Below are 72,089 nucleotides of genomic sequence, written 5' to 3'. Positions count from 1 at the left end.
CAGATATTAGGAGGACCCCCAAACACTTCAGGCCCAATTACTGGAGACAGTCTTTGGAGTTTTTCAACAACAGAGACTTAGTAGCAGCATAGGAAAGAGAAATAAGGGAAAGGGCTAAAGACAGAGAACTTGCTCAATTCTTGGCAGCTGCCATGACCAGGAAAAGACCCAAGGGTGCTTCTGGAAACTCTGGCAGTGGGGAAACTTGCTTTTGATGCCACCAGGAAAGTCACTGGTCCAAGGAATGCCCCTTCAGGGCACCCCCCAGAGGGAGCCTCCAGAACTGACACCTCTGGGACCATGCCTAAGATGTGACCAGGAAGGACATTGTAGGAAGGATTGTCCCTGAGGTTGGAAAAGTGGTGGAGTCACCCCCCAGTATTATGTCCTCCAGTCTTCACAAGACTGGGAATGATGGGAGCCTGGGGCTTGACAATGCTCCCACTTTCTCAATCTCTCTTGCTGAGCCCTAGGCAAAAATTGAGGCTGAAGTCAGTCTGTACCAAAGCACACACAAGGACCAGACTCTGAACCTACCTTTCTGATATTTGTACTAAAACAGAAATTAAAAACAACTCTCCAAATGAAGTGTGAAAATTGCACAAAGAAGGAATGTATTCAAAAAACAAACATTGATGACCAACAAAGTGTATCAGTTGATACACCAAACTTTAACAGTAAACATGAAGAGAAAAGTGAGTTCCACAAGTTGGCTGATGCTAAAAATATTTCTCAGTGATTGCCTGGCCTATGACAGTTGTGTTACTATGAAGGAAGGAATAAAAGTTTTGCAGCAGAATCACATACAGAACCTTAATTAGTAATGTGATACTTCAGCCCACAAAGTGTTGACAGTATCCCTATGCCCTCAGTCTTTGCCTTATTTTGCTGCCAAGTTCAATCTCAGTGTAACCAATGCATCAAAAAGACTCCGTGGTTTCTTTCTTACAGCAGTTGGGGTTAAGTGACTTGCCCAAGGTCACACAGCTAGTAAGTGTCAACTGTTTTGGTCAGAGGCCAGATTTGAACTCAGATCCTCCTGACTTCAGGGCCGGTGCTCTATCCACTGAGCCACCAAGCTGCCCCCTACTCTGTGGTTTCTTAAAAAGTCTTCATATACATTATGTATTTGATTCAATAATAGATGTTGATTTCAGTATTCTGGAAAGTCAGAAAGAATGCCTTACCTATGTTTGCCTCTGCCGGCCCAGTTTGGATCTGGTATGCAGAAAAGGTGCTGGGTAACCCAATTACACTACATATATGTACCTCAAAATCCCCCCGGCAGACCATGGGATCACTAGTGAAGGATTACTTTGCCAGACAGCAGAACTTGTCTCCAGATAAAATTTTCCATATCACTGTAGCCCCTTGTTATGGTTTGGTTTTTTTGTTTTTTGGTTGGGCAATGGGGATTAAGTGACTTGCCCAGGGTCACACAGCTAGCAAGTGTTATGTGTCTGAGGCCGGATTTGAACTCAGGTACTCCTGAATCCAGGGCCTGTGCTCTATCCACTGTGCCATCTAGCTGCCCCGTAGCCCCTTGTTATGACAAGAAGCTGGAAGCCCTTAGAGAAGATTTTTACACTGCTTCATATAATTCTTATGATATTGATTTTGTGTTAACATCAGGTGAAATTATCCAGATTATGAAATGAAAAAAAAAAAGAATTCATGGAAGAAGCTGTAGTAGACTCTGTTTGGTAAGATAAAGGAATGGGAGACAGTGAGTGATGGTGCAACCAGATCAGATGGCTACCTAGAGCACATCTATAAATATGCAGCCAGAGAACTGTTTGACATGGACATCAAGGAAAACATGTACAGAGCATTGAAAAATAAAAACTTCCAGGAGATCACTCTGGAAAAAAATGAGGAAATAGTGCTACAGTTTGCTGCTGGTTATGGCTTTCAAAACATCTAGAACATGGTCCTGAAACTTTAAAAGGGCAGGTTTCCATATCATGTTCGTAGAGGTCCTGGCCAGTCCTGGAAGATGCTTAAATAGCAAAGGTCAAACTCAAACTGAAGATGGAAAACCAGACCAGGCACTGCTGAGACAAATGGAACAAGTATATACTGAGATTCCTGTGCAGCTTCCAGAAACTAACACACACATGCAGAGATTATACCAAGAGTGGCTAGATGGTACAGGTCCCCAAAGGTCCTGGAAGCCCTGCACACCACCTACAGTACTGCTGAACCCCCCACAGACCACATAGATACCAAATGGTGACAGCAAAGTTGGTAAAAGGATTTACATGTGTAAATGACACTGGAAACATTCTATGCAATCTGGAATATATTCTTTGGACTTTAATTATGAAGAAGCTGGGGGTTTTTTCTCCTTAAATTCCAAATGCTTTTTCCCCCCCAAAAAGCCTATAGTCTCTTAGGTCCTCTATTTTCTCAGGTAGCTTGGTGCTGTCCTCATAATTTGTATTTGAACAGTACCTTTTGTCAAGGAAGAAAGATTTCTCAGAATTTAAAAGATATTCGTTGTCCTAAGGATTATTTTAAAGATACAAGATATAAAGACAGTGAATGGTGCTCCCTTAGCCAAGACCAAATTTAAAAAAAAAATTAAACTTGAAACTTATAATATGTTGAAGAGAAATCATTGAAAAAGCTTCATATAATCCCTTGCAAAATATATCCAGGAATCCAAAGATGAGCAATCTAATGCAATGCCTAGAGTAAAAGGAGTGGTTTACTATCAAATGGAATGGATTTTCAGATCAAAATATGCCTCTCCGAAGAATCAAGAGCCATAGGAAATGAAGAGATAGAGGACCCACCATGAGGGCTTGTAGGAATAAGGACAGAGACTAGGAGCCCAGGGCTTAGGGAATGCGGTAGTGTGAGTCTTCTGAGGTCATTGTATATATGTATTAAAAAAGGAAGAGGTATAGCTTTGGTAGAAGGCATCATTGGTCAGATGGAAAAGCAAAAAGGGTAGTTGAGCCATGAACCCACGGTAAAATTTCTTTTTCATGGGGAAGGTAGTAGGAGAAGGAATTGTCACAAATAAGTATATAAGGTTTGAGAACATTAAGGATCCTGGGTCCTAGAAGCCAAGCATAGGTGACATAGAGCAGGAACATGAGGACCACACAGAAGAAAGCAAAGCCACCCAGGCTGGGAAAGGGTGCAAAGGATTGGGACCCTCCTTACCACCACACTTCACAACATCTATTGTGGTACATAGGCCTTGTATGGTAGCCTGGAAGAGGTCCAAGGGAAAGCACAATGCCAATGCTGATGAATAATTCACCAAACCAGTTAGCAGAATCAACATTGTATTTGACTTTGATTGTGAAAGAGATGGGAAATGTAAACAACAATCCTATAATTCATGAAGATTAACCTCAATTTCACTATATCCTTGAGACACTAAGCAAATGTCCTTAAGATCTCAATAGAAGACAATGGAGGTAGAATTTAAGGTAGATGTTGACTATCTTTTAGCAGACCTGCTTCTCCAAAGTACTTGGACAAAACTTTGTCATCAGAATTGGACCTATAAAAATAACTAACATTTTCTGCTTAGAAATTTTTCCAATTTTATCTTTTAAATAAAATGCTCTATAAGTTTCCCCCCAAAAAAAAAAAACAGAATTTGAGAGGAAATGAAGTGGAAACATCAATCATAGATGACCATCTCAAGGTGGTTAGCCATGGATTTATCATGGATTGTAGCTATCATCCAGGAAAGTAATTTCTGGAGAGAAATGGCCAGCCCTCCCAGTCACCTGCCACTCTCATGGCAGGCAATCCAGACTAGCTAAAGCAGCAAGGCATCCTGAGGGAGAAACGGGAGCAATATATTCCAGACAAGGCAAACCGCCACCACCATTTTGTCTACCATCTTCCCTCAGACCCTGACAGAAGCAAGCAAAGACTATGAACATGAGAGCCTTGAGAATAGCAGCATCCCCAAACCAATAGCTGAGCTTCCAACCCAGCCTCCAATCCATCATTTAGAGAAGAATTAATTATGGAGGAGTCCACCTTTCTCTTCACCACAGGCAACAAACTTCTTATCAACTTCTAGCAACAAGCAAATAAGCATGAAAAACCAGGGAGTGCCAGTACCTTCTACCCAGACTTCTTCCATCCCATCCCTTGCAGCCATTATCCAAGGAAGAAACTTCTGGAAAGAAGAGGCTAGCCATTTCCACCACCTGCTTCCCACAGGGCAGGTAAAGCAGCCTAGCTGAAGCAGTCAGGCAACCTGAGGGAGAAACAAGCAGCAGCATGTACCAAATCAACCAAAATACCACTACCATCTTAACTGCAATCTTCCCTCAGATCTTTATGAATACATCCCAAGAACTTTGAGAATAGCAATATTTTCCACCCAGTTCCTACATGCATTGTCCTGGGAAGCAAACCAATCAGTAATACAGCTCATTCCTTCTGATTCTACTGAAGATCCAAAAAAGAAAGTTCTGGTCACTAATTCTTGGCATTGTCAAGTGGTTCAGCATCAGAAACTGATGTGATTTTTTTTCAGTGGAAATAACATTTAAAAAGAAGCATTATGTGCTTTGTCACTGCACCCTAAAGACCATATGGAACCTTTCTGTCTGATTTGTCGCTGAAACCTTCCATGTGTATTGCTTTCCCCATTAAAATGTGAGCTCCTTGAAATCAGAGACTGTCTTACTTATTTATTTTCCCAGAGCTTAACACAGTATTTTGCAAATAGTAAGAACTTATTAAATGTTTAATTAATTCATGAAAGAAAGGAGTACTCTGGGATGAGCTAGTGAGTGGATGGATCAAGAGAAGGTTTTTTGAGGTTGAAGAAGTCATGAGCCTATTCATAGGCAGTAAGGAAGCAGCCAGTAGACAGAGGGTAACTCAAGATTAGTAAGAAAGTAGAGATGATAAAGGGGAAATCTGCTGGAGAAGACGGGATGAAATATTATCACATGTGTGTAAAGCGATTTGCCTTGGTAAGGAGAAGGGCCATTTTTTCATGTGAGATTGGAGTGAAGGAGGAAATAATGAAAAAAGTGTATGAATGACATGAGATAAGGAGGAGAAAATGAGGCAGATAATGGTCTCAATCTTTTGGTTTTTTAAGTGAAATAGAAACTAAGTTCTCAACTGAGAGTAGGAGGTAGTATGAACCATGGGAAGTTTGAGGAAACTTGAAAAATTTTAGAAAAGGTACTATAGTGAGTGGGATAGTAAATTGATTAGGCAGGCATAAAAGAATTGTTTTGCCACTGGAAGGGCTCAGTTGAGATCATGTAATATAAATTCATGGTGGACTCTGTCAATATTGTTTTCTTCAGCTTTGTTCAGCAGCCAGTGAATGGAAGAGAAGGCCATAGACAGGATAAGCATTCCAAGACTGTGGCTTAACAAGGCAAAATTGGAAATAAGATAAGGAAGCAAGAGACTTGAAAGAAAAGGATAGTATATGGTTGAATTGGTTCACTGTGAAGTTGAGTTAGGGAAGGCAGAGGGTAGCAAGTGCAAAGGTTATGGACTTGGAAAGAACTGAGGCTGGAGGGTGAGAATGAAGAATGGGGTTAGGGTTGCAAGGCCAAAGGAGATGTGTAATTATGAACAAAGAATTTTAGACTTCATGAGCATATAAATGGAATGCTTTGTGTGATGGCAAGAGAAGGGCATGACCACCTCTGTATACAGGTGAAGTAGGGAAGAAAAGTATGACATTTGAAATTAGTAAGTTGAGGAACAAAAGTGAGGGTGTTTAAGGAAGTATCTATCTATCTTTCTCTATGTCCATCTCTATTTAATTCTCTGTCTATCATCTGTTGAAGTCCTCTAGTATGTGGATAAGAATTAGGAAGGAGAGAAAGATGGCAAACCAGTCACTGAAATCAGTAAGGAAGAAGAATGTCCTGGATGTAGGACAAGTATCAGAATAATAGCTACCAGACTGTTGATTTTGTGACAAATATAGATTGAGGTGGTAGAAGGAGAACCTGGAAGTGACAGTGGAGAGTGATGAATATTCTGAATCCCTAATCATGGTCACTGAATGTGAGTTAAAGTATAACCAGTGCTGGAAAGAATGACTAGGGAAGCTATATCATCAGGAGGTAATTAAGTCTCAGGGAGTGCAAACATAGAGAAGGAGTGATTAAAAAAAAGGTTTAAAATGAAAGCAGATGTAAACTGTGCAGCACTGAGCTCTGGCACACACTGGCAAGTCAATTACCTTCTCTGTATTTTAAACAATGATTCAGAATAAAAGTTGCAGAGAAGGTATGGATTTCTATTAGTAGAAATTATTAAATCTTAAACCTCCATTTATCAATGGAATCATAAATCTAGTTCCTATCCTTTTATTCTTCACATATTTATTCTATACATAATAATAGATGAGGATCCAGTCATAGTATCACAGGAACAGAGATTTATAAGGTGACTTTGGAAGCTTTTGAGTCCAATCCCTCATTTTACAGGTGACACAACTGAGGCACAGAGGCACACAGCTAATAAGTATCTGAAATGGAATTTAAAGCATCTTCCTAACTCTAAGTACAGTGTTCTCCCCATTATATCATGTTGTACACTCTTCAATCTACCTTTCCTGTGGCATCACACAGAGCATGGGGGGCCTCTCCAGTCATCCTGATCTATATCTTGCCACTGGACCCAGATGGCTCTGAAGAAGAAAGTGAGGCTGGTGGCTTTGCACAGCCCTCCTTCACTTAAATCCAATTCACTTGCAAGTCATGGCATCACCTTCCTGATGTCATGGTCCTCTTCAAGAAATAAAGGACAAACAACAACCTATGAGTAGTCTGACCTGCCCCACTGGGGACCCACTGGCCAGTTCCAGTTGGGCAACTCAGCTCCTTCCTCTCCTCTCCTCTCCTCTCCTGTCCTCTCCTTTCCCCTCCCTTTTTCCTCTCCTGTCCACATGGGCTATCAGGCACTTACCTGCAGGTACTCTGCAAAAAGAAATATAAATTTGATGACTGAAATCTAGCAAGATATCTTGGGGTTTACTGACTAGATTTATTTTTTAAAGAACATGCCTTAAGCTTAATTCACTCTGGCTCTCATTAACTGGCCAACAATAGGTCCCCATCCAAGCACCACCTAGTGGCTGCTGTTTGGGCCCTGATGGCTCAGAGTGAGTGTAAATAGTAATTGTTTCTTTTTTGGCCAGAAACCCTGAGGTCTTTCCCTCCAAGTTTGATTTTTTTTTTTATTAAAGGGGCCATCCCTTGGCTCACTTCTTAAACAGCCCTAAGCACTGAATGGGTGCTGCCTAAGTGAGAACTCAGAAAGACTTTAGTTTAAAAAGGCCAAAGTCTCCCACTGCATCCAGGGCTATCTCCAGTCATCCTGATCTATATCTTGCCACTGGACCCAGATGGCTCCAGAAGAGAAAGTGAGGCTGATGATGACCTTGCACAGCCCTCCCTCACTTAAATCCAACTCACTTGCAAGTCATGGCATCATCTTCTTGATGTCATAGTCCTCTTCAAGAATGAGGGACAAACAACAACACAGAACATACACATTAGGTTTACCAATCTCTTTCTGGGCTTACTTAATGGTTGAGCCTTTCACCTCGTTGCAGAGCCTGCACAGATATCATTTGACTGTACCTCTTGCCTACTGAATTACGAAAAAAGTTTTTTAATTGGATGCTACGCTGGAACCCAATATGCATACAAAAGGTCCAAACCAACTATCTTTACCTCTGTTCTTTGGTGGTTTTTAAGTGAGGAGGAGGACTGCTATGAGCTGGGGAGTAGAGGTGTTTGTCACAGATGTGTGGCACCTATGTTCTTTTTGCATTTCTTCTTTCCTAATCTTAAGTAAAAGAGTATTCTAAGATGAGGATGCCTAGATGATCAGTGAGATCGGGAGATCCATCAAAGCCATCCACAGTTATCACTGACAACCGGAGTCCTAGAGTCAGTAACCACAGCACTTAAACTCAATAAAAGACTAGGGCAGCAACTGAGAGTCCTGTTTGACCCAGCCTAGCAATGGATTTGCCTTCCATTCAAGACACCAGAGCCTAGAAGGAACCAGCTCAGCTAAGTATGAAAGAAACTTGCCCATCATTCATGGCATTTCCCAAAGAAAACTCAGTGGGTACTCCTCCAAGGTAGGAAAAAGGTACTTTAAATTAAACTTTCCAGGGACCTTGTGAATGTGTATGAGGAGAATGTAGCCCCACAGTTTGGGGAAATCATTTTGTAATTACTATTCTTTCTAAATATTGTCAGTAAATACTCTTTTGAAAAAGATAATTGATGTCATTAGTTGACTGATATTGGGAAAATGGGTGCCTGGGAGAGGCAGTAAAAGAAATTTCAGGCCCTCAAGGTTAGGTGATGATGGTATCCACAGAAATACCCAGAAAAACCTTGAGAAGAACCTATAGAACCCAGAGATGCCCTCTAAGGATTTTGTCCACTAGGGTAAATGGACATTTGAGTGGTAGCCCAGAGGAGGCACTGTTATATACTCATAGCAATACATGTTGTCTCCCCTGATAAAATATTAATTCCTTGAGAAGTTGTTTCCTTTTTCTTTGTATCCTCAGTATCTAGCAGAGTGCCAAGCATATTGTTTGATGATTTATTGATTAGAGCTAATTACCCCTCAGTGGAAGCCTTAAGGAAGTTGAATTACTACTATGGTTGACCAAAAGTATTAGAATGCAAGCTCATCCTTGGTTTACGTCTTTAAATTTTGAAACTTTATTCCATAAAGTTTGGAGATAATGACTATTTCTATCTGCAAATTCTGAAGTATTACATAAAGAGTAGTAGCCATTATTGTTATATCATTCTCATCTTTTTAAATTGGGTTCAGAGAGAAAACTTCAGGGACAAGTGCCTATACTGATTTTTCCTTATGTTATAGATTTGCAGAAGTAGATAAAATAACTGCTTTTTACAGCTGCAGAAAAAGCCTAGGATGTAAGACCATCCTCTGTCAGCTCACTGAAAATTATTGGCATAACTCTAGTAGCAAACAGGGGAAAAAGGATAATGACAATAATTATCAGTTTCTTGTTTGTGTCATGTTAGAATTCTGCTAGAAACAGCTTTGGGATAAATTCTCATGGTAATATTATCTTTTGGAAAAAAAATAACTCTTTTTAAAAGGGATTTGACTTCCCAAACAAGAGAGAACATTTCCATGTACAAATTGGAATAGAAAAAGTGGATTACATGTAAAACAATAATTCCCTAATTATGTATAGCTTATTTTAAATATATACATGTATATCACATGTATATAAATGTATGTGTATGTATAGATATGTATGTGTACATATACATATGTGGTGTCCCAAAAATCTTACTGCAGTTTTAAGCTGTTAAATCTTAACATTTTAAGATATTAAATTTTAAACTTCACTAAGACTTTTGGGACATAATGTATAATACATACAATGTTATTTTCAAAGCTGCTCATCTTGTGTATATTTCCTTCTGAACTTCTATTATTCTTTCATATTTAATATACTATAGACTATTGATAATAAATAAAATAACTACTTTTGGTAATTATTTTAGCTTTTGTATTAGGACATAGCACACCTTGGTACTCACTGAAAACATTCTTAGTATAATTCCATTAGTAGACAGGATGACGGTGATGATATCTGCCTCATCTTATTCTTACATGATTTTTATTTCTTATCCTAAGTCCCTATAATTTGAAAATACCTCATTCCATACAGCCTGAAAGTTATGAATGTTTGGTATGGTGACATCTATTTAAAATGCTGTCAAGATGTTATGGATTAATGTGAGAGTAATTGTAGGCCACATTTCAGACTGTGATAATGCTCCAATTCTAATGTTTATTAGTTGAGTTCTCAAAGTTATTTTAAGGTCTGTATTTGGGAATTGTCATCTGCCAGTCCACAAAAATGGTGATCTTCTAGCTACCAGGTCATATCTCAATAGGTTTTCAGTAGATGCTAAATTTTTATAGCGTATAGTTGCTTTAGTGTGATAGGTTTGGATATTTGTTAGGGTGCTTTCACAATCTCTTTTGATGCATTTTTTCACTTTCGAATGTGTACATTCAGACTGGTATTTTGTAGGTCTTAATCGCGTTAAATATTTTCTTGCCATTAAGCTTTGATTTTAGGATGCCCATGCAGCCCCTTATGTGGCTGATGAAGAATAAAGTTTTTCTTGGATTGAAGGAAGGAGTGAAAGATTATGGGAGGCAGAAGCTGTGTGGGACTGAAAACCTGGGAACTTTTGACCTCCAAAGAAACAGATAAGGAAGGACACTGCTACACTGAACTGAATGTAATCATGAGCTGTTGGAATCTTTTCTAGTTCCTTGACCACTTATGGAGTGAACTACCTGGACAGAATTCACTGCCTCACTGGGACTGGATGACCTTATCTCCTCTTCACTTCCTTCCCCACCCTTGCCTTAACCTACTTGGGCAAAGATTGCTGTTAAACTCCTTCATTTGTTATCTGTAGTTTTATAATGACTTTTGTCTGCAGATAAAGATATGCTCATTTAGAACAACTGTTTTCTGAGAATGAGTGAACTATACCATAGGGAAGGACAAAGAATGTCTGGACAAGTAGCCCTAGTATTGACCACAGTCTGTAATAAAGCTTTCCCTTCCTCCCTGGAGATACAAAGAGGGTCTTCATTAATCTCTTGACATATTCAGCCACGGTTTTCTCGCTCTCGCTTTTTTTTTTTTTTGGTTAGGCAATTGGGGTTAAGTGACTTGCCCAGAGTCACACAGCTAGTAAGTGTCAAGTGTTTGGTCTGAGGCCTGATTTGAACTCAGGTCCTCCTGACTTCAGGGCCAGTGCTCTATCCACTGCACCACCTAGCTGCCCCCATGGTTTTCTCTTTAATCATTTTATCCTTGAATATACCTTTCCTAAAAGACAAAACATATTTACAAATATGACTCTCACTCAAATAGCTTACAGGAGCTGTTTAATGTGTTTTAGTGGAGTCATTATACTTTGATATCATCCATACACATCAAATAATTAATGAGATATGGTTCTACTCCCTATTTAACTTGTAAGCCATGTTTAGTTGTATTCAGAAAAGATGACAATGGAGTTAAAGTGGACAACAATAACGGGTTTAATCTATCTTTCTGTAAAATACGTGTCAATTTTTCTTGGCATTATCATGTTGTAAACAGGAAGTTGTTTTCCCAAAGGTGTTAATAACTCTATCTTTGTCATTATTCTTGGGCCTAATTTCCATATTGTCAGTACCTGGGTAAGTTATGAGGATAGAACTTGAGTAAATAGATCGGCAGTAATAGAGGCAATGCAAATGATATGGCAATCTCAAGTAGTTTATTCAATAGTCACTAAATTCATAATAATTTGTTCACTCCAACTTTGCCATATTCTCTTTCCCTAATAATAATAATAATAATAATAATAATAATAATAATAATAATAATAATAATAGTTAGCATTTATGTAGTACCTGCTATGCTCCAGGAATTGGAATTCCAAGCATTTTACAAGTATTATATCTTTTGATCCTCACAACACCTAGAAGATAAATGGTATTATTATCCCCATTTTACAGACGAGAAACCTGATACAAACAGAGGTTAAGTAACCAGGGTCACATAGCTTGTAAATATCTGAAGCTACACTTGAATTCAGGTCTTCCTGACTCCAGGCCCAGCGCTCTATTGCTACATCATGTAGCTATCCTTATATTGTTTTTGAAGTGTTTATGGACTTTTTTTAATGATAAAAGCTGGGAACGCTATACATCAAGTATATAACCATGACATTGGCACATATTTGGATGTCATACATGAAGTTTTCTATTAAGAAAGGTGGCATTGGATTTGTGCCTCAGTGGAAGCTAGTAAAATGCTCTGCTAGTAATTCACATACCACTAGAAAGTGTTTGAACCAACAACTAGAGGCCTTACCCAGACCTATTATTTTCCAGTTTTTCAGCATTCTCTCATTATTACATTAAAAGTGTATAAGCTTTCAGCCTTTCGTTTAACATGCCTTGCGTTTTCATTACATCAAACTTTTTGCAACTGAGTTGGTAACAGAAAGTTTTCTTCATCTTCCTTCAGCAAGGGTTCTCCCTCTTCTGACGTCCTTGCTTCTCAAGCTTCTGTCATCAAGTGTTTGATTGAATGCTGAACTGATCATTTTGTTCTTTGAGCTGCTCTGACACCTTGTACCAACACAGCCTTGACACTTGTTTTCAATTTATGATTTAAAGAATCTAGAATTTCTGAAATGCTATGTTTTTCAGATTCTTTTCTTTATATTTCTTTTTTTGTTGCCTTTATTTGACTAATATGACTTTTGTATTTTCTACTCAACATACCATGTAGATATTGACGTAATTTCCAATGCTTTTCGACAGATCTTCAATAGCTTTTTTTTTAAGTTTCTTCTGCCATGACAGGATTTGATGCTTAGCGTTAGAATTTTCCATGATAGCTCCATCTATCGTACAACTGTTGATATAGCAGCAACAACCACTGCTTCATATGCAAGTCCTGAAATGACTTACAAATATTCCGCCAAATATTGGGGAAGAATACATTCATTCTTGTTGGCTATAGCAAGTATGGGGTTTTTTTTTTAAGTACTATATTTTGGTATGGAAGCTCTACTACTTTCATTGATGTCATTAAGCTCAAAAATGGCTTTTTAAAATTCCAGTCTAAATGTCTATCTCCTTTTCAAAATCACTTCAGAAATTAGTGTTGTTTTTATCATACATTATGTTTTTAGATAGTGTTTTTGGAGTTTGTATTAAATGAAGGCTTGATGACCTCAGGTACTTCAATTTTTCCCTCTTCAGATTTCAGTAATTTCTCAATTTGAACTAATCTGGGCTTAGATAATATTAAGTAATTTTCTTAAAATTGCCCTGCACTGGTTGGCAATGGACTCGTGCATAATGAAAGTATTAATAACCTAACTGACACCATCTGCACTGCAACATTTCCAGAACGTAGATAGAATGTGGGGCATTGAAGTTAAAAAGTTGAGTCCAAATCATGTCTCAGACCCTTACTAGCTATATGATCATGGGCAATATTTTCAGCCTCTTTCAGCCTCAGTTTCTTCATGTATAAAATGAAGGTAATAGTAACACCTAAATTACAGGATCAAATGAGATATTTGTAAAATGCTTGGCAAACATGCATAGATATAGATATGTGTGTATGTATAGTCTTATATAAGTATTAACTATTATTGTTGTTATTTCTGATTTATTCCAGTTTATCTTGCCTTCTTGTGGTATCAGAACATGAAGTGCCACTCACTCTACTATAATCCGTGTCAATCATAATAGTTTCACATAGAACCAAACTTCCAAGTAGAACCATATCTGTGTATTTCTTTAAACTAGTTGCATCACACTGGTGAGGCTCCTACCCCAGTCTTGATAGTATTTCCAGAGCCCAATTCTCCAACATTTCAATGTTCTAGTCAAGCCTTGACAGCTACCCTAATGGTTTCAGGGAACATAAAGTCTCTACCCTCAGTTGCAATATTCATACTTTGTCATTCTCCTCCCTCTCCCCACTTCTAATCATGGACAACAGATTACATTTGTCGTACTTAGGCTCCTGTCAGGCCTTCACAGATTCTCTCATGATCTTGGAGTTCATGAATTCCCACCATTTGTTACCCTGGAAGATACTATCCAAATATTCTCCTACTTTCCTTACCCCCAGTCCTCAGTTTATGGAGCTTGAAGCTCTCCCTCCTACTTTTTTTTTCTTCTCCTCTCGTTCTTATCTTTTTTGATTGAGTTATTATAATTAATTATCTAAAGCAGTATTTTGCTCTAATAAATCAAATATATTTTTTTATAGTCAGCAGAAACAGTAGAGTGGATCTTGTGTTCTTTATGCCCTTTAGCCAAATGGGTGTTCTGCTAGAGAACGCTATTCACAAAAGCTTATCTATTCCTTTGTAATATCTTCAGGGTTTCCCTCAATACATAATTAGATTATTTTCATAAATATTTTGTAGAGGTAAGAAAACAGTGCAGCTGGGTTGCTCAGTGGATAGAGCACCGAGTATGGAATCAGTAAGACCAGAGTTCAAATCAGGATTCAGACGTTTGCTTGCTACATGACTTCACACAGCAAGTCACTCAACCTCCATTTGCCTCAGTTTACCCAACTATAAAGGGGAATAATAATAGCATCTACCTCCCAGGGTTGTAAGGATCAAATGAGATAATACATGTAGTGTTTAATGCAGTACCTGGCACATAATAGGAACTATGTAAATTCTAGCTAATGTTGTTGTTGTTATATTTTCTTTATTTTTTGTATTATTAATATCCATGATTTTTCCTCATCATTTAGTATCATCTCCTCTTCTGAATATCTTGAAAATTTATCCTTTGGTGCCCTTAAAACTGTTACCCCCAAAATGTACCTACTCGATTCTTGATCTAGTCCAGCTGCTTTTACTATCTTTGTTTCCTTTTGTAGCATGTCTTTGTCCTTATATTGGGAACTATTTTATGGTAGCTCCTTTGTTACTAATAAAGAAAAGTATATGTTATATATATATATATGTATATATATATATACATATATATATAGATATAGATATATAGATATATATCTATATCTATATATATATATATATAGTGGTGTTTTCCAATTCTCGTCTATTTGTTGTACTGGTAGTTTCACACAAATGTTCTTGGGACCATCTGGTTTAATTGGGTTTCTCATCAAGGTTTCTATAAACTTGGGGTTTTTTTCCTCCACTATTTCTTTCCCTATTATAGGGCGATGCTATTCAGAACCTTCTCACTATCCTCCTCCACAAGATTTTAGAAATAACTTTATGTTCTAAACTAGAATTGACTACAGCTGCCATACCTATTCATTTGCCACTGAATTTGAGTATTCCCTAACTGAGATAATTTCTGAATTATCTTGGCTTCCTCATTAGGATGATTGATTTAAATCAATTTAAATGCTTTTTAGGTAATTCTGATAGTGTCAGTGACTATTCCTTTATCTGTTTCCCATTTTGGAAATATTAATAAGTTATTTAAATTGGTCATATCAGAGTTATTTTAATTGAAAGCCATATGTTCTCATTTCTATTTTTTTCTTAATGCTATAAATTTTTATATTTATTCTCACAAGCCAGAAAGTCTGACTGTACAATAAACAGTTGATTTGGAAATTACTATCAGCAACCAGTTACCTCTTATCTGTTAAGTTAATAATCGTTATTTTGAGGGGCATAGGAATTAGCATTTATGAAGTGACTACTATATGCCAGGTACTGTGCTAAGTGCTTTATAAACATTATCTCATTTGATCCCCACAACCCTGGGAAGTAGGCCTTATTATTATCCACATTTTGCAGTGGAAGAAACTGAGGTACACAGAGGTTATGGGCATTGCCCAAGGTCACACAGTTAATAAGTGTCCAAGGTTTGATTTGAACTCAGGTCCTCCTGACTCCAGGCCTAGCATTCTGTTTTACCACCAAACTGTTATTTGGTGCTCACTGTTACCAGTGCCTGATTCTTTATGAAGAAAATATTCTTGATAGATGTGAGCCTTCTACAAGGGCTGTTTAGATTAAGATATTAGCTTTTTTGGTGTCTTAAACTTAAGATTCCTATTCAATATCTACGAAAAAAAAAGGTCAACTCAGTGACCATATTGTGCTGTCTGGCTGCTTGGAATAGCATAAGCTGCTCTGTTAGATGGCTGAGTGCTAAGATTCTAGGGTTCTTCACTTTCTTCTTGCCTGTGCTGGCATCTTGTACCCACAGCCTCCATATGACTTCAGTGCCCTACCCTAATCACCAATGTTTGAGACTTTACTGATGGAGGAGTAATTGTTATCTCCCTGTTCTGTCTGCTTCATGATGCCTGAGGTCTTGTTGGGACTTAGTTACTGGGAAAGACTAAAAAGACTATTTGGGGAAATGTCATTTTGACCAGAACATGAACTCCTCATCCCTACACTTGGCAATGATCTGATTTGTACCAAAGTTGTAATCGCCTAAGAGGCAAATGACTCAGCATATAGTCTAGGCTCTGTCAATAATTTGTCATGTGACCTTGGGTAAATCCCTTTGATTCTACGGACTTAATTTCCTAGCTTTGTAGAAAGAGAGTAATAAAACATGTCTTTGAGCGCAAACTCTTAAGAAATTTTTTTTATGAAAACTCTCAGATTTCCAAGTTAACTCTAAGAGATTCATTTCAACAGCTTCACTTTCATTTCAGACTCAGTATATATAGCCAGTGTAGTATAATAGAAAGGGTCCTGAATTTGTAGTCATAAGACCCAGGTTCAAATCTTGACTCTGCTATTTACCACCTGTGTGAGCCTGGGTAAATTGCTTGGGACCAGATGACCTCTGAAGTTTCTTCCAGGTCTAAACCTATGGTCTTTTTTCCCCTTTTTTTCTTTTTAGGCAATTGGGGTTATGTAACTTGCCTAGGGTCACACAGCTAGTAAGTGTCAAGTGTTTGGTCTGAGGCTGGATTTGAACTCAGGTCCTCCTGACTTCAGGGCCAGTGCTCTATCTACTGTGCCCCCTAGATGCCCCTAAACCTATGGTCTTAAGGTCCTATAATCCTGGGATCTCTGAGATCTTTTCTAGTTCTAAGATCCTTTGTAGTTCTAACTTCTTTGTCCAAAAAAATAATTTATCAATAATCTCTCAAAAGCCATGTCTACTTCCTTACTCCTCCATTTTTGAATGGCATCACCCTCCTCCCACTCCCCCAATCTGAAAACTTCAGAGTTACTTTGCTTTAAATGTTCAGTCAGTCATGAAGTTGCATTGCTTTTTTGTTTGGTTGGGGTTTTTTTGCTTTGCTTTTTTTTTGGGGGGGGGCGGTGTTGCTTTCGACCATCTCTCCATCTATCCCCTTCCCACTACTCTAGTTCTGGCCTACAGGGAGAGAGGTAATTTGCATCAAGTAATTGGTGATATGGAACTGGGCCTCAAAATGGAAATTAGGACTAAGTACGTGGGTGACTGAGTATCAAGGTGATTATTGGACCCGTGGAAGCAGTAACTCAGGGAGAAATTACAGAGAGAGAAGAAAAACTGGGTCAGGACAAAGCCTGGCGTTTAGAGGGAGACTAAAGGAGTAGTCAGACAGGTAGAAGGAGAACAAAGAGAGAGAGCAGGAATGTGAGAACCCAGAGAGGAGAGAGGATTCCAGACGACAAGGTGATCAATCGCATCAAATGTTGCAGAGAGGTCTAAAAGTATGAGGCATGAGAAAGCCTTTGGTTTGACAATTAAGAAATCTTTCATAACTTTAGGGAAAATAGTTTGGGTTGGGTAATCGATAAGCTGCCTTAGGAGTCAAGGGAGGATGAGACCTAGGTTAGGAGTAGAGGGGTTGGTTTTGGTGAGAAGGGTCATCTCTTCGTGAAAGTAAAGAGAGAATGTGGGATGAAGAGGGAGCCAATTCCAGCCATGGGGTATGGTCTTTGGAAATTCATGAAGCCAGAAGGAAGTAGGACATTATTTATGAATACCTAATAATCTATCTGAATTTAATGTGGAGTGTGTGAAGGAAGGCTTAACTTCTGAACATCTGGTAATTTAAAAGATTAGTGAATTTGGAGACACAGAATCTCAGTTTGAAATCTGCCTCTGCTTCCCTTGCATAAACATTTCATCCTTCTGTGCCTCAGTTTCCTCATCTATAAAATAAGGAGGATGAGCTTGATAACTTCTAAGTTCCTTTCTAATGCTAGATTTCTGATCCTATGCTAGAAATATAAAATAACGCTATTTTATCAATAAAAAGCAGTACTAGGTACTGGGGGTTGGAGAATGGAATCCTCCTCTCCTTCTACATTAAGAGGATCCCTCTTCTCTGGACCCATAAATTCATCATGAACTAGGTTCAATCCTGGGGGAACCTGGCCTTTATAAGAGTTCCTGGTTAGGAACTCTTTTCTCATATTCACTATAACACTGCCCCAATGCCCAAGTTTAGGTTTTGTTCATATATGGGTTCTCCCCAAAAATGAGGGGAGTAAAAAGGTACACTATGAATAATATATTGGACAGTTATTTATTTTTCATCCACACAAAAGAAATGCTAAACATAGAACATTCATAAGTATACAATTAACAGAAGTATACTCAAATAAGTGAAAGTAATAATATCTGTTATACTCTCCTGGAATGTTAATACTTAAACCTCATATAAGCATATGGTATTTTGAGAGACTACTAATTAGACCTTCTATATTTCACCTTGGCTCTGCACTGTTCCCCTCATGGTAGCTGTTTTCTGGCAAGCCTGGCCAGAGCTGCAGCTCATTCTCTTGTTGGTGGCCATTTGCTCCAAGAAGCCTGGCATTATTGTCTGAGATTCTCTTCCTTGCAGCCAGTCAGCTCCAATCAAAGGAACCAGGACACTTCTCCAACTTATAATGTTGCCTCCAAACCTGGACAATCCCTTCTCAGGATAAATAATCACCTAGAACCAGAAAAGAACAGAAACATGAGGCAGCCTAAAACCTAGAACAGGAATGCCTAGGCAGGTCTTGGACTTTTGCTACCATGTTTTCAGGTTTTTTTTCTTTTTCCCCATGTGATACCCTAGATGAACTATCCTCCCCAACCCTCCTGGGAAGTAGCTTGAAATAATCCTGACACCATCCATGGGGAGAAAGAGAAGAATTCTAGGAGTGAAGTCACTTCCTTTTTAAAGCACTGCTGAATAACTGGTTCTTCCTGTTTAATGGCCAATAAGAGAATTGCTTTTATTTTTTTTAAAATTGCTCATTTCAAAGAACAAGCCTTTAGTTTTGAGTCATACATGGCCAGAAGCAGAAAGGAAGCTCTGAGCATGCTCCATGCTACTCCTGCTTACACTGTGATGGTAGATTGGAAAGTTTTAGAATGCTTCCAGGCTGAAGTAGAATCTTTTGCTCAGGGGAGTAATTTTAGGTTCTTCCCATAGTTACATGTCCTAGAGGTTCTAGGCTGTCATAAGAACCCTTCAGTTCACCAGGCTACCTACAATTTGCTCACAACTCTCTGTCATCAGCACTTAATTTATGCTTTCTCACCATATAGTAACTACAAATCTCTAAGTATCCATTAGTCCATGTTGCTGTCAGTACAGCAGAGAGGAAAAGCAGTCTTACTTGAGGATAGCAAAGGGGTTCTAGAGCCAAGAAGATCCCAAGAATTCCTGCTTTTGTAGTGGCTGTAATCAGCACACACATTTAACTACAATAATCTTCCCAACTCCCTTATTGATGTCCCAAATCCCCTACTGGGCAACATTATTTTGTATTTAGTTGTATGTGTACTGCTAGTTCTTCATAATGGAATGTGAGCTCCTTGTGGGCAGGACTTATTTTGGTTTTGGGTTGTGTTTTTTTTTTTATTTTGTAGCTGCAGCATTTTGCCTCGAACAAAGTAGGCACTTAAGTAATAATTGTTTTGTTAGATAACATTTATACAGTGCTTTAAGGTTTGTAATGCACTTTACAAATATTCTATCATTTAATCCTCACAACAACCCTGAAAGGGAAGTGTTATTATCATCACCTTTTTATACACAGGAAAACTGAAGCAAACAGAGGTTAAGTGACTTGCCCAAGATCTGGAATGCCTAGGCAGGTCTTGGACTTTTGCTGCCATGTTTTCAGCTTTGTTTTGTTTTTTCCCCATGTGATACCCTAGATGAACTGTCCTCCCCAACCCTCTTAGGAAGTAGCTTGAAATAATCCTGACACCATCCGTAGGGAGAAAGAGAAGAATTCTAGAAGTGAAGTGTCTGAGACAGAATTTGAACACCTGTCTTCCTGACTCCAGGCTCAGTACTCTAGTCGCTGTGCCACCTAGCTGCCTACTTATTAAATTGAATTGGAATCAGTTCCATGTGACTCTAAAAGACAGAGTGAATGCTAATAGCAGGTAGAGGAAAGCAATTTCAGCTCAATAAAAGAACTTGGAATCAGAAGACAAGGATCCAAGTCTGTCTTTCTCATTCACTTGCTTCATGAACTTGGGCAATTTTCATCTCTCTGTGCCTCAATTTCCTCCTCTGGGAAAAAAAGAGGGTTGAATTAGAAGATCTGTAACATTCTTTGATTCTATGATTCTAAGACCTTTTTTATCTTTCTCCAAAGTCTTAGCTCAAGTACCTCTTCCAGTCCCCTCATCCCTAACCTACACTGATCCCCTCTGTCTCTCCCTTCCTCCTCAAATTCTTTTTTTCACACCAAACCCTACCTTCCAGTATGAATATATGCAATATTCCTGATGTTAGAATGCTAGCTTTTTGAAGACTAAGACTATGTCATTTTTTATCTTTGTATCCCCCATGCAGTACTTACACATAGTAACCAGTCAATCATTTATTAAATGCCTATGGTGTCAGGCACTGAGCTAGGCCCTGGGGATACAAAAAGGGGGGTGGGGGCAAGGATAGTCCATGTCCTCGAGGAGCTTATAATCTAATGAGAAAGACAGCATACAAATATATATGAAGCAAGCTACACACAGGATAAATGGGAAATAATTAATAGAAGATAGACACTAGAATTGTGGCAGCTATGTGTAGTACAGTGGATAGAGCGACTGGCCTGGAGTCAGGAAGATCTGACTTCAAATCTGGCTTCAGATTTTTAGCCATGTGAATCTGGACACTTATCCCCTATTTGCCTCAGTTCCTCATCTGTGAAATGGGAACACACTGGAGAAGGAAATAGCAAACCATTCCAGTATTTTTGCCAAGAGAACCCCATGGACCATGGAGTCCTGTAGAGTCAGACAAAACTGAACAACAAAACAACAATAAAACACTAGAATTAAGAGAGGCTAAGGAAAGATTCCTGTAGACGCTGAGAGTTTAGTTAGAACTTAAAGGAAGCTGGGGAGGTCTGTAGTCAGAGAGGAGAAGAGAGAGTGGTCCAGGCAGGGCAAATGGCCATTTTTTCATGGAACAGACAGGAGGCCAGTGTTATTAAGAGTACATGTCAGGGAGTAAAATCTAAGGAAAGGTAGGAGGGAGCTAGGTTATAAAAAGCTTTGAAGGCCAAAGAGAGAACTTTGTATTTGCTCCTGGATAATAGGAAGACACTGGAGTTTATTGAGTGGGGGGATGTGGGGTGTGACATGATCAGTCCTGCACTTTAGGAAAATAATTTTAATGGCTGATGGAGGTTGGATTAGAGTAGGGATAGACTTGACGCAGGCAGACCCACCAGCAGTCTATAACAATAAACATAATGAGTTCTGTTTTAGAAATATTGAGTTCAAGATTTCTACAACATTCAGTTTGAGATGTCTGAAAGGCAATTGGAAATGTGAGATTGAAGTTCAGCAAAGAGATTGGGGCAGGAAAGGTAGATTTAAGAATCATATGGAGATGGTAATTAAGTCTTTCGGAAATGATGAGATCACAGAATGAAGTAGTATAAAGGAAGAAGAGGGCCCAGGAGGGAATTTTGAACGACAGCTATAGTTAGAAGTTATGACCTGGAGGAGGACCCAGCAAACAAGATAGAGAAAGGGTGGTCAGAGAGGCAGGAGGAGAACCAGGAGAGAGTGGTATCCTAAAAACCTAGAGAGAAGGGAGCATGTAAGAGGAAAGATTGATCAACAATGTGAAATGCTGCCAAAAGGTCAGGGAAAATGAGGATTAAAAAGGCCATTGGATTTGGCAACTAAGAGATGATTAGTTATTTTGCTAATATGGAATGATATTTTATATATATATATATATATATATATGTACATATATATGTACATATATGTATATATGTAATATGGAAATATGCTTTGCATGCCTGCACATGTATAACCTATATCAAATTGTTTGCCTTCTCAATGAGGGGGGAGATGAGGGGAGGGAGGGAGAGAATTTGGAACTTAAAATTCAAATATATATATATATGTGTGTGTGTGTGTGTGTATATATATATATGTGTGTGTGTGTGTGTGTGTGTGTGTGTGTGTGTATCTTTTATGTGTAATTTGAAAAAATAAATTTTTTTTAAAATAAAAAGAAACTTAGAGAGTTGTGTAAAGGATAAATGACTTTCCCAGTGTCATATACCCAGAATGTGTCAGAGGCAAGACTTAAACCCAAGTTTTCTTGGCTTCAAAGCCAATTCTCTATTGACTATGCCAACAATGATAAATATTTGGTGAATTGTATTAAATTCTTGTCTAAACCTGCTCCTTCCAACTTTCCTATCCTGCTGATTTCACTCCCATCCTCTCAAGCTTAATATCTTAGAACCAGTTTGATTTTTCCATCTTCCTTACTTCTATCCCCACATTACCAATCAATCACCAAATTGCATCATTCCTACCTCCTTGACATCTTTCTTATTCATCCTCTGTCTCTATTCACAATAATACCACACTGTTTTGAGCCCTCATCCTTACTCACGTAGAATATCTAAAATAGTTAGTAGACTATCATAAGCCTTCTAACTGTTCTTCTTATCTGTACTATAGCTCCAATCCCACCCTTTACACTACTGAGTTATACAAATAAGTCTCCATTAGCTCCATATAGCCTTTTCTGACTTCTCTTCTTCCCAATCAGGTGAAAGAAGTCTCTTAAGAAGAGATGGATTCTTAAAGGAAGGGTCCAATTGTGAAGAGAGTGAAATGTAAGTGTCCCTCGTACAACCTATCATACTAGACCATTGCTTTGCCACGAATTTTGCTCACTATCAATGGTATTTGCTTCAGACATCAGTTTGGTGTATAGATTAATCTGGGGGCACATAGATCTTTGTATGCCCCTAAATCATCTCTATGGAGTCTCAACCAAATTCAGAGTGCACATCTGACCACTCTCACTAAATTTTCATCCTAATACGTGCCCCTAAAATTTTTGTCAGGCTTATACTGCCTTTCTCTGTCATTCTGCCAGTAGAAAATACCCATTCTTTTGGGCCCAGCTCAAATGCCACCTTCATGTAACCTCTGGATCCCTTCCCTCAACCATCTCTCTCCTTGTAGTGTCAAGTCAATACATATTTATTAAGCACCTACTCTGTGTGTATGTGTATACACACACATATATATAACATATATATGTATACATATATGTATATTATTGATGGATAAGTAGATAGATATCACATATATACACATATATCTTAACAAGGTGGCGACAAACTGATCTATGTGTCTCCTTCTGTATTTCTCTTTTTCTTCTTGAATATATTAAATGTTTCATTAAAACTCTTATTTTGCATCTCTATCACTACCCAATAACTTTTATCCCTCCTCCAAAGATCTGCTTTGTAACAAAAAAGTGAGGTTTGGTTCGACTGGAGATTCTATTAGGTCTTCTGTAGAAAAGTAGGATTTGCCCAATTCAGTGACATTAGACTGATAGAATATGAAGTTAAGAGTACAATCACACAAAACTGCAACATTTTATTAATTTAAGAAGTCTTACTTGTCAACAAGACCCTAATGAGGATATGGCTTTCCAGAAGGATCAAGAATGAAGACATTCCTCCCTTACCTCCTTACCTCATGTTGGTTTCTTAATAACCTTCAAGGCCTCATAGCTAAGGACCAATAGCCCAAGAAATCTTTGGCCTGGAGACCTGACTGCTACAATGACCTCTCCACCTCTAGAAACAGGAACATTGGCTCCAAGGTAGTTGCACAAGACTATGAAGGCAGATTCTCCCCTTTTTAGAAATTTTAAGAAATATTTTAAAACTAGGCTAGTAACTGAAACCTACTAGGGCCTAACATAGGATCAAAAGGATGGGATTTTCTCAGCAGTTGTTAACATTCCTTGGATTCTTTCTATTATAATATGTAAATAACTCATCAGTATTTCCTTAACTACCAATTTTTAAAATTTAATTTAATTTTGTGTTACATTTTAGGTCCCAAACTGTCTCCCTCCCTTCCTCCCCACCCCACACTACAGAAGACCACCATTTGACACAGATTTGTAAATACATGTAAAACCATAATATATGTACTTCTATTTACCAGTTCTTTCTCAGGATGTGGATAGCATCTTCTTCATGAATCTTTTATAGTTGTTTTGAATATTTATAGTACTCAGAATAATTTGGTTGTTCACAATTATTCTTTTTTTTTTTAGGCAATTGGGGTTAAGTGACTTGCCCAGGGTCGCACAGCTAGTAAGTATCAAGTGTTTGGTCTGAGGCCTCATTTGAACTCAGGTCCTCCTGACTTCAGGGCCGGTGCTCTATCCACTGTGCCACCCAGCTGCCCCCACAATTATTCTTAGAATAATATTGCTTATTGCATACAACATCTCCTTAACTATCAATTTTGAAACAATGTCTGTCCCCTTCTCTCTGAACTGCCCAGGAAGGAACTCTCAATTTTTTCTTGAATTAGAGCAGTGATCAAATGAGGGCTAGGGACCCTTAATTAATCCACCTTGATTGGATTAAAATAAAGATCAGGCTAGAGACTTCTTGAATTCACCTTTGACCAGTTTAGAGAAAAATCCTTTGATGAGAAGTGTGGTCATAAAGTGATAGAGTGGTTTTAGGAAAATAATTTTCCAAGACTAAGTGGCAATTGCTCTGATTGTTGACCCAAAATGGTAACTTTTACCGTATCCTTAATTGTGTAACCATTTGAACGTTTAATATTCCTATAAACATTTCTTCAAAAATATCTAATATTGGAGAGATGTCAGAGGGCATTAGGGAACTTGGCCAACTTGGACGTTTCTCTCTCTAAGCAGAATAATGTTTGGAGTTAGAATAACGACAAAATTAATAAAAATGGTTTCTTCTTAGCCCACAACAGAGTTAACTAGGTAGGTTTTAGGCCACTAAAGCTTTTTCTCAAAGACCACACCTTAAACCCAATTCATTCTGGATCTCATTGATTGAACAATAATAGGTCCCTGTTCAAGCACCACTTGGGCCTTCCTGGCTTAGAGTGAATGTAAATAGTAATTGTTTCTCTTTTGGCCAGCAACCCTGAAGGTCTTCCCCTCCCAGTCTGATATGGGTTTTTTTAGTTATTATTAAAGGGGCCATCCTTTGACTCACAGGCCTTTTCACTGAATGGATGTTGCCTCACTCAAAGTGAGAACTCATAAAGATCTTAGCTTAAAAAGCCCATTGTCTCTCACTGCATCCTGGGCCATCTCCAGTCCTCCTGATGGGTTTCTGACCACTGGACCCAGATGGCTCTGGAGGAGAAAGTGAGGCTGGTGACTTTGCATAGCCCTCTCTCACTCAAATGAAAGTCAATTGCAAGTCATGTCATCATCTACCTGATGTCATGGTCCTCTTCAAGAATGAAGGACAAACCACAGAAAACAACAGAGTGCTGTATTCAGTTTGTCTTCCATAACATCAACCAATTGTAAGGGCACTAAGCACATACATGAGTAGTATTGTTGAATTGTTATAGCCTTTCAAAATCCCAATAAATATTTATGAAGTTTGAATCCACCCATAACTTTAGACATCAAAAATCTAAATAAGAATTAATGACATCAATGTCATCAGGAACATGTTTTCCTGTAGCTGTTTTCCTCAAGTCCCACACAGACCAAAAACCTCAGAAAAAAGAATTATGTATTAGATATAAAGTAACCAGAGGGGCAGCCTGGCACAGGTGTGATTCAAAAGAAAGAAAGAGGGAGGGAGGGAGGGAGGGAGGAGGAGGGAAGGAAGGACAGCAAGTAAAGCTGGATCCAAAAGATAAGATAAAAACACCCCAGAGGGTAAAAACAAAACAAAACATAAAACTGTGAAACAAAATCAGAAAACTGAAGTATTTATAGAACCCACTTAATATTTCCACTTTCCTGACAGTGAGCACAAATAATTTCACAGGCTTGTGCTTTAAGGTCTAACTGTGGGAGTCCCTACCCTGTCCCCCTCAACAGTGAGTCACTCTGAACCCCCTTCTCACCCCCACAAGAGTCAGTAGACACTAATTCTACCTATGTGAAGGAACTAGGAGGCAGCTTGGTGGCTCAGTGGCTAGAGTGTTGGGCCAAGGTCAGGAATACCTGAGTCCAAATCAGGCCTCAGACACTTACTAGCTGTGTGACTTGGGCAAGTCACTTCTGTTTGCCTTACTCCATTGGAGAAGAAAATAGCTAACCACTCTAGTACCTTTGCCATAAAAAAAAAAAGGGAAAAAAAAGACTGAACAACAACGTGAAGGAACAGAGAACAAAAGGGGAAAAGATCTCAGGGCCTGAGGTAAAGAACTGAAATCATAATAGGATAAATCCTTTGCCTTGAGAGTTTGTTCTAGTCAGAAATGTAGAAAAGACTGGGTCTCTATACCCTAAAAGAGAAGAGATTTAGGAAAGCCATCCTTCATGTACAATCAATGTAGCAGGGTAAGGAGGAGGAATCACAGAATCAAAGAGTTACAGAATCCCCATTTTGACACACCTGACAAGTAATCCTCCAGCCTCAGCTTGAAAACCTCCTAAGCTGGAGTTCCCATCACCTCTTGGGCAGTCTATCCACTTTATAGATACCTATAATTATTAGGAAATTTTTCATCATATCATATCAATTAATATGAAAACTATGTATTCCTTTCTCAAAGTCTCAATTGACTTCTTTGCACTTAATAGCTAGCACTTACACAGTGTTTTAAAGCTATGAAGTACTTTACAAATTCCATCTCATTTGATCCTCATAACAACCCTGGGAAGTAGGTGCTATGATTACCCCCATTATACAGATAAGAAAACTGAGTCAGATACAGATTAAGTGAGGTGCCCAAGGTCATGCTACTAAATGTCTGAGCCCAGGTTTGAGCTCAGCTCTTCCTGATTCCAAGTACAATGTTGCCTCCTAGCCATCTAATACTTTTACCCATTGTTATTGGTTCTGCTCTCTGGGGCCAAATTGAACTTCTAGTCCCTCCTCCACATAACAGCTCTCCAAATACTTCAGCACTCTCTTGGTCTTCGCTCCTTCACATTACTCATGCCCAGGTCCTTATACTAATCCTCATACCAAATGGACTCCAGGTCCCTAACTCTTCTAGTTGCCATCCTCTGTATAGCTTGTCAATTTTTTTTTCCTTAACCTATGGTGCCCAGATCTGAACGCCATGCTTCAGATGAGGCCTGACAATCACCTAATGGGACAATCACCTCCTTACTTTTAAAAGTTATGCTCCTCTTAATGCAGGCCAAGGTTTGTTTTGTTTTGTTTTGTTTTGGTTTGGTTTTTGGCTGTTACTTCATACTACTAACTTATATTAAGTTTGCATTCCATTAAAATACCCAGATCTTTTTTAAAAGAATATCTGCTATCTAATAATGACTCCTCCATTTTACACTTGTGAAGTTAATTTTTGTATCCAAGTGCAAGGTTTTACATTTATCTTTACTGAATTCTCTTATTTGACTCAGCTTCAATGTTCTGTCAAAATATTTTTAGATCCTGACTCTTTCATTCATTGTATTAGCTCTCCCTACCAGCCTTGTATCAACTGTAAATTTGTTGAGTATGCCATCTGTGTTTTTGGTTTGGTTTTTTTTTTTTTTGGGGGGGGGTTGTTTTGGTGAGGCAATTGGGGTTAAGTGACTTGCCCAGAGTCACATAGCTAGTGAGTATCATGTGTTTGAGGCCAGATTTGAACTCAGGTCCTCCTGACTTTAGGGCCAGTGCTCTATCCACTGCGCTACCTAGCTGACCCTGCCATCTATGTTTTTACCGAAGCCATTGATAAAACTGTTAAACAGCACAAGGTCAAACACATTTCCATAGGGTACTTCACTGAAAGTTTTCCACCATGTTGACATTGAACTACTAACAGCCAATCACTTAGTAAATGCTTGCACCATATATGTATGTGTCTGTCATCTACTTATCTATCTATTCATGCATTTATCTATCATCTATCTATATATCCCTATATATAGATATGCCTATATTTATGCCATTTATGTATCTATGTATGTATGTATGTATCTGTCAACTATATATCTGTCTCTCTCTCTCTGTGTGTCTCTGTCTCTTCTCTCTCTCTCCTCCTCTTCCTCCTCTTCTCCTCCCCCTCCTCCTCCTCTTCCTCTTCTCTCCCCTCTGAGACTGGCTAGTCAATCAATTCTGAATCCATGTTATTATATCTAATTTATAGCTCCCATTCTTCTTTACAAGAACAATGTCAGATATTATATTAAAAGCTGTGCTAAGTAAACTATATCCATAGCCTTTCCTTCCTCTATTAGCTCAGTAATCCTGTCAAAAAAAGAAATGAGGTTAGCCTTGCATGACCTGTTCTTGATGATGCCATATGGCATCTTTATAATCACCAGTTACCTCGATAAATATTCACCAACCATCTCTTCGATGATACATTCTAAAAGTTTCCCATGAGTTGTCATGCTCATTGGTCTGCAGTTTTCAGACTTTATTTTCTCCTCCTCCTTTAAAAAAAATCAGGACATTTGTCATTTTCTAATCCTGAAGTTCCTCTCCTATTTCCCAGGATCTTTCAAATATTACCGACAGTGTCTCAGCTATCACACCTTCTAGTTCTTTCAGTATCCAGGAATGTAGTTCATCTGGGTCAGGTGTCTTGAATTTACCAAGGGCAGCCAGGTGTTTGTGCTTAACAGGAATTGAAAAAACAGGATAAAAATCATGAATGCAGGGTAGTATATATGAAGAGGAAGAGAATCTCAAAAACCGTTTTCTATGGGTTTTTTTCTTCTATTAAGTTGCGTACTTAATCCATTCCCCTAATCAACCTTTCTGTTTTAATTTTGGTGATTACTGCTTTGTGGGATAGTTTGAGATTTGTCCTTGCTATGTTTCATCATTATCATCCTTGAAATCCTTGGCATTTTGTTCCTCCATATGAATTTCATCATTATTTTTTCTAGCTCTGTCAAATATTCTTCTTGGAAAGTGATTGGTGTGCCCTGAATGAGTGAATTAAATTAGGTCATATTATCATTTTTATTCTATTAGTTTTATAATATTGTGTCTCCAATTAATTAGATCTGTCTTTATTTTGGCAAATAGGGTTTTGAAGATTGATTCATATGGTCCCCAGATGAATCTTGGTTGATACAATCCCAAATATTATATAATTTCTGTAGTTATTTTTAATGGAATTTCTCTTTCTAGCTCTTCCTGCTATTTTTAAAAATTATATTTATGTCAATTTATTTTGTGTCTTACAACTTTGTGCAAGTCATTAAATTATTTAAATCAATTCAGTTGATGCTATAGAGTTCTCTAAGCATACCATTAACATCTGCAAAATTAATCATTTCTATTTTTTCTTTGCCTATGCTCTTTCCCTAAATTCCTTTTTCTTGTCTTATTGCTATAGCTAGCATATCTAGCTATAATATTAGTAGTAATAATGGAAATCCTTCCTTTATCCCTCATCTTTTTGGAAAGGCCTCTGATTTTTCTTTATTCCATACAATATTTGCTTTTGACTTTAGATAAATATCATTTACTATATTAAGGACAGGTATATTTATTACTGTGATTTCTAGAATTTTTAATAGAAGGTGTGGATTTTTTTTTTGGTTCTGTTTTTGATTTTTTGGTAAGGCAATTGGGGTTAAGTGACTTGTCCAGGGTTACACAGCTAGTAAGTGTCAAGTGTCTGATCTGAGTCTGGATTTGAACTCAGGTCCCCCTGAATCCAGAGCCAGTGCTTTATCCACTGTGCCACCTAGCCACCCTGTGTGTGGAATTTTTTTGGGGGGGTGGGACATGGGGGTTAAGTGACTTGCCCAGGGTTACACAGTTAGTAAGTGTTATGTGTCTGAAGAAGATGTGGAATTTTTTTAAAGTCTTTTTAGAATCTATTGATATAATTATATGGTTTTATTATTTAAATTATTAACCTAGTTTGGCATATCTGTAGTCTTCTTTATGTAAAACTAATCTGCATCACTGGTATAAACCAAATTAATCATAGTATGTAATCTTTCTAATATGTTGTTGTACCTTACTTGCTAATATTTTTTTCAGAAGTTTTTACATCAATATTCATTAAGGATATTGGTCTGTAGTTTTATTTTTCTTCTTTGTCTCTCCCTGGTTTAATTTTCAAGACTGTATTGGTACCACAAAAAGAAATTGGAAGGTTGCCTTCTTTTTTTATTATTGTAAGCAATTTATATAATATTGGAATTAATTGTAATTTGAATGTTTGATAGAATTCATTTGTAAATAGCTAGTTCTGTAATTTTTCTTTGCAAGCTTGTCTTTACAACTTACATAAATTTTTTTTCTGATTTTTTTGGTTAATTAAATGGTCTATTTCTTTTTTTATTAATCTTTTATTAGCCTTTTACTAATCATATTTTTGTAAGTGTTCGTCTATTAAAGTTTTCTTGGAAAAATTGTTTCTCATTGTTTCCTTTATTTCTTCTTTGATTATTGTGAATTTCCCTTTCTCATTTTTGATACAAACAATTTGGTTTTCTTCTATCTTTTTAAAAAATCAAATTAATGAATTATTCATCTTTAATAGTTTTTTAAACAGCTCCTACTTTACTTTATCAATTCAATGATCATTTTGCTTTAATTTTTATTCATCTCTTCCTTAATTTTCAGATTTTCTATTTCTTATTTAGTGGAAGATTTTTTATTTATTATTGTTGTTCAAGTTGTTAAATTGTTTTCCTAATACATTGTCTTCTTATTTCCCTGTTGTGTTGATGAAACTCTGCCTTAGCTATGCTCTATAAGTTTTCATATGTTGCATTATTATTATCTTTTTTAATGATTTTTTCATATTTCTATAGTTTCCTCTTTTCCCATGAGTTCTTCAAGTCTTTTTTAAATTATTTCTTGAAGGCCATTTATTGACTTTTCCATTGCACTATCACCTGTAAGTCATGTATTCCAATAAGTAATTATGACAAAAATGCAAATAAGAACAAATCTACAGTTTCTCTTCATACTAGACAAATTAGCTAAGATGACAAAAGATGTAAATAGTGGAAAGATACTGTTGGTGGAACTGCAATTGGCCCAACCAATCTGGAAAATCCTTTGGAATTGGAGAGAGAGAGAGAGAAAGAGAGAGAGAGAGAGAGAGAGAGAGAGAGAGAGAGAGAGAGAGAGAGAGAGAGAGAGAGAGAGAGAGAAATGACCATGCTGGCTGCAAGGTGGAATGCTATAAAGAGGCCATAGATAGAAAAAAGGTCCCAGGTACACCAAAATATTCATAGCAGAACTTCTTGTGGTAGCAAAGAACTAGAAACAAAATTTGTATCTATGATGAAAGAACAGTTCAACAAATGATGGTACATGAATATAATGAAATATTATTACACTATAAGAAGCAATGGATATGAAAAATTCAGGAAAGGATGAAAAGAATCATATGAACTATTAAAAAGTGAGGTAAATAGAACAAGGAAAATAATATACATCATGACTAAAACTAAATTAAAGACAATTAAAGTGACTAAAGACATAATTAAAATGGAAAATATAGTACAACCCCTGAAAATACGAACATGAATATTGTATAATTATAATGACCAAGCCTAGCCCCAGAGAAGAGTTGAGAAAATACACCTTCCTCCCTTCAATGAAGAGGTTGGAGGCTCTAAGTGTGGAATGTTGTATATGCTGTCAGGCAAGGTAAATGTGCTGTTTAATTTTGTTGACATTTTTTCCCTTGTTTATTACTCTTTCTTACAAAGAATGGCTCAGTGGGTAGAGGATGGGGGAAGGATATATTCAGAAATTAATGTGATATAAAAACAAAAAATCAATAAAAATAATATAAAATTTGTTTTTTAAAAGTTAACGAACTGAGACAACTTCCTAATAATTAGAGCTTTTCAAAAGTAGAATGAGATCCCCCAGATGAATTAATAAGCTGCCCCTCACTGGATGGCTACTTATAGAGGCTGGATAAATGTTTGTCAGGAATTTGTAGATTATTCCATGTTCAGGTGTGGGTTAGATTCAGTGGTGTGCTGGTAAATAGTTAACAATTGGGCTCTCCAGCCAGGTTGGGGATGTAGGCAGGACGCACTTTTAAGTTTAATTTGCATTATTTACATTTTCTCCATCACTTTTAAGGTCTATATATTTTTTAAAAACAAATCAAGTTCTGACTTGAAACATTTACAAGGTGTATGTGCTCACACTGAAAATTTAGCAATCGGCTCTCAAGAGCTAGTTCAATCTGATTCTAATAAGGCTCCCTGGTTGGACTAGGTGCCCTCTGAGATCCCTTCTAATGATCCTGATTCAACAGATGGTTTACCCTGTGGGTGTGTGGTTATGCCTTAAGAGTCCATTTAACCTCAGCTAGACAATTAACTGAGGGATAAAAAAAAATGACTGTTGAGTCTTTCTCTATATAGCACTAAAACCCTTATAGTCTTCTTGGGCTCCATAAAGTATCTGGGAATTTTGTTAATAGAACCAACAGAAGATACCCCTTCCAAGAAAGCCCTCAGACTGCTTGGTATGAATGACTACCAGTCTGCTTGGGAAATCAATCTTTCAAGAGCCTAAATGAAATTAACTCCTACACAATCTACCCCAACAATTCAGACTGACCTCACACCCTTTGATGGTATTATGTGGACATTCCCTGAAAAGGTATAGCCAAAGGGACCCTTTCATGAGCAAAAGAAATTGACTGATTCACCTTACACACCTATAAGTATTGGCTTCCATTCACCAAAAGGGAAGTTGCCTACAGCTTACTCACATTCTCCTAAGCACATCTGGCTCTTTGCTTTCTCTACATCTTCTCACTTCATTCCCTGAATTGATTTTTATTTTTTTACAGAAAATTTCTACTTGTTCAAATGCTACTTATTCTCCACGGCCCAGTTCAAATTCTACTTTATCCAAGAAGCCGTCTCTGATCTTGCCCTTTTCAAGAATCTGAAATGCTCTCTACTGCCTCTGTCTTCTCATAGCACATTGTTTACAGAGCATTTTCTATGTCTGCAGTGAAGTTATTTATTTATCTGTCTTAATTAAATTCCTAAAATGACTACATACCTGTTCGGTGCAGGGCCACAGGGGGGAACACATATTTCAAATCAAATACAATCCATGCTCTTCTCAAAAAATCAACAAGTATTTGTTAAACACTTACAATGTGCCAAACACTATGCCTGGAGCTCCTAGTCTACTATTGGGATAAAACAGAAACATTGATAATTATTATACAAAATATTGGATATATAAATTAGTGTTTACTTTGACACTCAAGGCTATCTAAAGATAGTAAACTACTTGAGTAAGGGTTTTTTTTGTTTGTTTGTTTGTTTTTAATTCTGTTAAAATATATGTCCCAGAAGGGGTAGTAGTAGAACCCCCTCATTTTACAAATGAAGAAAATGAGGCACAGAAATATAATAATTAGCCACCATCACACAGCTAGTAAGTGGAAGAGCCCCTATAATTCCTAGTCATCTTTGGTTTTCTCTCTGTACAGAGAAATCACTCCAAAAGTTTGCTGATATGTTGAACAGAATTTCTTTTTCCTTGTGACTCTCCTGTTTTTGCATGAGAATTGCATCAACCTCGAGAGTCCCTGAGAACATAAGGAGGACTTGGCAGGTCCACATAGACATCTCCTGCATCAGCCTCACCACCAAAGGGGAATCAAGACCAACTAACGGCCAGTTTCTATAACGACCTGGGAAATTACTGGCCCTGCTGACTGTTCCATCCCTTGCTCTCCCAGGAGTGAGGCTGAATAAATGGGAGGCTGAAGAGTACCCTTCCACATGGAGGGGGTTAGGGGTATGGTACCCCATGATCTGGAAAATCCACATAAAAACGTTTGGCCCTCCCTTCATGCCAGGGAAGTCTGAATTTTTTTCTTTTTCTTTCATGCGGTATTTATAGTACCTTACTGTAAAATTTGAGTTGCTATTATACAATACTATACATGTGTTTTATGCATTTCTGAGTTTCTAAATTTTTTTCTGTGTCATCTGCAGCTTTTCACGCATCGTCTGCGGCTTCCACAAAACTCCCAAAAAATTCCTATTTAATTTCTTATGCTGACATGCAGTATATTGAAACCATAATGCAGAAAGTTGTGATGTGGAAGAGATAACTGTAAACAGAGACTCCTAGAACTTTCAGTCTTGAATCTAAGAGTCAAGATTTTCTTCAATACTACAGTACCCAGTCTGGATTAAGAGCCTCATTTGCTAGCCTAGGAAAGAGGAATTGCCAAAGATAATTATTCTCTCCTTTATATCCCTATTGCCCTCTGGGTAGAGTATGGAGGTAAGAAGGAGAAATTTTCCTTTTTGTCCTTCTTTCCCCAATCACTAAATATTTATCTCATAAACATTAGTCAAGTGTTACTACAACAACACTCACAGAGAATTTTAAGTGCCTTTGTAGATACTGAGTGGAAGAGACTTTCCAGATAGCTTCACCTATCTCTCTTCCAACAAGCACAAAATCCTAGAATTGTGGGACAGCCTAAAAAAGAGATTTAGCTACAGTAAGGGTGGAGAACCTGCATCCTTGAGACTACATGTGACCCTCTAGGTCCTCAAGCACAGCCCTCTGACTGAATCCAAACTTCACAGAACAAATTCCCTTAATAAAAGGATTTGTTCTGTAAAATTTGGACTCAGTCAAAAGGCCACACTCAAGGACCTAGAAGTCCACATGTGGCCTCAAGGCTAGGGGGCAGGTAGGTGGCACAGTGGATAAAGTGCTAGGCCTGGAATCAGGAATACTTCTCTTCCTGAGTTCAAATCTGGCCTCAGGCACTTAGTAGCTCTGGGTCCCTGGACAAGTCACTTAACCCTGTTTGCCTTAATTTCTTCATCTGCAAAATGAGCTGACAAAGGAAATGGCAAACCATCCCAGTATCTTTGCCAAGAAGACCCCAAAAGGTATCATAAAGAGTTGGGCACAACTGTAAAACAACAAGGTCTAGTGCTTTCATTTTAGAGATGGGGAAATGAAGAACAGCAGTGACTTAATCAAGGTTATATAACTAGTGAGTTAAAGCCAGGTCTAGAACCCAGTTCTTATGATTCCTAATGCCCTTCTCACTACATCATTTCGTTTCCCAGTCCTACTCTTCAATTGTTCCACATTGTTGTATAGCACCTTATTCATTACCATCATCATGCTTTAAATTCAGTTGTAATGAGGAGTTTCCATCCTATTTCCATGGAGCACTTCTGGTTTCTATAGGAACATCTCTGGTGTTCACTGAAGACATCCTGCCTGGAATTGTGTTCATTTTTGTATGTGTGATTCTGTCTACCCCAATGAAATTGTGAGTTCCTTGAGGACGATGACAAAGCCTGGAATGTTTCTGAATCTTCAACAGTTGAATACTCTACACATGGTAAGTACTAAAACTATGATGAAGATTCATATCCATTATTTCTTCTTTGAATTTAATATACTTCCATCATAGTGCAACTGAAAAAGAGAAATCTTATTAATTAGAGGCAAGATGATATGGTATAAAGGGCACTTTGTATGGAGTAATAAAAACTAGGGTCCAAATCCAAGGGCTGCTACCTACTGGATGAGGCCTTAGGCAAGTCATTTCCCCTTCCTATGCCTCAGTTTCTTCATCTGTATCCCTTACCTAGCTGCACTATGGAGAGGACAGTGCTTTGTGAACTGCAAAGCACTGTAGAAATCAGAGTTCTTATTGTTCTGATTATCTGCCCAGCCCTTCACTAGGCAGGGGCTTATGACTTATTCTATAAATTTCCCAAAGCCCTTTGACTTCTCTTCCCCACTAGGTTTCCTTAGTTAACCAAGAGTGGAACAAGGACAGAAAGAGAATAATTCAGTATCATAGGATCCTGGAGCTGGGAGAGATTTTAAAGATTATCTAATTGAATCGGTATCTGACTGAAAATCCCTAACAAATAGTCCTCCACATTCTGCTGGAAACCGTCCAGTAATGAGATAACTTGTCTTCTCCTGAAGCAGACCATTCCACTTTTGAACATTTTGTCTTTCCTCACATTGGGCCTAAATCTATCTTTTTACAATTTCACAGAATAACAGAATTTAGGAGTTAGAAGGGACTTCAGCAGCTCATGCCCCCAGATGAATCTCTTTTATAATGTAACCCAAAATGATCATTCAACCCTCTACTAGAATGCCTCCAATGAGAGAACTCACCATCTTGCAATGTGGCTCATTATTCTTTTAGACAGCTCTAATTGTAAGGAAGTTTGTTTGTTTGTTTTCTGGTGCCAAACCTGAATTTGTCTGGAGCCAATTAAATCTAATGATTTTTCTTCATGACGTCCATTCAAATAAGACAAAATGTGGTGTAGTAATAAGAACATTGTATTTCTAGTCAGATGAGCTAGTTTGAATCATAGCTCTAATACAGTCATGCAAAAATACTTACTCTCTTTGTTCTTTTTGGTTCACTCACCTGTAAAATTAAGTGGTTAGACAAGATGACCTGTAAGTTCCCTTACATTAGATCATAAATTAAGATCCCTCAATATACTTGAAGACAGTTAGCATATCTCCCTCCCCCCTCTCCAAGTCTTCTCTTTTCCAAGCTAAATATCTTCAGATGGCTTTATTGATACTCAGATGGTATGATCTTGGCTAGTGACATCTTACCATCTTGGTCACTCTGTCATGCTTTTTTATGCCCATCTTAAAATGTGGTGTCCAGAAATGAATGCAATATGCCAGATGTGGTTTGACCAGAGCAGAGTACAGAAGGATTCTTGCTTCCTATGTTCTAAGTACCATGACTTTCAATGAAATCTAAGATCCCATTAGCTTTGGGGGCTGTCATGCCTTGCTGTTAACTCACATTGATCTTGTAGTCTGTTAACTCTCCCAGATCTTTCTTCACATGAGGTGTCAGTTTGGCCATTACTCCTCCGTCTTGTATTTGTGAAGTTGCTTGTTTGAACCCAGGTGGTGGACTTTACACAGATCTCTATTCAGTTTCCTATGACCAGTATATTGCTGCAGTTTTTATAGCCTCATATCTATTTGGATCCTGACTCTTAGCCAGTAGGTCAACTATTCCTTCCAACTTTGTGTCTAGGTTCTCATTACCACCTCCTACCCTGGTGCTCACAAATAGTAAGATGTTTAGTTCACTGGAATCCTATTCTGATGGCTAACCTTGGTGTAGGGGTAACCCTGGGTTCTTGAAGACTATATTGTATAGGATCTGGCAGATCCTAACAAGCTAGAAAAACTTCGAAGGCCAGTCTCCCTTTGAGGGACTATATGTATATTTTGGGGACCACCTTAGCTTACTACAGAGAAACTCATCAAAAGATTGCCCACAAGGTGACAAAATGTTCAGCCAAAGCAAATCTAGGAAATCTTCAGAGTCCTAGAGGAGTTATGAACCACATCTGTGTATGCAATACTCATGCCAATGAAATCTCAAGGTGTGGGGAAAAGAGGGAAATAAAACTGCATCCAATTCAACAAACTTTTATTAATTGCTGCTCTGCACAGGATGCCCATATACAAAGATGAAAAATACAGAAAACCTGCCTTCAAGGAATTCATAGTCTAAATATGGCATATCAACAAATATTGTATAAAGTAGGATGTGATTGAGTTACCAAGAAAGGGGTTTCAATTCAATTCAAATATGGTATCTCTGTGGGAAAGAGCAAACCTTGGTCACAGTAGTTCAAGACTTTTCCTTCTTAAATAAAATTATGCAAATGAATTTAAATTGCACAAATTTCTCTTGACAACTTTTTTTGCTGAAGAGTCTTGCGCCTTGAAGCTCTGTCTAGTCCCTCATTTCTTCTTGCGGCAGCATTTTCGGCGGCCGAGGGAACAGGTCCCAATCTTTTCTTCTTTGCTGGTACATGCAATAGTTCTGCATTTGCCCTTCCTCACTTTGCAGATCAGGCTGCTTATTCGTGACAGCAACCCACTTTCACCTAGAAGGAGAGGAGATTGTTAAACTGTGTAAGGGGGCAGGAATTGAGACAGCTAGGTGGCGTAGTGGATAGAATTCTGGGCCTGGAGTCAAGAAGACCTGACTTCAAATCTAGCCTCAGACACTCATTATCTGTACGACCTCAGACAAATCACTTAACCCCTGTTAGCCTCAGTTTCCTCAACTGTAAAATGATGATAATAAAAGCCCCTATCTCCTAGGGCTGTTGTGAGTACAAGATGAGATATTTATAAATCACTTAGCATAGTGCCCAGCACATAATAAGCACCATATAAAGTGCTAACTAATAGTAAAAATACTAAACTAAAATTACACTCCAAGGTGTTTTTCCAGAAACCTGAACAAAAATAATGCCAACTTGACATCACAGACACTACAATTGTTACAGGTATAATGTCATGCCATGTAAGAGTTGTAGTTCTAGGGGATTGTTAGTTAAATAATATCCTCAAAAATTTTAAATTCACTTTGGCTGATTTAATGCAATCCAATCCAAAAACCATGTAACCTTCTGCTAGATGCTAAGGATTCAATGGCAAACAGTCCCTGTCTATAAGGAATTTGTATTCTAATGAATGATCCACTCTCATCTAAACACAAATGGTCGACCTCTGTGAGCTTCAATTTCTTCATCTGTAAAATTAAAACAGCTCTTAATTCAGAGTTGCTGTTAGGAGATATACATATATTCTATATGTGTATACACATGTACATATATATATATACATACTTATCACTTTGCAAATCTTAAAGCTCTGTATAGATGCTATCTGTTATTATCAATGACCTAACAACACAAGCTTTTTCATCAGCATCTTCTTATTTAAAAAAAAAAAAAACTAAAGGATGGTTTTTCTTTTTTAAATTCCCGGGCTATGATATAGCAGACAGAGAGCTGCTTCAAAGCCAGGAAGAACTATATTCAGCTCCAGCCCAAAACACATACAGGCTCTGTGACCCTGGACAAGACAATCAGCCTCTCAGCTCTCTAAACCAGGAGTGTCAAATTCCAATAGTACCTTGACCAAGTAGCATATTGACTGAGAAAACCTCAAATTAGCAGTATCTATATTGTACTATATTTTTATTTATTTTGTTAAACACTTCTCAATGACATTTTAATCTGGTTCCCCCACTCAAGATTTTTAAAGCACCTTTGGGGCCACTTTGACACTGACTCTGCTTTGGCAACACTTTTAAAGACTCCCTGATGAGTTCCCTATACCAATATAATGAATTGACAGGCCTGTTCTTTATGCCTGAGGCTGTGGCTTTGTCATCAAGGGGGTATGTTACAATTTATCTAACTTTCTGACCATGCAACTGATTCTACTGTGTCTCTAAAGTAAACAATTTAGTCTTGTAAAACAGTCAAAACATGCTAATCCTATGGGTGCAAGCCAGTCCATGGCTTCATGGTCACTTCGGGGACAAGACTGTGAATGTCTTCATTCAAATTGGTCCATTCAACTGTAACTAGTGGAAAAACAAATCAAATCTATTAATATGAGAGCCACCAATTCTGCATGTGAAAAATAATAACAGCAGCTAACTTTAACACATACTTTATGGTTAGCAAAGTGCTTTATATATAATCTTCATAAAACCTCCAGAAGGTGAGTGCTATTTTTATCCTCATTTTTTAGATATGAGGAAACTGAAGTTGAAGAGGCTAAATGACTTGCCTAGATATCACACAATTGGTAAATATCTAAGTCAGAACTAAAATCCACATCTTTTTGATTTGAAGTCCTGAGAAAGTGGTACCATGTAGTAAATAGATTCAGAACCAACAGAAAGAAAAAAATTTTCCAGTCACATTTTTAAACTTTTTTCAATCCAAATGGTTAATTAAAATGCCTTCTCAGTTAAAGGTGGAATATAGAACATGGAGAATATTATGAGGCTAATTGATCAGTTGAAAAAACAACATAAGGTATTGTATAGAAGGCTAGCTTTGGACTGAAAGATATATGAGCTCCAGTCCTGTCTCTATTATATACACATAATCTCTCATACTTCAGTTTCTTGAGGGCAAGAACTATTTTATTTCTACATCCCCAGCTCTGAGGACAGTGACTTGTACTAGAAAGCACTCAATACATGATGAATTGAATGCCAGCTATATGAACATGGGAAATACACATAACTACTTAGTAAGACTATACACTATAGAGCGTTAGAATTGGAATGGATCTTAGAGGTCACCAAATCCAACCTCCTTATTTTAGAAATAAGGAAACAGAGGCCTAGAGAGATTAAGTGCTTTGCTTGGGGTTACAGAGCTAGTAAGAATCAGAGTTGGGATTTGAACCAGGATTTCATGGTCCAGTGCTCAATCCACGTAGCTCAGAGGTGTCAATCACACAGCCTACTGACCTCATGCAACCCCATAACACCCACCAGTGTTGCCTGAACCAGATTAAAATATAATTAGGAAATATTTAACAAAATAAATAAATATACAATATTTAACAAAATAAATAAAAATACAATAAAACATAGATAATATTACACTTTAAAACTAAGTCAATATGTGGCCTTGTAGAGATCTTCTCACACTCCTCTACCCCAACATTTGTATTTGAGTTTCACAGCACCCCACTGCCCTCAGGCTGTTTCTGCATTACAGGAGGCAATTTCCAAATCAGAAATTCCCCAAACCAATAATATTACAGATCTGGACCCCTCTCCTCAAAATGATGCTTGAATTTTAAAATAATTTAAGCCACAAGCCATAATGTATATAGTGTGTGCATTAAAAGGAAACATGACTGAAAAGCATTTGAATTGCACCAGTGCCTACTCTGGTGCACACATTCCCGCTGTCTCTTATTCTTTTTCTCTTTCTTTCTCTTATAATAATAGGATGAAGTGCAAAATAATAATAGCCAATATTTATATAGCACTTACTATGTGCCGGGCACTGTGCTAAGCACTTTACAATTGTTATCCCATTTGCTCCTCAAAACAACCCTGGGAAGTAGGTGCGATTATTATCCCATTTTGTAGATGAGGAAACTGAGGCAGAGGTTAAGTGACGTATTCATGTTCACACAGCTAGTAAGTGTCTGAGGCTGGATCTGAACTCAGACTTTCTTGACTCCAAGTCCAATGCTCTAACCACTTTGTCACAAAAGATATACAAAGGTATTAAAAGTCAGTCTTTTTTTTTTTCCTGGCCAACAGCTCAGGCACAAAATAAGTATGGCACTGGAAAGGGCTATTCATTGGTACAAAACATGTGGGTAGCCCTCTGCGCATGAAGGCCAGGGCTGTATTTGGTCCCCAAGGGCTTTTCATTTTCTCCACAGCTTCTAGGAAAATATAAGTTCTTACTGTAGCCTTAAAAAATGAGAATACCTGTATTGTTCTTTCTGACAAGTTATCATTACCTGTTGATATTTCACTAAAAACAAACAAACTCAGGGAGCCCCATGTTAATATCTTACTCAGAGAACACTGATTTTCCCATTAAGTCAGAAGAACTCTTTTTTCCTATCCTAGTGGTCAGTGGACTGAAAATGTTTGTAAACCAATCCCTGCTGTTATATTCCTTTCTTTCTTCCCAACCTCCTATCTGCCATTCAGAGAAGCCACTAGAGTTAATACTCTTGAGAGAGCCAGATGTAGATCCTGATTTCATGATGGGGTATGCTCTTTTTTCTCTTTGGCCACCTATTCTCCAGGCCCACATCCCTTGCCCCCTCTTACCTGGAATAGGCAGCAGGAACAAGAAGAAAAGGAAAAAGAGCAGGTAATGGATCCTCATGGTTGGTGTTTGACTGGCACTTCCACCCAAGACACTGTGAAGCTTCCAAGATAAGACAGGAGAGAAAGAAGCTCACCTGTGTCTTATTGAGGCTGATGCTGGACAGATTGAGCAGGTAGACACGCTAGCAGTCATTATAAGGTGTGGACAGCCTAATGTCTTTTCCTGAAGCTTCATGCCAGGTGCTCTTACGACACAGAGCTCCACCCCCTCACCTTGCACATGTCATGGTACAGATGACAGATAAAGGATGCAGATACATAAATGTCCCAAAAAAGTCATCCTGTCATCCTGTACCCTTAACCCAACCCATGGAGGATGATCCAATTGGGTTATAAATCTGGTAGTAGGTCTGGAAGTGGTGATGTTCCCCCTCCCCAGTTTGGAAAAGTATAAGAACATCCCACCTGGGCTTGATTTTTCCTCAGCATTGACATATCCTTCTCACCATCATCCCCAACTTTTACATTCAAGAGGAGGATTTCGGAAGTCAATGTCAAGGATGCTACTGGGATCCTCTTCTATCCAACAATGGTAGGCTTGCTCCAGAATATGTTTTTGTTCTAGGGACAGGCCACAGTTGGGCCAGAATCACACTACCTTTGAAGTGGTGGAGAGAAGGATGTGGGGGCAACACTACCTCAGAATGTTCATCCCATATAATTCACTCTCCTAGGGGATGTCTTAATCAAAATGAATCAATAATCCCTTCTTTAAGTGTCTTTTATCTACTAGGATCTATGCTAGGCTTAGGGATTAAAGTAAAAAATGAAACAGTCCCTGTTCTCAAGAGGCTTATATTCTATTGGGTGGAAAAAACAACTATACACATACGACAACTATATATACATAGACGCATATACAAATCTATGTATATATGTACATAAAAATATGCAGGGCATTCCAAAATTATTAAAGTTCAAAACTGTACTGAGGCTTTTGGAATGCCCTATATGTAAAATAAATACAGGGTAATTTTTGGGGGAGAAAGCATTAGTAGCTGAGGGAATCAGGATAGGTTTCATGTAGATGATGGCTCTTGAGCTTTGATGTAAACTAGAGAGATTCTAAAAGAGTTGAGGAGGAAGTGCATTCCAGGCAGGGGGGACAGCCAAGTGCAAAGGTACGGAGATGGGGAATGGACTGTCATGTATGAGAAATAGTAAGAAGAACCCATCACAGTCTTCCCTTTGTCTACAGAACTACTAAGAGGATGAGTCATAGCAAGCTGTCACATTTTACTTCCTCAGAGAATGCTTGTGTGAGACATGCTAATGGGCTGTGATCTGGCCAGTGTTTAAGTAATTCCCCACATGAGTTAGGAGCTCAGAGGTATCTACTCATGATATATCAGATTCTAACATGTATAAAGTATATCACCGAGTGTATAAAGATTCAAGGAAATGTTTCATCAAATCATAGAATGCAGAGATGGAAGGAATTTTGGAAATTATCTAGTCCAGGGGTGGGGAACCTGTGGACTAGAGGCCACATGTGGCCCTCTAGGTCCTAAAGTGTAGCCCTTTGACTGAATCCAAACTTCACAGAACAAATCCCCTTAATAAAAGGATTTGTTCTGTAAAACTTGGACTCAATCGAAAGGCCACACACAAGGACCGAGAAGGCCACATGTGGCCTTGAGGCTGCAGGTTCCCCATCCCTAATCTAGTCCAACCCTCCTCATATTACAGAGGAAGAAATTGAGAACCAGAGAAGAGAACTTGGCCAAGGTGTACAGTTAGTAAGCATCAGACCTGGAATTTGCCAGGCAATTTATTGATCACTAAATGGGTGCCAAAACAATTAATTCACCTCTATATACATCAGTTTCCTCAACTATAAAATGGTGATAATAATAATAATAATGAGAAAATATTTGCAAAGCACTTAGCAGAGTGTCTGGCACAAAGCAGGCATTTAATAAATGCTTATTTGTTAAGTTCCAAAAACTTAATTTATTGATCACTAAATAGGTGGCCTTTGAGACTATGGAACAGGATCATCAGAAAACAGTGAAATTTATTTGTTCCTTTAGTGCCCTATAGATTTGGCTATAAAGAAGTCCAGATAATGGCCCTTTGTCAGTGTGATAGGACTCTCTCACCAGGGTGATTCATAGATATCATATAATGTCAAAGCTTGAAAACACCTTAGAGTCTATTCAGTCCAATAACTCCCCACCTCCCTAAGTTTCCACATGTGGAAAACTCCCTCCAGTCTCTCTAAGGAGTCCCAGAAAAGGAAAGAGACATTCCCAAGATCAAATAGCTAGTTGGTGGCAGACTCCAGAATTCAAACCTTGGTGTCCTCATTTCCAGACCAGTAGTCTTTTCATAAGGCCTTGCTTTTAAACTGTATTAGCTCAATGAGTCTGTAATATTGAAAGGCTGTGTTTGGCTATTGTATCTCTTTGATTAAAATTCAGTCCTTAATTCTCGGGTGGTGGGATTTGAACTATGGCAAAAGTTTTTTTTTTTTAATGGAACGAGATGGAAACAGTGAGTGGAAACAGAGGTTGATTGATATACAAAGGTATTATCTGAGCATACGGGAAAGAGACAAGGGAAGAGAGGGAGCAGGATTTGAGTATTATGGGGGGTTTTAACTTGGCTTACAGATTTTGATCAAAACTAATTATAGTTCATCAGGTTCAAATATGGTTACATTTCCCAGGATAGTGAGAGATTTTCTCATGACAATTATTGGAACACACCATATGTAAAACAAATACAAGGTAATTTTGAGGCGAAGAGGCATTAGTAGCGATGGGGAATCAGAAAAGGCTTCATGTAGATGATGGTGCTGAAGCTGAACTTTGAAGTGAACTAAAGATTCTAAAAAATAGAGTTGAGGAGGCAGAGATGGGGAACGGACTGTTTGATGAGAAGCAGGGTTTGAGTATTATGGGGAACTACAACTTGGTATATACATTTTGCTCCAAGTACAATCACCAGGTTTAGATATGATTTTTGTGTCCCAGGATAGTGAAAGGTTTTCTATCCTATGCTCTTCTTTCACCTTCAACTTCAAATTATCTCATGCCTAATGGGAAAAAGACTTCCTGTATACCCTATCTCCATCATCTGGGACTTGGATCCTTCCAGTTCTAAATCTATAATCTTATGATACATTATCCCTTCCGTTCATCCTGTTATTTTCTTTCAGTCCTTTTAACCTAGACCCACAATAACTGAACTCAATTCCACTGCTTGTTTAACATCTTAAAGTTGAAACTCTCAAAAGGACAGGGAGCAAGGAAATAAGGAGACTAACACTCCAGTCAGCTTTTACATCTTAATATTTATTTACATTTCTTCTCCTTTTCCACTTCTTTTCTTAGAAATTGCTCTTGTCATCCCCACCCCTTCTTCTCTATCAACACATAGAATGATACAATGTCAAAACTGGAAGGGAAGAGGCAGCTAGGTGGCAAAGTGGATAGAGCACCAGCTGTGAAGTCAGGAGGACCTGAGTTCAAATCCAGCCTCAGACACAGTTGTGTGACCCTACGTAAGTCACTTAACCCCAACTGCCTCACCAAAAAAGAAAAAAAAAGAACTAGAAGGGAACTCAAAGATTATCTAAGTGAACCCTTCTCCTTCATTATGATTATAAAATAATCAAATTTTTAGAAAATGATCTAGGATACTGAGAAATAAAGTGAGTTATTCAGGCTTAGCCAGTACGCATCAGTATGTGTCAGAGGCAGAACTTGAATCCAGGTTGTTCCTGTTGCCAGTTTTCTAATAACTATGACCCATACTTCCTCTGTACTCCCTGGAAAGCAGGCACAGATATGCATGGGTAGAAAGAGTTCTTTCCTGGGAGGTAGCTATGCTGATTAGGCCACGGTTTTAGTCAAAACAATAATAACAAATCACATTTCTTTAACATTTGGGGGCTTATGAAGTTCTTACTCTTCAATGAATAGTACCTCGCTTGCAAGGTTCAGTAAGAGAAGTATTATTACCATTTTACAGATGAGGAAACAAACTCATAGAGGCTAAATTTTCTTGCCAAAAGTCACACAGCTAGATAAGGGCAGAGTCAATATAAGAATTGTTGCTTTGGAGTCACTACTGCCAAGATCCAGGACTCCATCTGTCTCAACAATCTTTGTAAATCTATCACCTTGGACAGGGCCTTCCATAATAAATGTGTTAATTTGAATCAAAGTGTTGGCTGAGGAAAAATGGAATAAGGATATTGCTAGTTTTATTCAGCAGAAGGCAACTGGGACAGGAATATCCCCAAATCCTCCAGAGTTGGCCATAATAGGTTACAATCCTTTCCTGCAGCAGTGTTTCTTAGAACTTGGGCATCTTCCAGGCAAGGGCATGCATTTGATTTCTTTTTTATTCCGGCAGATGCCCCGATAAAAATAACAGGAAGGAATGCTGGACTTCTTCCCATCCACTGTAAAAAAAAATTTTAAAAAGTGAGAATTTCTGACAACACTGTGTAGCTCAGACAGACATGAGGTAAGATGAAAAAAGAGGGTAAGCTGGGAACTTGGACCACATTTTCAATCCTGTTGACATTTATCTGTCTGAATATTTGGAGCTGGACGGGACCACAAGAGTCATAATATCATAGAATGATGTTAGACCTGGAAAGGGACCCCAGAAGTCATCTAGTCAAACCCCCACATTTTACAGAGAGGTTTAGTAACTTACTTGTCCAAGATTAGAGTTAGTTAAGTACCTGAGGACAGTATCAAAACCCAGGTATTGGCCCCCTTCATCTTACAGATGAAAAAACTCAGGCCCAGAGAAAAAAAGTCATTTGCCCTAAAGTCACATAGGTAGCAAATGGCATAGATAGAATTTGAATAGGTCCTCAGATTCTGAAACCAGCCTACTACTGTTCACCATATTATAGTCCAGAATTAGTAAAATTTCTGTTTTTGTTCACAGCTGAGTAGAAGATGTAGTATAGTACAATAGAAAGCAGAGCAGCTAGGTGGCACAGTAGATGCAGCACTGGGCCTGGAGTCAGAAAGACCTGAGTTCAAATCTGGCCTCAGACACTTACTTGCTATGTGACCCTGTCTGCCTCAGTTTTCTCATCTGTAAAATGAGCCGGAGAAGGAAATGACAAACCACTTCACTTATCTTTATCAAGCAAGCCCCAGATGGGGTCATGAAGAGCTATGCATAACTGAAAAGACTAAATAACAACATAATAGAAAGAACACTGGATTTGAAGTCAAAAAATCTGGGTTCAAATCTAGCTGTAATATTTACAGCCTGTAGGAACTTATAAAAGTCATTTTTCCCCCTCTTCTTGACTGAGTGTCCTTATTTGTAAAATAAGGGGATTAGATTTTCAGCTCGGATATTATATGATAATCACTCCCATTTATATATGTTTTTTCTTGTTCCCCTATTAGACAAGAAGCTCCATGATGGCAGGGACTGGTGTTATCTATACTTTAGTCCCTGAATGAACACATTAACTGACTACTGTTTGTTGAATTTGAATTTGTAAGGGGGGCTTTCATATCCATCACAATTTCATTTGATCCTCACTACAGCACTGTGAGATAAACAAGGGAGTAGTTACTATCTCCATTTTACCTGGAGTCCTTTGATCTTTCTAATATCCTCTTCTACCCTTGGCACACTTATTATTCTTCCTGGTACTCACTCACACATATACAGCTCCCACAATCAGAACTACCCTTTCCTAGAAGGTTAATCTTGGCCCTTCTTCTCTCTACGTGGTTTCCTCTGCTGAGCTTATTTATCTCTTACTTTCAACTATCTTTTATTAATTATCTTTTATTTATATTTATTTTATTTTATTATTTAATTATCACCTTTAATATTTCATGAAGCTGTGATTTTGAGATAGCTAGAAGGCATAGCAAACAAAGTAGCAGACTGGGAATCATGAAGATCTGAGTTTGAATTCTATGTCAGATAACTACCAGCTCTTTGATCCTCGACAAGTCACCTAAACCTCTCTCAGCCTCAGTTTCTTCATCTATAAAGTGGGTGTAATAAACACCTTGCTCATAGGGTTGTTGTCAGGATCAAATGAGTTAATATGTGTAAATCCCTTCACAAACATTAAAATGCTATATAAAGTTAACTACTATTATCCAGCAAGCATTTATTAAGCTCCTACTATGTGTACTGCTAAAGGCACTGGGTATTAAAAAAAAAGATAAAACAAACTTTGCTTTCAAAAGAGTTTATAACAAATAGGGGAAACAATTGACACACTTAAAGGATGAAGGTCAAGGGCTGAACACCTGTGATTTTGCTGGCATAGGGAATTTCCAGATGAGGAAACTCCCTGTACCATTTGAGGATGATCGACTAGCATAAGTACTTTACTATGCACCAGGCAATGTGCTGAGCACTGGGGATATAAAGAAAGTAAAAACATAAAACCAGGCCCTTCCTCAAGGAGTTTACTAACTAATGACCAAGCCAACATATAAAAAAATAGGTAAAGACACCATAGAGACAAATCAGAAGAAAGGGAACTTTAGAGGGGAAAGTGCAAGTCACCAGCAGGATAACCAACTGAGTCAAGTCTTAAAAGAAGTCAGGGCTAGCAAGAAAAAGAAGTGAGGAGGAATGAATAAGCATTCAAGGCATGGGAGTAACCAGTGTAAAGGTGTAGAGTAAGGAGATGTAATCCTGTGTGGAAGGAAAAGCTAAGCAGATGTGTAGCTGGATCACAGAGCATATGAAGGCAAGGAAAGGGTCAAGAAGAGTGGGAAGGCAGAAAGGGGGACGGGTTGTGAAGGTCTTTAAATGTCAAATAAAGGAATTATTATGGATACAAGGCACTCAGTTGATAGGTGCTAGGCACCAGGATTACAAAAACAAATTAAAATTCCAAAAACAAAATAACATTGAAACAGTCCCTTGCTTCATGGAGCTTCCATTTTATGGAGGAAAAAAACCTATCTACAGATAAGTAAATACAAAAAAGTTTGGAGGAAGCATCACTAACAACTGGAGGAGACCCAGAAAGGCTTGCCATGGGAGGTGGTATCTGAAACGATCCTTGAAGGAAGTTAAAAATTCTAAGAGGGAATGAGTCCACCAGCTCTAAGCCCCTAAGTTAATTATATCAAGACATCTCTGTGAAAGAGTTCAAAGCTTACCTGAGAGTACCTGGCAGAGAATAGCGAAGACCAGGAGCATAAGGGAGGGAAGACGCATGGTGGGCAGAATGTAACCTAGAGGAAAGAGAAATCAGGAGGATTGAAAGGAGACTGTGGGCCTTTCCCCAATTTTTGGAGGCAAGCTTTCTATATGATTGGTCACAGGGATGGAAGAAAGAAGGCTGAGATGGGAGAGGTGGCTTTGCATTCTCTTTTGCAGCTGCTTGGAGCAGTGATTGAAGGAAATGGAATATGTTGTCACCTATAGACTCAGCACAAGGCTGCCTCCTATCACAGAAAAAAGGGAGAAAATTCCCTGGGTTAATACAACATTTTCTGTGATCTTTACATCCTTGTTGAGGGGTTATAGAGCTTGGTGTTTCTTTCTTAAAAGAGAAGGAAAAATGAGGATAATTTAGATAAAACCAATTCAAGAAAATTTGGGAAGGCCAGAATAAGATTATGAAAGTAGAAGTGGTTTTTGAGTCACTTGGTTGAACTAAATTCTCTTTTATTTCCCTGTTCTAAGAATAGGAGAAAGCAGGGTTAGACAGGCCCTGGGCAAAGTCTCTTACAAACTAATGAGTGAGACAACATATAAATAAATAGGTCTAGCTATGGTAGATGCGAATCAAAAGAAAGCCTAAGAGAGGAAGGCTCAAGTGACCAAGAAGGCCTCTTGCAGAAGCTGATGTCTGAGCCATGTCTTCCATGGGTTTTGTTCCCTGGGTTAGGTTGATTCAAGGAAGAGGCATGGGGGTCTCCACTGGGCACTCATCTAAATGATAGTAGAGACAGGTTCGTTCCAAGACTTGGGTTTGAATCAAGTACTGCTAGGAAGCTAATTTGTAGGCTTAATTAAATATTTCATTTGTAGTTTCCAAAATATACCTTACTATTTTTGGCAGAATTTGAAAATATCCTCTCTCCCCCATCCCCAATTCTCTATGATTTCTTAAAGGTTACTGTCTTAGGCATACATGTGTATGTATATCTTGGCCCTGTCCCTCAGGAAAGTCATTTAACCTCTCTTGGGCCTTGGTTTCCTCGTTTATAAAATGAGAGGATTAGACTATATTACCTCAAAGGTCCTTTTTCCAATTTTAAATCTAGGGTCCCATGATCTGCAATTTATCTCACCCCTCAGGGCTGTCATTCTTCAGGGTTTGAAGACCTGAACTTAATGGCTGGATGCTCTCTTACTATGGATCACCTCACCTATTTTAAGCTTCAATTCCCTTAGATGATGTTTGTTTTTTAGTTGGCAGATCATTCTATTTGTTAGATCAGATAATAGTAAAATGGAAATAGAAAAAGCACAGTAATAAATTCACATTCTAAAGTTTTCTAAGATCTCTGTAAAGAGATTTTTCCTGTGAAATCAGTAGTGAAACTATTATCCTCATTTTAAAAATGGTGAAACTGAGTTTCAGAGAGGAAAAGTGAATTGCCCAATGTCACTCTGCCAGTAAGTGTTAGAAGACTAGAACTTCAAACTGGGTATCCAAAATTATATTGTTCCATAGAATAATCAGAGCTAGAAGCTTCCTTGAAAGCATGTAGTTCAGTCTTACTGGTTTACAGATAAGAAAACTGAAGTACTGAGAGGTGTCTTGACTCTACTCACATAGATAATAAAGGGAAGAGACCAGAACCTGAGCATTATACTGTGGGATAACATATCCAAAATGAATTTTTTCTTTATTCTAAAGATCTTTCCTCCCACAAAATGATACAAGTGTCCCAAAAATTTGTAAATTACTCCTTAAATAGATAAATGTTAAGGTATCTATGAAACATACAGTACATGGGGGTTACTCAATAGTGGGATCTTCACTTAAACAAAAGAGCTATAGACCACTTTGGTATTTCACTCCCCTACACCCCTATACCAATCTAATACAATGAAGGAAAACTTCTTTATTCCTTCCTCTGGGCTAACCACACAGTAACTGACCTTTGAATTTCCCATTTTTCTTTTCCCTTCCCAACTCACCTCAAAACAGTTCCTCAACCTGGATCCACCTTGTTTAGGATACTACTGATACCCTCTCCCAGGTAGAAATTTCACACCATAATTACATCATAATCAGGAATCTGATGATCATCAATGGGCTTGGGGTGGGGAGGAAATGAATTTTTTTAAAATAGAGAGTATAGGTGTGATCCTGAGTAATTTGTTTTTAGGGAAGGAGCTTTGAGATTGCCTTCATCCCCCCTTCCCTAAATTCCAGAGTTTTGTTGATGTCTGATTCACACTATCTGATTCACCAGGTTGGTGAATCTACATCATGGTCTCAATGCCATTTTGTCAATTAGGGTATGACAGAAGAGGGAGCTTTTCTCTATCTATAAAACGAGAGAATTGGAATTAACTGTTCTATAAGACACTTTCCAAGTTTAAACGTATGCTCCCAGGTCTACCTTAAAACCCATAGATTCTAGCTCTTCAACATCTCCCCAGCGGCCCACTCACTTTAGGCTAGATAGTTGTCTTGCTTTCAGCTGGAGCCCTGCTGGCAGGGATGGTCTTCTAGGGAAGTTTTCCACTGGAGCATAATCAGAGATCTGGATCACCAACAGGATGAGAGGGTGACATGAGTAATGAGGTTTGTCGAACATGGGACCCGAGGGAAAGTTCTTCCCTCATATGATTTGAGTATTTTCTGATAATACTCTGTAGGTACTCCCTTAGACATACATGTTCATTGGATTAGGAACAGTTATCACTTAGATTCCTTCTATGGCTGCACAAGAATCATTGTCTGTATAGGATGAAGACAACCCATAGATAGCATGGAAATTGGAATACTTCACCTGGATTCTGACACCCAGCTCTGCTACTAATTTTCTATGTGACCTTGGGAAGTATATCAGAGAAAGGCAGGGTGGTGTAGTGAATGGAGAACTGGTCATCAATCTGGTCCAGCCTTCACAGTCAGGAAGAACTGAGCTCAAGTCTGAGACACACATTGGTTGAGTAACCCTTGGCAAGATGCTAAACCTCTCAGTGACCTGGGCAACTCTCATCTAAGACTTAAAGTTGCAAAACTGTTGTCACCTCCATTGATGAGTTTCCCCACTGGGAGCTCTCTGTACTTATAAAGTCACTTTAAAAAAAAGTAGATTAAAAGCTATTAAAAATATCTTTGTTACATCTGAGGGGCAAGGTCATTACCCACCAGGAGAATTAGGGAAGGCATTCTAGAAAAGATATTTGATACATATTTTAAAAGAATAGGCTCAATAAACCAAACAGGGGAGAAAGAATATTATGAAGATGGAAAATAGCATGAGCGAAGGCATGCAGGCAGGAAATTATGAGATATTCACATACCTTATGTATATATGGTATATATGTAGGAGACAGAGAGTTAACTAGACCCTTAAGGGTAAAAGTATATGAAGGAGAGTAACATGAGATAAAATTGAAAATGTGAGGAGAGTGGTACCAGATTGTGGAGGCCATTAACAACAAAGGAATTTTAAATTCACACCCCTTTCCTGGGTCTCAGTTTTCTCAAGTGAGTTTTAACTAAAAGATTCCTAAGCTTCCTTCTAGCTCTCTCTATATAATCCTATCACAAGAAGTAGAGGTCGACTAAAACAGATAGTAAATACTCTGTGGATGTGCCTCAAAGTTTCCCCAAAGAGACCAGTTGCAATCTCTTTCATTACTAAATTTTTTCATGACACCCAAGGAAACTATGATGTGGTAGAAACAGCATAGGACAAGGAAACAAAGGACCCGGGATCAAATTCTGATTTTTTAAAATTGACTACCTGTGACCTTGGATAAATAACACTTGGTTTCACAAGACAATAGATTTAGAGCTAGAAGGGACCTTACTAGCCCAGGACAAGAGAGGTTAAGAGACTTACTCAAAATCACACAGCTAGGTTCTGAAATAGGACTTATACTCAGTCTTTCCTAAATATAGGTCCAGTGCTGGAGTCAAGGAGGCCTAAGTTCAAATCTAGCCTCAGACACGTTGTAGCTGCATGACCCTGAGCAAGAGACTTGATGACTGTCTGACTCACTTTTCTTATCTTTAAAAGGGGGACAATAATTGCACCTACAGGCAGTTACGTGGTGCAGTGAATAGAGCTCTGGGCCTGGAGTCAAGAACATTTAACCTTGTTTGCCTCGGTTTCCATACCTGTAAAATGAGCTGGAAAAGGAAATGGCAAACCATTTTGGTCTTTGCCAAGAAAACCTCAAAAGGGGTCACAAAGTGTTGGATATGACTAAAAATGACTAAACAACCGTCCAGGGTAGTTGTGAGGATAAAATTAGATACTATTTGTAAAGCTTTTCGCAAACTTTAAAATGCTACATAAAATACTAGCCATTATTATTGTTGTTGTTATTTTGCCACTTTGCTGCTTTTAAATCTGCAAAATGAGGAGATCTGACTAAGTAGCCTCTAACATTGCTTCCAATTCAAAATGTATGAGGCTCTTTCCCTTTCTGGGACTCAGTTTCCTCATCTTTAAAAATGTGGGGGCTGAACTAGCTAGTCTTTAAAGTTCATTCCAACTCTCCACCAAATGGCTTTCATGTGACAAATTTATACATACTTTCCAATAGGCTGCAACCAAGTAAATAGGTTATTTTCAAAAGTATGTTTAATGACTATTCAAACTCTATGCCATTTGTTCACAACTTATTTGTTGTTATTTGGTTGTGTCCACCTCTACTTGACCCCATGGACTTTGTCCATGGGGTTTTCTTGGCAAAGATAATGAAATGGTTTGTCATTTCCTTCTCCAGTGTGTCCCCATTTTACAGATGAGGAACTGAGTCAGATAGGGTGTGTGACTTGCCTAGGGTCCCATAGCTAGTAAGTGTCTGAGACTGGATTTGAACTCAGTTCCTGACTCCAGGCCCAATGTTCTACCCACTGCATCCCACACAGCTTGTTTGGAGAGGTAGAAAATGAGGTAGGATTCGGACAGAGCTCCCTGGGTTTCTCTTGTAGTCAGTCTACAAATATTCATTCAGGACTGATTCTGGGTAGGACACTCTGGATGAGTCTTCACCAAACTGTGTCAATGTAGCTATCAGAAGTGGGACCCTAGATACTTTCCCATATGCTTTCACACCCACAGCTGTAGTTCCTTCAGCAAAGACAACTTGTCTCACTGCTTACCTGGCACTACCAGAGAGGGCTAAAGGTAGGAACAAAGAGGAGGCAGAGACTGTCTATGACATAGGGCATCCCAAAGCAGCTGCTTCATCTCAAGCCATCTCATCTTCACCCAGGACTCCAGGGTAGGCCCAGAGTGAATTAAACATAGAGCCCTCATAAATGATCTTTCCCTTGCGAGGGGTGCCTGGATAGGAATGAACCTCATTTTCTCATCTGGAAAAGGGCTACATATTTAGGGAAAGACTTCAGATAAAGTAGAACATCCTTGCCAGGGCAAACAAATGATTAAGTTAAAAGAAGCTGACTGCCAATGCCAGGCAGGGGTGGAGGGAATGCAAAGCTCATGACTCACTCAGGCCCTTCCCCACCCTCCCATCCAGCTCTGATAGCTACTATTCCTCTCCTCTCTCTCCTTTGAAAGGCGGATACTCCCAGATCAAATTATTCTCCTTGTCACAGGAATCATGCTGAGCCTCATTCCTGCCTTTGAGCAGAAAGCACCCATCATTAAGTGGGTAGAAAACATGACTCACTGGCCACTTGCCTGCTCTTACTCTTGCTCAGTATGAAGGCTGCATGTGTGGCGACATAAGCAGAGGATTTAGGGACAGACAACCTAAATTTTATTATGGCTTTGCCTCTTACTACCTGTGATACTCTGGGTAAGTCAATTTCTGCAGAAGAGATTGAACTAGGTGACCTCTTTGTGAAACCTATGACACACTAAGGAAATCAGCACACTCCCAACTATTGTGAGACTGGGAGAGATGAGGGTGGGGAACAGACTCTTTGCCAACACTCTCTAAAGCCTACACTAGGGTAAGATGAGGAAGATAGGTTTAATGAAGTACTCCTTTTTTCTTTCCCTTTGTAGGGACCCTCCTCTCAACGCCTGGAGTAGTCCAACACCTTTGTCCAACCTCCGTCTCTATGGCTTTTCACAGGAGATCCTCCTGCCCCAGGAATGTACTCTCTCCTAATCTCTGCCTCCTGGAATCCATAAATGATGATGATGATGATGATGATGATGATGATGATGATGATGATGAATGATGATGATAGCATTTATATAGCACTTTAAAGTTCCTAAAAAGCTTTACAAATATTAACTCATTTAATCCTCACAACCACTCTATAAAGCACTATTATTATCCCCATTTGACAAATGAGGAAAGTAAAGCTGAGGGGGATTAAATGGATTGCTCAGGGCTTCCAGTTCATATGAGCAACAAGGTAGAGGACTGGGCATTTTCTGTGATCCCCACAATATCTTAAACCTCTCAGAAATGGAAATTATATACCAAAGATAAAGCCAGAAACCAAAAGCAGATAAAAATAAAACAAAGCCCATGAACTGACATTCACCTTGAGCTCACTAAAAGTCCCTTCCCTGCCTCCCATGCTACTGGCAGCAAAGGCTGCTCTACCAGACCCAAGGCCCTGACACACAATTTTGCAACAAAATCCTACCTACACCTGGTCCATCCTCCCTCTTTCTAGTGCTGTGGAGACCCTAGTTCCTGAATGTGGAAGTTTTCTCAGCCTAGACAGATACCTTCCAGGGGAGAAGCTAGCAGGGTCCTTGATAAACAGTCAACATCATGACAGGAAGCATTCTATGCTGCAAAAGATCTTTTCAGGAGAGACAGAAACAGAGGAAAAAGGGCAAGACATATGTCATGGCTTGAAATAGAGCTTAACATCCTACCCCACCTGACCCTCCTCCCAGTGCCTCAGAGATCCAAACTATAGAAATCAACCCCTTTGCACCATCATAGCAAATGTTCTGAACTACCAACATAGGCCCAGAGAATTGAGGAACAGAGGGAGCAGGACAGAAGACCACAAGGGTTGGGGGAGTCACGCTGCACTCCACTAAGCCTGAGGAAAAGATCTCAGTATTCAATTGGGGCCAGTTCTGTCCACCCAAAAGTTATTTGGGACAGAGACCTAGACTGGTGAACTATTAATTTCCCAGAGAGGAAGGAGGCTGAGACACTTTGAGACCCAGCAACGCCACTAGGTATTTAGTTCTATTTCCAAAGATGATTAGGGAAAAAGGAAAAAAACCTATGTTCTAAAATATTTCTAGCAGCTCTCTTTGTGGTGTCAAAGAACTGGAAATTGTGAGATGCCCATCAATTGGGGAATGGCTCAATAAGTTGTGGTATATGGTTGTGATGGAATACTACTGTGCTATAAGAAATGATGAACTTGTTGATTGTAGAAAAACATGGATAGATTTGTACACAATAACAAAGAGTGAAATGAGCAGAACCAAGAGAGTATCGTATACAATAACAGCAATATTATTTTAAAAAACAGCTTTGAGAGGCTAAGCCATTTTGACTACTGTAAATACCCAAATTAACTACAAAGGACCTATGAAGGAAGATGCTATCTTGCATCCAGAGAAAGAACTGACAAATACAAATATGTATAGAATGATTTAACGTATCTAATCTGTATCTAATGGCAACCATCCCTTGGGGTGGGGAGGGAGAGAATGGGGAAGAAAAGAAAAGAAAGAAAAAAGAAAGTTACATGATAATTTTGTTATATATTTAAAAGGAATAGCAAGTTGTAAATAATAGATTGGCAGTTTTGTGTGCAATCATCTTTTTTTTAATTCTGTTATGTTACAGAAATGCTTGTGTTAGCTCATAAATTAAAAATACATAAATAAAAAAGAAGAGGAGCAATAGGGGAAAATAAAGAGGGGAAAGACTAAAATTACCAAAAATCTCAGAAAGAAGAAAACTCAAAGACCTTGAACATAAACAGATAAGTGAGCAAGGAAAACATTAATAACAGAAGGAAATATGGTGTCCAGATCTAGTAAATGAATTCAAGCATCTATGAATAAATGCTGCAAAATAAACTAAAATGATCCAATACTTCATGAAACAGAGGACCCTGTAAAATGTGAGGTGAACATAAGACCACCTGACTGGTTCAAAAGAGAAATGAAAATTATGTGATTTATAAGAATTTTGGTCTGCATAGCAAAAATAGTGGGAAGAATAGAAAAACTGGAATCTGCAATGGCAAGTTTCCCCAAAGAGACAAAAGAGAGAAAAATACATTGTGAATGCAAATATAAAAAAGCCAAGGACAATCAGAAGAAGAGAAGCAAAAAATAATAACACTAAAATAAAATATGCTCACTATCCAAGTAAAACATGCTAATCTAAAAGATAGGATATGTAGAAACAACCTAAAGATAATACGTCTCTCCGAACACTACAAGATGAAAAAACCTGAAATCCACAATGCAAGAAATCATACAAGAGAACTGCCCAAAACTCTGAACATAGAAAATGAAATATCCATTGAAAGAATTCACAGATCACATCCAGAAAAAAAAACCCAAAGCTGCAAACTCCAAGATACATAATGATTAAATTTAATAATTCAATTCAAATAATAAGATCTGCAAATCAGGATAAAGATCTTTAAATACAAAGGAAAGGAAATTTGAATAACAAAGGACACTTGTGCACCCACTAAAAAAACACAGCAGGGAATGGAATAATGCAACCTAGGGTAACCTACTGAAAAAAAAAACTAACCTTAAGCATAATTTTTTTTAAAAAAAAGAAATTTCAGTAATAAAGATTCCTTTGATACATTCTTAGAAAGAAAACCAGAAGTAAAGAGATTAAATGATTTTCAAACAGCCCAAAAAACAGAAATGCAGGAGGGGTGAATGAATACAACGGTGAAGGACATGAATAGGAAGAGGGTGACAGCAGAAACGCCATTAAAAGACTTCAAATAAACTGCCTTTTCAGAGACATACAGCTAATAAGTGTATGAGGCTGGATTTGAATTTGGGTCTTCTTGATTCTATCCCCTGGGTCACCTACATACCTTCAAAGTTGGAATCAAGTACGTCAAGTACAGGGGAGCCTTTCCTGATTTCCCTCAGAAAATAGTACCTTCCCCACTCTCCAACCTCCCTCCAAAAACAATTATCTTATAATTTATTTTGTACATACTTAAATATGTATGTACCTCATTTGTTGAATGTAAGCCCTTTGAGAGTAAAGTCTTTTCTGGGCCCTTAAAAATACTTTAAGATTGATTATCACTACCTACTAGAGCTGGACGTATGTCATATTCCAACAGTGAAATTCACCATGTTCTGGCATAGGTTATTTTCCTGTTGTTCATAAAAAACTGCCTTACTTTACTGTTTACTCTTAGCCAAATGTCCATTCTGATGTTGAGTGGAGGGTGGGAGGGGTGAGAATTAAGGCAGTTTGTGCTAGATAACCATGCAGTACCTGGTCCCATCACCCAATCATCTTACCTAGGCTGTTGTAGGCTGTTTGTATATCTGTATTCTGGCATTGTCTAGGGTGGATTCCTGCTCCCTAGAGGCAGTCTAAATAGAAAGGTAACAGAAATTGGTGATCACGATTCAGAAATAAAAATCCATGGCTTCAGAGTTCTACACACAGATGTACAAAGAATCAGTAGTAAGCAAGCTAAGCCAGAAATCTTCATACAAGGAAGCAAACTGATCTCAGGTATAACTGATGAGATTTGGTGGAATGAGACTGACTGGAAGAAGGAAGGCACAATATTCAAAAAGCACAATATAGGGATAAAGGCACAATGTAGGGATAAAGAATAGCGAATGGAGTAGCATTGAATGTTTCGTTTAAGATGGCAGTATCGACTTAGCTGAAACACTCATTTGTGGAGTTTGTTGGTTTTATAAGGGTGGGAGTTTTTTTTCTGTTTAAGTTTTATTGGTGCCTTTAGTTTTTACAGTCATTTCTGGATGTACCCTAACTCTCACAGAGCTTTCCTCTGTACCAAAGAAAAAGTAAAGGGAAACCAATTAATATTGTGCCTTGTCACCTAGTAAGCACAAGATAAATGTTTGTTTGACTGACTGACATTTAACATTACTTGCAACATTCTATTCACATTGTTCCCCACCCCTTCAACAAAGAAGGGTGGTACATTTCCTCATCTTATTGCTAATACCACAATTGTTCATTATAATTGTAGTACATTTGGCTTCATTTTATTGTTCATTTCATTTATATTACTGAAATCATTATGTGCGTTTTTTCTGGTTTTGCTTACTTTATTCTGTATCAGTTCATACAAGTCCCTCCATGTTTTTCTCAATTCCTCATATTTATTGTTACATATCAACAATGTTGCATTAAATTCATATGCCACAGTTTGTTCAGCCATTCTTCAATTGACTTACTTCCATTTTTCAGTTCTTTGCTAACTCAAAAGTGATTCAATGAATATTTTCATATACATGTATGTTTGTGTGTGTGTATATATATATATACTGTAGATGTATACTTTACACATAATGTGTGTATGTGTATATATATATGTGTGTGTGTGTGCATATATATATATATATATATATATGTATATATATATATATATATATAAACCTATGTTACATACATATATCTGTCAATGAGAGTCTTTCTAAGACCTCCTTGGAGGTCAAATATGCCCTAGCATTGGTGCCTGCATCAATGGGTATGAACATCTATTTACTTTTCTCACATAATTCCAAATCACTTTCCAGAGTGGCTAGACCAATTCATAGTTTCACCAATAGTGCCCTCGTTTTCCTGCCTTTCTGGAATTCACAGTGCCCAATATTAAGTATTTCCATCTTCTGTCAGCTTTGCCAATTATTTCAAATGTGAGGTAAAAATTCAGAGTTGGTTTAATTTACATTGGAGCAATATTTCGTAAGATTGTTAATATTTTAATGAGAATTGATTGTTCACATCTGGTAAGCATTTATATATTAGGCGAATGGCTCTTGGACTTATATATCTGTGTTAATTCTATATATCTCTCAGCTATTAGATATATATCAATGATGCTAGGTACAAAGATTTTTCCTTCAGTTTTCTTCTTATGCTGGCTACATTAATTTTGCTCTTTCAAAAGCTTTGAAACTTTACATATCCAATAGTAAACAATATTTAATAATCACTTCTACCATTTGTTTGGCTAAAATTTCTCCATCTATCCATAGTTAGGAAAGGTTGCTTCACCCTTCTCCTCCTCCTCTTTCTATATATAGATAGAGATTTTATATCTGTTTCCCATGGTCCTATGAGAACAGTAGCAGAAGTGCTAAAATTCAGAATGAACTGAGCCTACTAAGGAAAGCTAAGGACAACAATAAAAGGTTTTGTTTGTTTGTTTTTAAGATGTTAGGGGGGGAAATAGGAGAAAGGGGGGATAGAGCTGCCATTCTAGAGCAATATGATGATGATAACAGCCAACAGGGAAAAGGTAGAATGACTTAGATCTTATCTTCCATGTATTTTCTTTGCAAAAGAGAAAAATCTTTTGACTGAGGAGAAAATGAGTAGAAATGAGTAGAGATAATAAGGAAGCACCTCAAGTCACAAGGAAAAATGAACAGTATTACAGTATATGAAAGAACTGGCAGCTGTGATTGCTATCAGGAGCTGTCAAGAATTCAAAGATCACTATCAATGATCTTTGAAAGATCATGGAAAATAGAAGAAGGATCAAAGATATAAAGGGAAAACGTTCTAATTTTTTTAAAAAAGACAAGAAAATAGTGTTTAAGTAATAGAACAATGAACTTGACTTTATTCCTGGCAAAATTCTAGACTATTTTATTAAAGGGAAACAGTAAGCACATAGAAGATTATCAAGAACATGCCAGACAAATCTCATTTCTACAGTGCGACTAGACTTGCAGATCAGGAGACTATTATAGATATCACTTGCCTATCGCTGTTGAGTTGTTTCAGTTGTGTCTGACTCTTCATGACCTCATTTAGGGTTTTTTGTCAAGATACTGGAGTGGTTTGCCATTTCCTTCTCTGGCTTATTTTACAGGTGAAGAAACAGAGGCAAACAGAAGTGATGTGACTTGCCCAGGGTCACATAGTTAGAAAATGTCTGAGGCCAGATTTGAACTCAGGAAGATGATTCCAGGCCCAGAGCTCTATCCACTGCACCACCTAACTGCTCCCTGCTGTTGATCCAGAGCTTAGTAAATTAATTGACAACTTTTAAGTTATTTCTATGGGAAAAAAATAGAGGAAAAAAAAGGTCTAGATGAAAATATGGTTAGGTAGATTTGGAATGGCCTTAGTGTCCAGGCACAAAGAGTAGTAGTCATTAATGGTTTGATATTAATTTGGAAGGATAGGGGAGTGCTCCCAGAATCTGTGCTTGGCCTTATATTTTTCTCAGTGCCATATGAATCCCCCTTTGATATTCCTCAGGAAAGATGCCCCTCTTCTAGACTCTGGGTTTTGGAGACTCTCTCCCTTCTAGCTTTTCTACCTTCTTTCAAATTTTTGCTAAAGCCTCACTTTCCATAAGAAGTCTTTCCCAAAAGGACCCACATGCACAAAAATATTCACAGCAACTCTTTTTGTGGTGGCAAAGAACTGGAAATTGAGAGGATGTCCATCAATTGGGGAATGGCTGAACAAGTTGTGGCAAATGAATGTAATGGAATACTATCGTGCCATGAGAAATAAGGAGCAGGAAGACTTCAGAAAAACCTGGAAAGACTTGTGTGGTCTGATGCTGAGTGAAATGAACAGAACCAGGAGAACATTGTACACAGTAACAGCCACATTGTGAGATGACTAATATTGATAGACTTAATCCTTCTCAGCAATACAAGGATCTAAGACATCTCCAAAGGCCTCATGATGAAAATGCTATCCATGTCCAAAGAAAGAACTATGTAGTTTGAATGTAGATTGAAACATACTATTTGCTATTTTTTTCTTTTGTTGTGTTTTGTTTTTTTCTTTCTGGTGGTTCCTCCTATTGGCTCTAATTCTTAATTACAACATTCCTAATGTGAAAATATGTTTAATAGAGAAAAAAAGAAGTCTTTCCCAGTCCTTCTTAATCTTAAAGTCTTCCATCTAAGATTATCCCTGATACACACATAGAGATATGGATTATTGTCTCCCCATTAGACTGTAAACTCATAAGATTAGAGACTTTTTTTGGGGGGGGTGTTGAGGCAATGGTGGTTAAGTGTCACACAACTATTAAGTGTCAAGTGTCTCGGGCCGGATTTGAACCCAGGTCCTCCTGACTCTAGGACCAGTGCTCTATCCACTGTGCCACTTAGCTGCCCCTAGAGACTTTTTTTTAAATTTTACCTTTCTTTGTATCCCTAGGGCTTAGCACCTACTAGGTGCTTATAATAAGTTCTGGTTGACAAGTTGACTTGAAAAACAAGTATAGATAGTATGTCTATCAAATGTTCAGATTACAACAATCTAGAGTGAAAGCTATACACTGCATGACAGAATCAAGATCTGAAAAGATCTTGGCAAGCTAGAGCATTGACTTTAATAAGATAAACATCATTAGGAATAAATGTCATCTTAAATTTGATTCAAAAAATCAACACATCAGAACAAGATGGAGGGATGCATAGTTAGTAATTCATTAGAAATAATGGAGGTATAGCAAGTCAACAGTCTAATACGGAAGGAGGGAAAAATCAAATGCAACAAATATTATGTGTGTAGGCAGTCTTCCCTGCATTGTTTTCCTATCACTCTCTTAGAGTCTACTTGGGACTTCAGGGCAATCTACTCTTGGCTGAACCTCAACTCAGAGAAAACACTTTTTATTTTGTTTCAACCATTGAAATTCACATATACTTTATATCATAATACTGCAACAGAGTTTAATTATATTGGGGAAAAAAATTGGGAAGCATTAAACAACAGATATCATAATACATGGACATCACTTTCATTTCAACCTCAAAATTATTTCCTTCATCCCCAGGCCCCATGAGACAGAAATATGAGCAGAGCGACCATTTCCTCACAAGTTCCTTTGTCTTCCAGCATAGCAGGAGATGTGGAGGGTGGAAAGAGGGGATAGTTCAGTCACTCATGGAAATGTATTTTGGAAAGCTAATAGTAGCTCATAGGGTGCATCAATCTCATAGTAATGAGGCTTTTGGCCCCCACATACACTGAATCTTCCAACTACATTGATCCCTCGGACTAGGCAGAACAGGATCAAAGTTTCAACCAGCTGTTCTTATATGTTGCTGGTATGAGAGATATTACTGCCTATACACCCTAGGCCTTAGGAGTAGAAACTACGGTTCAATCATCAATTGTCGTAGCCATTATTTTTAATCTATCGTTCTTCATCCTCCTTAGTTTCTTTTGCCTTTCTCTCTGTGTCTCTCTATCTATGTCTTTCTCTCTCTCATACATCTTTTATCCTCAGACCAACTTTCTGTGCCACCTGAAAACAAAGCATCACGGGAAAAGGCACCGATGACACTCTGCCAGAAACATCTCTCTACAGGAAGTCAGTGGGAAACATCATTCAGAGAAACTTAAGGCCATACTCTTCAGAAGACAGGTTTTATATCATCTTAGCCCACTTTAAGTGAGACTTAGTGTCCAGTACTAGGGAGATAATAGTTTTGTTGAACTCTGCCCCATTCACACCATATCAGGAGTATGTTGCTTCCTTCTGTGGTCCATGTTTTAGGAAAGACACTGGCAAATAGAACATTAAGACAAGGGCAGCAAACATGATGAAGGGCCTTGAGATCATGCTGTATGAGGAGAGGTTGAAAGAACTGAGGCTAATTAGCCTGGAGGTGGGAAGCTTTAGGGAGAATGTGATCATTATCTCCAAGTAATTGAAGAGACCTCAGGTGGAAGACAAATCAGGCTTATTTTGCTTGACCATGAAGAGCAGAAATAAGAGCAATAGGTACAAATTATAAAGAAGCAAATTTGTCTTAAAGGGCAACTTTCAAATAATTCAAGCTACCCTAAAGAGTAATGGACTGCTTCAGAAACGTATGGTTCTCCTTTCCTAAGGAAACTACTTGTATTGAAATATAGTTATCTGTAGGTAACTATGTATCTGTCTGCATATCTAGATCTAGCTTTCAGTCTGTCTCTATTTGTCTATATCTATGCATCTATCTATATAGATCTGTCTATCTAGCTGTCTAATTTCTATCTATAAAAGAAGTTCATGGACCCTAGGTTAACAACCCCTGCTACAGAGTCTAGATTAAAAACACTCAACTGAAAAGTTAAGCCCCTTTGGTATGCTTTGTACTTATAGAACTTTGGTGGCTTCACATTTTCCTCTAGGAATGACATTAACATTGTTCTTATTGTGGCCATGAATAGCAATGGAGTGAGGCATGAGGTCATGCTGATTATAATTCATTAAGTATCTCTTCTAGAGCCATGCCTCATCACATCTGACACACACACACACAGTCTGTGCATTGTGCATTATGTTCTGTGAGTCATTCTGGGACATCATTAATCACATGGATGCATATTCCTTCAAGTCACAATCTGGCTGTCACAGTAGCAGGTTTGGCATCCTGAGAAAGAACTTCTGACTAGCTCAATTTATCACCTCACATGCTGCGACGTCTTACTCTTTGCTTCATACTTCTTGCTGATCATAACATCCCCTGCCCTTCAAGGCCAAACAGGAGTGGGAACTAGATTGGGGGACAGTTTCCTAATCTGGAGAAGAAGCAAGGGCTTCTTCCTATATTGCTTCAGCTCTCACCAATTTATTCTTTCCTGCTATTTGCCTCTGGGGCATCAATTTTCACACCTTCTTTGAAAAGGAGTTGACTGTTAGCAGAGAGTGCCTGGAGTCGTTGCTGCAAGCTGTACTAGAAAGAGTAGTCAGCTTGAGAGCTGGAACACCTGGGTTCAAATCTGAGTTCTGCCACTTATTAGCAAATTACATGAGCTTGAGCAAATAACCTTGCTGACCCTCAGTGGCCTTATTTGGAAAATGGAAGTAATAAAAGTAGTCCCTTTAAGAAAAATGCTTCTTAATTATCTCCACTTCATAAAGTTCTTGTGAGACTGAATTAGCTAATGCATGTGAAATCACTTAGTGAATTTTAAAGGGACATACAAATGTAAGGAATTTTAGATGTTATAATTCCATATGTACACACATATATACATCAATGTAAGAAAAATTGTCAGTATTCACACAGATCACATCCATGAAAGTAATCTACAATCTTAAAAAGTTGTCTAACCTCAGAAAAGTAAGTGGCTTCTACATGGTCACATAGCTAGTAAGCATCACAGATTGAACTTGGTCCAGCACTCTAACCACTGAGCAACATTGCCTCTCTCTCTCTCTCTCTCTCTCTCTCTCTCTCTCTCTCTCTCTCTCTCTCTCTCTCTCTCTCTCTCTCTCTCTCTCTCTCTCTCTCTCTCTCTCTCTCTCTCTCTCTCTCTCTCTCTCTCTCTCTCTTCACACACACACACACACCCCTCTATGTATGATGCCTAATTGTGGCTTGGAGGGGGCCCCAGACATTGTTGTTCAGTTATATCCAACTCTTTGTGACTCCATGGACCATTTAAAACTGTCCATGAGGTTTTCTTGGCAAAGATACTGGAGTGATTTGCCATTTCCTTCTCCATTTTTTAAGCCTCTACTAAATTCCAAGTACTGCATTAGGCTCTAGGAGTACAAAACCAAAAATATAACCCCTTGCCCTCAAGGAGTTACTGAAATAATCTTATTCCATAGAAATTTGTCCTGTAAGGCAGCCCTAAGGGCACAGACCCATTGCCACCATTATAAAGAGGCAGTGTGGGATATTGGAAAGAGACCTGAATTAAAAGTAAAGGGCAGACCAGGGCTCAAGTTCCAGCTCAGCCACTCGCTAGCTGTGTGGCCTTTAGCAAGTCACCCCCACTCCCCAAGCTTCCCATGTCCCTTCCCTAAAATGGGGCTAGAACTTACATTACCTGTCCTTCATGGGGTTGCGGAAAGTAAAGGGATTTTTAAACCTTAGTGTGCTAGAGAAACATGTGTTATCATCAATGTACAGCAATATGATGAATATTATCACCAGGATACCCGATTCCTAGCTTGATCTTAGTGTTCCAGAGACATATACAGTATATCAAAACCTCAGTGGATTCTTGGTCTCATCCTTGTGGGAGACACTTGCGACAGAGAAAATGACAACCCAGCCTGATTTCTCATCCTATGTGACTCTCATCAGAAACTTCCCTTAAAGGGGATTTACCCATGCACTGGAAACTTTTTTCCTGCTTCCTTTTTCTTCTTTAAATTTCGTTTCTCAGAGCATCTAGCTAGCAACCTCTCATGCTTACTTCATGCTTACCCCTCCTCCCTTTCAAATCATAGATTTCCTGAGTGAGATCTCTTACATACAATAGCAGCATGGCATAGTTGACAAAGAACAGATCTTGGAATCAGGAAGAACTGGGTTCAAATCCAGCCTATGACATATGCTAACTTCCATTTGCAGCCTTCTAAGATTAAGTAGAAGAACAGGTGCCCATCAGTATTAATCAGTAGAGGTGATTCCCTCCCTGGGAAGCTCCCTATATAAGAGAAGTCCCAAGAGCAACAATCTCTTCCTCCATTTTTTTTCTTTACATGGAGGAGGGAAATAGGGTGCTAAGTGTAAGAAATAGAGGGAAAGACAGTTTGGATGGCTTTGGAGGGGGAGAAATGTCCAATAAAGCTAAAAAGGCAAGTTGAGGCGAGATTGTGAAAAGCCGTTTTAAAAGACAAACAGAGGAGTCTATATTTTGCCCTGGAGACAATATAGAGCTACGTCTAAATTCCAGTTAGTGGAAATAATGAATCACTTGAAATGATCGCATTCTTCAAATCCCTACTGCATAGTTCCACTGGGTTGGAGCCAATTGTTGTATTTTATAAAATTTTATCTTTTAATAGTATAAATTCAAATCTATGCCACAACTGAAACAAATTCATTAGTCCCACTAATTGAGACCTAGCTATACTGAAGTTGATTAAGTATAAACCAAGCTGGCCAGATATGCATTTAAAGAAGATCACTCATGAGAAAATGTTATCCACCTCCAGAGAGAGAACTGATGAACTCTGAGTGCAAATTGAGGAATAATTTTCTCTTATTTTTCTTGCTTTTTTTGAAATATGGCTAATATAGAAATGCATTTTGTGTGATTTCACATGTTTAACTGGTACATTGCTTGGCTTTTTAGTGGATGAGGGAGGGATGGGAAGGAGGAAGAGAATTTGAAATTCAAAATTTAAAAAGAAAGAAATGTTAAAAATAAATAATGAATTTAAAAGAAAAATAAAGAAAATCACTTTGGAAATTGTGTGTAGGATGGTGTTGAGTGGGAAGAGACTTAAGGCAGCTAGACTTGTTAGGAGACTATTGCAATAGTCTAAATGAGAGTCAATAACAGCCTGAAGTAAGGCAATAGCTGTGTGAGTCAAGAAAGAAGGGTTTGGGTCCAAGAGATATTGGGTAGGTAGAAAGCACAAGATCTGGCCACTACATATGTAAGGTGAAGGAAACTGAGGAGTTGAGGGTAATACAGATGTTACTAATCTGAGAGACTGGAAGAGATGCCTTTAACAGAAATGGGGAAATTTGGGAGAGGGGAGAATTTGGGGGGAAATCATGAATTTTGACATATTGATTTTGGGATGTAACTGGGACATCCAGTTTAAAATGTCTAACAGATAACTGGTTCTATAAAACTGAAGTTCAGGGGAGAAACTGAGAATAAATGTATAGATCTGAGTCATTTGCAGAGAGGTCATAATTAAACCCATGGTGACTGATAAGGTTACCTAGAGAGAGTTTAGAGAGGGAAAAGAAGTTCTAGGATAAAATCTTGGGGTACAACTAATGTTAGAGTGTGTGATGTGGATGACAAGGCTGAAAAGGAGACTGAGAAGAAGCTATGAAGCAGATGAGAAGAGAACCAGTGGAAAATAGTGTCACAAAAAGAGAGGACAGAGTTATCATAGTGAAGAAGATAGTCAACAGAGTCAAATGTAGCAGAAATTGGGAAAAGATGAGTCCTGAGAATAGAATATCAGACAGTAGGCCAACAAGCATTTATTAAGCATTTCCTCTGTGCCTGGCAATATGCTAAGCCTAAAAAATACAAAGGAAGACAAAAAGATGTCCCTTGCCCTCAAGGAGCTCTCATTCTAACGTGGGAGACGACTCGCAAATAACGAGGTACATACAAGATATATGCAGTGTATCCTGGGAGGGCACTGAGATGTGTGTAGTGGGGGGCAGGGAAGGAATACCAGCAAAGTCTCCTGTAGAAGGTAGAATTTGAGGTCAGTGTTGTACCAGGAAAGATAGGAAGTGGAAGAAAAGAACAGTCCAGGCATGGGGAAGAGCCAGTGCAAATGTGCAAAGTTGGGAGATAGTCACATGTAAGAATAGTAATTAGGCCATGGTATCTGGATTGCAAAGTGTGTGGAGCAGAGTAAAGTACTGATCCTTCTTAGTGTCCTTAGAAGATGGATCTTCATTCATCCCACATCTGTGGGTATCCCTCAAAGCTCTGCTGTGCACTCTCCTATCTTTTCCTACTTTAGTCTCATGTTTTGTGATCTCATCCACTTCCATAGGATCAATTATCATATTTATGATCTACATGTTTATGTAAATAGAAATATCCATCGAGGTCTATATATCCATCCCTAGTCTCTTCTCTCCTGAACAAATGTCCTAAATGTTACTTGAACAGCTCGACTTGGATATCTTATAAAGATCTAAAACTCAACACGTCCAAAACAGAACCCATTATCTGCCTTCCCAAGCCTTCACCTCCTCTGAACTCACCTACATAATATCGAAGGCACTACCGTCCATGATCCCAAAGAATTAGACACTAAACCTCATTGTTATCACTGACTTCTCACTCTCATTCATCCAGCATATCCACTCTGTTGTCAAATCTTATCTTCTCTACCTTTACAACAGACACCCTCCTTTCTCTTTATACAGCTACAATTCTAGCTAAGGCCTTCAGATCTCTCACTGGTACTCTTGCAATAGCCTTCTAATTTACCTCCCTGCCTCAAGCCTCTCCCTCCTCCAATTCATCCTCCAGTCAATTGTCAAAGTGATTTTCCTAAAGCATAGGTCTGACTGTCACACCACTTCTCAATGAGCCCCACTGGCTCCTGATTATCTCCAAGAACAAATAAAAGCTCCTTTGTCATCTCAATGTCTTCCCAAACTTTTGCCTCTTCCTACCTTTCCTGTCTTCACACCTAGTCTTCTCCACATACTCCAGTTACACAGGCCTGTTTACAGTTCTTGGAACATAATACTCCATTTCCCCTCTTGTTGCATTTGCACTGTCTGTTCTCCATGTTTAAAATGCTCCCCCTCCTCATCTCTGCTTCTTAGTTCCCTTGTCTTCTTTCAAGTCTCAGCTCGAATCTCAGTTTCTACAGGAGACCTTTCCCATTCCTCCAGCTGGTAATACTTCACCTTTGAGATTGCCCTGTGTATATCTTATATTTTCATAGTTATTTTTATATTTTCTCTCATTAGAATGTGATCTCCTTAAGAGCAAGAACTGTTTTTACCTTTCTTTTTTTATCCTCAAGGCTTAGCACAATCTTTGACACATAATAAATACTTTTTAATTGATTAATCCATCCCACAGGTAGAGTTCCAAGTGCCAGTGAAATCACATCCAGTTCTTATCCTTTTATATCAATTCCTATATCTGTATCATCTATATACCTATACACATGCACATGTATATAGCATAAGTTTATATAGATAATTATGTGTGTATATGTATAGTCTCTGTCCTAATCTCTCTGCTTCCAGTCTTTCCCATTCTAATCTATCCTGAAGAGCACTGTGAGTTATTCTTCCTAAAACATCATTTTCATCAGTTTATTTCCCTGCTCGAAAACTTTCATAGTTCCTACTTCCTTCTGATAGGACAAACTCCTCATGCTGGCATTCAAAGATTTTCTCCATAATACTGGAAAAATGACTTTCTAGGATTATGACCTGCTAGTGCCATATTATGGCACTATTGCATATTATAGAAATATGAAATACAAATTATCATGATCCCAATATGGACCTCCTACTATAAATCTCATCAGTTCCTTGAACATGTCTTCAGGACTGACAGGGCTTTGCATATAGTAAATACTTAATAATGTTTATTGAACCAAGTGCCTTGGTTTTTCTATCTCCATACCTTTTGCTTATATCATACTTCCTACTTATACTGTCTTTCTTCCTTTCTGTTTACCTAAATCCTACCCATCCTTTGATGCCTAAATTTCACCTCCCCATGAACTCCTTCCTGGCCACCTCTATTTCCTCTCTCCTAAACTTCTGGAGGATCTTTTTATCTGTACTATGTTTAGTGTATATGTATGTATATGTCTTGTGTATATATAGATATGTTTCCTTCTTTTATATTTATTTCTGTGTGTGTGTGTGTGTGTGTGTATATATATATATATATACACATTTGTATTTATATGTGCATGTATACATATATACATACATATTATGCATATGTATGTATACACATATATGCATACATATATATACATATTCTGTATCAATCACTTAACCTCTCAGTGTCCCAGTGAAGTCACATGTCCAGACTCCTCCCTACCTTCTCCCCAATGTACATGTACACATATATGTGTACAGAAATTGGAACACAGATAATTTTAATGTCTTGCCCAAGGACAAACAGTGACATAATTGAATTTGGAATCTGGGTCCCCCAATTCCAAGTTCAATGCTTTCCCATTGTCCCACACTCTCCAAACAAGGCCACTCTATTAATTATTCCCCTACTCAAACTCTGCTCCAATCTGTCAAGTCTTATTCCCAGCTCCTCAACACACAACTCTACTATTTCTCTTCTCCCAAAAGCCCTTCTTTTTGCTCTCTCCCTCACTGTTCTCCTTCCAAAATCTAACCTTCACATTTCCCTGCCTTCCTGTCTTATTCTTTTCCCCACTGTCTCTCTCTTCCTTCAAAATCCCAACCCTAACCTTTTCTTTACTTTGGGAAACCTTCCTAAGCTAGGCACACCCAATTCTGTTCAATGTGACCCATCCCTTTCCCCAACTGTGACAAATGAGTCTGTTCTTGTTTTTCTGTCTTAAGGCTGCAACATATGACAGATCCATCTGTCATAACTGAGAAAGAGGATGGTTGACATTAAGCAGAATTAGGTGTGGATAGCTTAGGAAGGCTTCCTGAAGCACAGGAAAGGTTAAGGTTAGGATTTTAATGGGAGAAAAAAAAAACAGAAATAGCAGTGAGCCACAGAATAATAAAGCTGGAAGGAATCTCTGAAATCGTTAGTCTAAATTCTTCCATCCCTCGTTTTAAAGATGAGAGAATCAAGATTGATGTAAAGGGTAGGGAACTAAATGTCTGGTATTGCTAGTCAGCGGCAAAAGTAGACCTAGAAAATAGGCCTTCAGGCTTCCACTCTAACCCACTAACCAGTATGCACTGTGACAGAGGCTGCCCCCATAAAGACGAATCTGCCTGGGGATGTCTAAAGATTAGGAGTGTCTTAGCTGAACAAGTTGTTGTATATGATTGTGATAGAATACTATAAGAAATAATGCTATAAGAAATGATGAGCTCAAAGGTTTTAGAAAAACATGGAAAGACTTGCACAAAATAGTGATCAAAATGAGTAGAACCAAGAGAATATTGTATACAGAAACAGCAATATTGTTTTAAGAATGCCTTTGAGCAAGCAAGTTATTTTGACTATTATACATACCCAAATTAACTATAAAGGATATATGAAGAAAGACTCTATCTGCATCCAGAGAAAGGAATGATAAATAGAAGTATGTATAGAATAATTTTATACACACACACATATATGTATGTATGTGTGTGTGTGTGTATATATATATATATATATATATATATATATATATATATATATATATATGTATATACCTATTTGTGTGTAATGGTAACCATCTCTAGGGTGGGGGGAAGGGAAGAAAAAAAATTTAGGTGAAAATTTTGTTGTATATTTGAAAGGAATACCAAGTTTCACGTAGTTGTTTACAGGTTCGTATGCAATCTTTTTTATTGTCCTGTGTTATGGAAATGCTTGTTTTGTTCCATAAATTAGAATTTAAAAAAAAAGATTAGGAGTGTCAGTTTGGTATAATAAAAAATGCATTGTGCTTAGAGTCAGAAGCTCTTGGTTCAATTCCTGACCCCAATATTTACTAACTAGTGACTATGAGCATATTCCTTAAA

General features: G+C 38.2%; 1 protein-coding gene and 1 long non-coding RNA gene across 2 annotated transcripts; both read right to left on the bottom strand.

Annotated features, from left to right (window-relative positions):
* Positions 1 to 37,736: 37,736 nt before the first annotated feature.
* LOC110207513 (beta-defensin 103A-like) lies at positions 37,737 to 41,674 on the bottom strand. Its single transcript, XM_020985205.1, has 2 exons — positions 41,617 to 41,674; positions 37,737 to 37,882 (listed from the first exon to the last, which is right to left on the bottom strand). The coding sequence occupies exons 1-2, from the start codon at positions 41,672 to 41,674 to the stop codon at positions 37,737 to 37,739; spliced, it is 204 nt and encodes a 67-aa protein (XP_020840864.1).
* A 4,188-nt stretch (positions 41,675 to 45,862) lies between these two features.
* Positions 45,863 to 50,869, bottom strand: LOC110207224 (uncharacterized). The gene is made up of 3 exons (XR_002324090.2): positions 50,797 to 50,869; positions 48,801 to 48,875; positions 45,863 to 46,090 (listed from the first exon to the last, which is right to left on the bottom strand). It is a non-coding gene; the product is annotated as an uncharacterized LOC110207224 (long non-coding RNA).
* Between the last annotated feature and the right edge of the window lie 21,220 nt (positions 50,870 to 72,089).

The sequence above is a fragment of the Phascolarctos cinereus genome, unplaced genomic scaffold (genome assembly GCF_003287225.1).
Source record: "Phascolarctos cinereus isolate Bilbo 61053 unplaced genomic scaffold, phaCin_HiC Scaffold_2;HRSCAF=192, whole genome shotgun sequence".
Taxonomy (NCBI): Eukaryota; Metazoa; Chordata; class Mammalia; order Diprotodontia; family Phascolarctidae; genus Phascolarctos; species Phascolarctos cinereus.
The sequence above is the reverse complement of the archived record's forward strand: the minus strand, read 5'-3'. Positions and strand labels throughout refer to the sequence as shown.

What these genes read in the sequence shown, in the direction of transcription:
- LOC110207513 (XM_020985205.1), bottom strand. Translation starts at nt 41,674, where the DNA reads ATGAGGATCCATTACCTGCTCTTTTTCCTTTTCTTCTTGTTCCTGCTG. An exon ending in GTTCCTGCTGCCTATTCCAG is followed by an intron (nt 37,883 to 41,616) that starts GTAAGAGGGGGC and finishes CTCTCCTTCTAG; the next exon opens with GTGAAAGTGGGTTGCTGTCA.